This window comes from Triticum aestivum, chromosome 7A (genome assembly GCF_018294505.1).
Source record: "Triticum aestivum cultivar Chinese Spring chromosome 7A, IWGSC CS RefSeq v2.1, whole genome shotgun sequence".
Taxonomy (NCBI): Eukaryota; Viridiplantae; Streptophyta; class Magnoliopsida; order Poales; family Poaceae; genus Triticum; species Triticum aestivum.
The window spans coordinates 31,484,559-31,556,647 of record NC_057812.1 but is presented as its reverse complement, the minus strand read 5'-3'; the positions used below and the strand labels follow the sequence as shown (position 1 = coordinate 31,556,647).

Sequence of the window (72,089 nt, the reverse complement as noted above, 5' to 3'; positions counted from 1 at the left end):
TAAAAAATTATAGATACGTTGGAGACGTATCAGGCATCCCCAAGCTTAATTCCTGCTCGTCCTCGAGTAGGTAAATGATAAAAAGAGAATTTTTGATGCGGAGTGCTACTTGGCATAATTTCAATGCAAAATTTCTTAATTGTGGTGTGAATATTCTGATTATAAAGATTCAAGACAAAAGTTCATATTGACATAAAGAATAATAATACTTCAAGCATACTAATAAAGCAATTATGTCTTCTCAAAATAACATGGCCAAAGAAAGTTATCCCTATAAAATCATATAGTCTGGCTATGCTCTATCTTCACCACATAAAGTATTTAAATCATGCACAACCCCGATGACAAGCCAAGCAATTGTTTCATACTCTAACTTTTTCAAAACTTTTTCAATCTTCACGCAATACATGAGCGTGAGCCATGGATATAGCACTATAGGTGGAATAGAACGGTGGTTGTGGAGAAGACCAAAAAGAGGGGAAGATAGTCTCACATCAACTAGGCGTATCAACGGGCTATGGAGATGCCCATCAATAGATATCGATGTGAGTGAGTAGGGATTGCCATGCAACGGATGCACTAGAGCTATAAGTATATGAAAGCTCATCAAAAGAAACTAAGTGGGTGTGCATCCAACTTGCTTGCTCACGAAGACCTAGGGCAATTTTGAGGAAGCCCATCATTGGAATATACAAGCCAAGTTCTATAATGAAAAATTCTCACTAGTATATGAAAGTGACATAACAAGAGACTCTCTATCATGAAGATCATGGTGCTACTTTGAAGCACAAGTGTGGTAAAAGGATAGTAACATTGTCCCTTCTCTCTTTTTCTCTCATTTTTTTTATTTGGGCCTTTTCCTTTTTTTCATGGCCTCTTTTCTTATTATTTTTTTATTTTTCGTCCGGAGTCTCATCCCGACTTATGGGGGAATCATAGTCTCCATCATTCTTTCCTCACTTGGGACAATGCTCTAAAAAATGATGATCATCACACTTTTATTTTTCTTACAACTCGATACTTAGAACAAATATGACTCTATATGAATGCCTCCGGCAGTGAACCGGGATATGCAATGAATCAAGAGTGACATGTATGAGATAATTATGAACGGTGGCTTTGCCACAAATACGATGTCAACTACATGATCATGCTAGCAATATGACAATAATGGAGCGTGTCATGATAAACGGAACGGTGGAAAGTTGCATGACAATATATCTCAGAATGGCTATGGAAATGCCATGATAGGTAGGTATGGTGGCTGTTTTGAGGAAGGTATATGGTGGGTGTATGATACCGGCGAAAGGTGCGCGGTATTAGAGAGGCTAGCAATGGTGGGAGGATGGGAAAACGTGTGTATAATCCATGGACTCAACATTAGTCATAAAGAACTCATATACTTATTGCAAAAATCTAGAAGTTATCAAAGCAAAGTATTGTGCGCATGCTCGTAGGGGGATAGATTGGTAGGAAAAGACCATCACTCGTCCCCGACCGCCACTCATAAGGAAGACAATCAATAAATAAATCATGCTCCGACTTCATCACATAACGGTTCACCATACGTGCATGCTATGGGAATCACAAACTTTAACACAAGTATTCTTTAAATTCACAACTACTAAACTAGCATGACTCTAATATTATCACCTCCGTATCTCGAAACAATTATCATGCTTCAATCTTCTTTTAGTATTCAACGCACTCAAAAGAAAGTTTCACAAATCTTGAATACCAAGCATATTATTGTTAAGCAAATTACCATGCTATTAAGACTCTGAAAATAATTTAAGTGAAGCATGAGAGATCAATAGTTTCTTTAAAACAAACTACCACCGTGCTCTAAAAGATCTAAATGAAGCACATAAAGCAAAATTATAACGCTCAAAAGATATAAGTGAAGCACATAGAGCAAAACTACATAGCTCAAAAGATATAAGTGAAGCACATAGAGTATTCTATCAAATTCCAATTCATGTATGGCTCTCTCAAAAGGTGTGTACAGAAAGGATGATTGTGGCACACTAACAAACAAAGACATAAATAATACGAGACGCTCCAAGCAAACCACATATCATGTTGGTGAATAAAAATATAGCTCCAAGTAAATTACCGATGGAAGTGGACGAAAGAGGGGATGCCTTCCGGGGCATCCCCAAGCTTTGACATTTTGGTGTCCTTGGATTATCTTGGGAGTGCCATGGTCATCCCCAAGCTTAGGCTCTTGCCACTCCTTGTTCCATAATCCATCAAAAGAATTCACCCAAAACTTGAAAACTTCACAACACAAAACTCAATAGAAATCTCGTGAGCTCTGTTAGAGAAAGAAAACAAAAGACCACTTCAAGGTACTGTAATTAACTTATTCTTTATTTATATTGGTGTTAAAACTACTGTATTCCAACTTCTCTATGGATTATAAACTATTTTACTAACCATAGATTCATCAAAATAAGCAAACAACACACGAAAAACAGAATCTGTCAAAATCAGAACAGTCTGTAGTAATCTGTAACTAACGCAAACTTCTGGAACTCCAAAAAATCTACCAAAATTAGACGACCTAGAAAATTTGTTTATTGATCAGCATCAATTGGAATCAGTATTTTATCACGTTCTGATGATTTTTAACAATTCTGGCACTGAATGCAAAGTTTCTGGAAATTACAGCAAGATCAAATAACTATCATCCAAGAAGATCCAATAGGTCTAGCTTGGCACAAACACTAATTAAAACACAAAACCACATCCAAACAGAAGGTAGATGGGTTATTTATTCCCTAACAAAAGAAAAACACAAAAAACTAAAAATAAAATTGGGTTGCCTCCCAACAAGCGCTATCGTTTAACGCCCCTAGCTAGGCATAAAAGCGAGGATAGATCTAGGCATTGCCATCTTTGGAAGGCAATCCATAAGCGGCTCTCATGATAGTTTCATATGGCAATTTTATTTTCTTTCTTGTAAAGTGTTCCATCCCTTTTTAATGGAAATGGGAATCTAATATTCCCTTCCTTCATATCAATAATCGCACCAACCGTTCTAAGGAAAGGTCTACCAAGAATAATAGGGCAAGAAGGATTGCAATCTATATCAAGAACAATTTAATCTACGGGCACATAATTCCTATTTGCAACAATAAGAACATCATTAATCCTTCCCATAGGTTTCTTAATAGTAGAATCCGTGAGATGTAAGTTTAAAGAGCAATCATCAAGATCGCGGAAATCTAGCAAATCACACAAAGTTTTGGGGATGGTGGAGACACTAGCACCCAAATCACACAAAGCATAAAACTCATGATCTTTAATTTTAATTTTAGTAGTTGGTTCCCACTCATCATAGAGTTTTCTAGGGATTTCATAAGATTGCATCAAGGCATCAACAATATGTTCGGTGAAGGCTTTCTTTTGACTATAAGCATGTGGAGAATTTAGCACGGATTGCAACAAGGAAATACAATCAATCAAAGAGCAAATTTCATAATTAAATTCCTTGAAATCCAATATAGTGGGTTCAGCAACATCTAGATTTTTATTTCCTTCAAATCCACTTTCATCAATTTCATCATAAAGATCTAAATACTCAAAAAATTTAGAATGCCTTCTAGGTAAAGGAAGATCATATTCAGTTTCATCAAGATTCATATTGCAAAACAAAGATTTGATAGGGGACACATCAATAACTTTTAGATCTTCATCTTGATTTTCATAAGAATTGGAAGAACACGCTTTAATAAAGGCATCTTTGGAAGCACGCATCCTAGCGGTTCTTTCCTTGCACTCATCAATGGAAATTCTCATGGCTTTGAGAGACTCATTGATATCATGCTTAGGAGGAATAGATCTAAGCTTTAAAGAATCAACCTCAAGAGAAATTCTATCAACATTCCTAGCCAAATCATCAACTTTAAGCAATTTCTCTTCAAGCAAAGCATTAAAATTCTTTTGTGAATTCATAAACTCTTTAACACTATTCTCAAATTCAGAGGGCATCTTATTATAATTTCCATAAGAGTTGTTGTAGGAATTTCCATAATTATTAGAAGGATTACTAGGATATGGCCTAGGATTAAAATTCCCTCTATACGCGTTGTTACCAAAATTATTCCTACCAACAAAATTCACATCCATAGATTCATTGTTATTCTCAATCAAAGTAGACAAAGGCATATCATTAGGATCAGAAGAAACACTCTTAGTAACAAATAATTTCGTAAGTTCATCCATCTTTCCACTCAAAACATTGATTTCTTCTATCGCATGCACTTTTTTATTAGAAGATCTTCCAGTATGCCATTGAGAATAATTAACCATAATATTATCTAGGAGTTTAGTAGCATCTCCTAAAGTGATTTCCATAAAAGTGCCTCCCGCGGCCGAATCTAAAAGATTTCTAGAAGCAAAATTCAATCCGGCATAAATTTTTTGTATAATCATCCACAAATTCAAACCATGAGTAGGGCAATTACGTATCATTAATTTCATTCTCCCAAGCTTGTGCAACATGTTCATGATCAAGTTGCTTAAAATTCATAATATCATTTCTAAGAGAGATGATCTTAACGGGAGGAAAATACTTAGAGATAAAAGCATCTTTGCACTTGTTCCAAGAATCAATACTATTTTTAGGCAAAGATGAAAACCAAGCTTTAGCACGATCTCTAAGCGAAAAAGGAAATAGCTTCAATTTAACGACATCATTATCGACATCTTTTTTCTTTTGCATATCACATAAATCAACGGAGCTATTCAGATGAGTAGCGGCATCTTCACTAGGAAGGCCGGCGAATTCATCTTTCATAACAAGATTCAACAAAGCAGTATTGATTTCACAAGATTCAGTATTGGCAAGAGGAGCAATCGGAGTGCTAAGCAAATCATTATTGTTGCTATTGGTGAAGTCACACAATTTGGTAGTATCTTGAGCCATCGCGACAAACAAGAAATCCAACACACGAGCAAACAAAAGGCAAGCGAGAAAAAGGCAAACGGAGATGGAGAAGGAGAAGGAGAAGGAGAAGGAGAAAGAGAGGGCGAATAAAACGGCAAGGGTGAAGTGGGGGAGAGGAAAACGAGAGGCAAATGGCAACTAATGTAATGCGAGAGATAGGGATTGTGATGGGTACTTGGTATGTTGACTTTTTGCGTAGACTCCCCGGCAACGGCGCCAGAAATTCTTCTTGCTACCTCTTGAGCTTGCATTGGATTTCACCGAAGAGGAGAGGATGATGCAGCAGAGTAGCGTAAGTATTTCCCTCAGTTTTTGAGAACCAAGGTATCAATCCAGTAGGAGGCCACACTCAAGTCCCTCGTACCTGCACAAAACGATAGCTACTCGCAACCAACGCGATTAGGGGTTGCCAATCCCTTCACGGTCACTTACGAGAGTGAGATCTCATAGAGATAATATTTTTGGTATTTTTGGTATAAAGATGCAAAGTAAAAAGTAAAAGACAAAGTAAAAAGCAAAGCAAGATTAAAGTGATGGAGATTGATATGATGAGAATAGACCCGGGGGCCATAGGTTTCACTAGTGGCTTCTCTCAAGAGCATAAGTATTCTACGGCGGGTGAACAAATTACTGTTGAGCAATTGACAGAATTGAGCATAGTTATGAGAATATCTAGGCATGATCATGTATATAGGCATCACGTCCGTGACAAGTAGATCGAAACGATTCTGCATCTAATACTATTACTCCACTCATTGACCGCTATCCAGCATGCATCTAGAGTATTAAGTTAAAAACAGAGTAACGCTTTAAGCAAGATGACATGATGTAGAGAGATAAATTCATGCAATATGAAATAAACCCATCTTGTTACCCTCGATGGCAGCGATAAAATACGTGCCTTGCTGCTCCTTCTGTCACTGGGAAAGGACACCGCAAGATCGAACCCAAAGCTAAGCACTTCTCCCATGGCAAGAACTACCAATCTAGTTGGCCAAACCAAACGGATAATTCGAAGAGACTTGTAAAGATAACCAATTATACATAAAAGAATTCAGAAAAGAATCAAATATTATTCATAGATAGACTTGATCATAAACCCACAATTCATCGGTCTCAACAAACACACCGCAAAAAGAAGAAGATTACATCGAATAGATCTCCACAAGAGAGGGGGAGAACATTGTATTGAGATCCAAAAAGAGAGAAGAAGCCATCTAGCTAATAACTATGGACCCGAAGGTCTGAGGTAAACTACTTACACTTCATCGGAGAGGCTATGATGATAAGCCCTCCATGATGATGGTCCTCTCCGGCGGAGCTCCGGAACAGGCCCCAAGATGGGATCTTGTGGATACAGAAAGTTGCGGCGGTGGAATTAGGTTTTTGGCTCCGTATATGTTCGTTTGGGGGTACGTGGGTATATATAGGAGGAAGAAGTACGTCGGTGGAGCTTTGGTGGGCCCACGAGAGTGGGGGCGCTCCTGAGGGTGTAGGGCGCGCCCCCCTACCTCGTGCCCACCTTGAAGCTTCCTTGGCGTAGGGTCCAAGTCTCCTGGGTCATATTCGGGAAGAAAATCACGTTCCAGAAAGGATTATTCCGTTTGGACTCCGTTTGATATTCCGTTTCTTCGAAACACTGAAATAGGAAAAACACAACAATTCTGGGTTGGGCCTCTGGTTAATAGGTTAGTCCCAAAAATAATATAAAAGTGGAAAATAAAGCCCAATATAGTCTAAAACAGTAGATAATATAGCATGGAGCAATCAAAAATTATAGATACATTGGAGACGTATCATTGACTTGCCCGATGATCGGTAAGCCATAGAAAATAAATGGATCTTCAAGAGGAAGACGGACGCTGATAGTAGTGTTACTATCTACAAAGAGAGAATTGTCGCAAAAGGTTTTCGACAAATTCAAGGTGTTGACTACGATGAGAGTTTCTCACTCGTGTCTATGCTTAAGTCTGTCCGAATCATGTTAGCAATTGCCGCATTTTATGAAATCTGGCAAATCGATAAACAAAACTGCATTCCTTAATGGATTTATTAAAGAAGAGTTGTATATGATGCAACCAGAAGGTTTTGTCAATCCTAAAGGTGTTAACAGAATATGCAAGCTCCAGCAATCCATCTATGGACTGGTGCAAGCATCTCGGAGTTGGAATATACACTTTGATGAGTTGATCAAAGCATATAGTTTTATACAGACTTGCGGTGAAGACTGTATTTACAAGAAAGTGAGTGGGAGCACTACAGCATTTCTGATAAGTATATGTGAATGACATATTGTTGATCGGAAATAATGTAGAATTTTCTGGAAAGCATAAAGGAGTATTTGAAAGGAGTTTTTTTTAAATAAAGACCTCGGTGAAGTTGCTTACACATTGAGCATCAAGATCTATATAGATAGATCAAAACGCTTGATAAGATTTTTCAATGAGTACATACCTTGACAAAGATTTTGAAGTAGTTCAAAATGGAACAGTCAAAGAAGGAGTTCTTGCCTGTATTTTAAGGTGTGAAATTGAGTAAGACTCAAAGACCGACCACGGCAGAAGATAGAAAGAGAATGAAAGTCATTCCCTATGCCTCAGCCATAGGTTCTATAAAGTATGCCATGCTGTGTACCAGATCTATTGTACACTGAGTTAAGCAAGGGAGTACAATAGTGATCTAGGAGTAGATCACTGGACAGCGGTCAAAATTATCCTTAGTGGAATAAGAATATGTTTCTCGATTATGGAGGTGACAAAAGGTTCGTCGTAAAGGGTTACGTCGATGCAAGTTTTGACACTGATCCGGATGACTCTAAGTCTCAATCTGGATGCATATTGAAAGTGGGAGCAATTAGCTAGAGTAGCTCTGTGTAGAGCATTGTTGACATAGAAATTTGCAAAATACATGCGGATCTGAATGTGGCAGACCCGTTGACTAAACTTCTCTCACAAGCAAAACATGATCACACCATAGTACTCTTCGGGTGTTAATCACATAACGATGTGAACTAGATTATTGACTCTAGTAAACCCTTTGGGTGTTGGTCACATGACGATGTGAACTATTGTTGTTAAATCACATGGCGATGTGAACTAGATTATTGACTCTAGTGCAAGTGGCAGACTGAACGAAATATGCCCTAGAGGCAATAATAAAGTTATTATTTATTTCCTTATATCATGATAAATGTTTATTATTCATGCTAGAATTGTATTAACCGGAAACATGATACATGTGTGAATACATAGACAAACAGAGTGTCACTAGTATGCCTCTACTTGACTAGCTCGTTGATCAAAGATGGTTATATTTCCTAGCCATGGACAAAGAGTTGTCATTTGATTAACGGGATCACATCATTAGGAGAATGATGTGATTGACTTGACCCATTCCGTTAGCTTAGCAATTGATCGTTTAGTATGTTACTATTGCTTTCTTCATGACTTATACATGTTCCTATGACTATGAATTATGCAACTCCCGTTTACCGGAGGAACACTTTGTGTGCTACCAAACGTCACAACGTAACTGGGTGATTATAAAGGTGCTCTACAGGTGTCTCCGAAGGTACTTGTTGGGTTGGCATATTTCGAGATTAGGATTTGTCACTCCGATTGTCGGAGAGGTATCTCTGGGCCCACTCGGTAATGCACATCACTATAAGCCTTGCAAGCATTGCAACTAATTAGTTAGTTGCAGGATGATGTATTACGAAACGAGTAAAGAGACTTGCCGGTAACGAGATTGAACTAGGTATTGAGATACCGACGATCGAATCTCGGGCAAGTAACATACCGATGACAAAGGGAACAACGTATGTTGTTATGCGGTCTGATCGATAAAGATCTTCGTAGAATATGTAGGAGCCAATATGAGCATCCAGGTTCCGCTATTGGTTATTGACCGGAGACGTGTCTCGGTCATGTCTACATAGTTCTTGAACCTGTAGGACTCCCCACATTTGGCGCGCCCCCTCTAGGGCCGGCCTCTCCCTTGCTCATTTATATACGGGGGTAGGGGAGCACCCCATAGACACAACAATTGATCCCTTGGATCTCTTAGCCGTGTGCGGTGCCCCCCTCCACCATAATCCACCTCGGTCATATCGTAGAGGTGCTTAGGCGAAGCCCTACGTCGGTAGAACATCATCATCGTCACCACGCCGTCGTGCTGGCGGAACTCTCCCTCAAAGCTCGGCTGGATCAGAGTTCGAGGGACGTCATCGAGTTGAACATGTGCTGAACTCGGAGGTGCCGCGCGTTCGATACTTGATCGGTCGGATCGTGAAGACGTACGACTACATCAACCGCGTTGTGCTAACGCTTCCGCTTTCGGTCTACGAGGGTACGTGGACACACTCTCCCCTCTCGTTGCTATGCATCACCATGATCTTGCGTGTGCGTAGGAATTTTTTTGAAATTACTACGTTCCCCAACAGTTTGATCCTTCAACTCATTCTTTTTTTCGCGCCTTACCAACATAGGTCGTTTTGGTGCCTACCAGTGGCCTAGCCCAGACGTGAGCTGTTGTGCGTTCCACGTGCTATTTGACAATAAAAGAGAATATATTGGTTGGCTATAATTAAAAGTAATTATGGGCAAGTGAGTGCTAAAATAATTAAAGAGAATACACCATGGTAAAATAAGGACTACATGGTTATGTGATGATTATGCCAATGAAACGGGATTTACTGCAATTAGTAACCCATCCGGTTACACCATCGTAGGAGAGATTGGTTGAAGCAACTTTGCCCCGAAGGTCGCCGTGTAGCCACAAAGTGAGGAGGCAACCACAACCTCGACACAGAGGCAGACCTGGAGAAAAAAAGGCACAAGTTGGATGGTGGCCGCCAGTCAGACCAACCCCACCACTATCCAGATTTCGCCGGGCAAACATGACCCGCAAGAACACCGCATCTCCTCGCTCTGTTGCCCCACCGCCGTTGAGACCGTTTTTATGGACACATCAATTATCTTTCCCGATGCTTCTCACAAAAAAATATCTCTCCCTTTGCAATGCACAGGCATATATGCTAGTATATATAAATAGAAGTACCATCTGATCATGCACCCATCGCCATTGGATCGATGTCATCGCAACAAGAGCCAAATTTTCCATACTTGTGCTTCAAAGTAGCACCATGATCTTCATGATAAAGAGTTTCCTATGTTGTCACTTTCATATACTAGTGGGAATTTTTCATTATATAACTTGGCTTGTGTATTCCGACGATGGGCTTCCTCAAATTGCCCTAGGTCTTCATGAGCAAGCAAGTTGGATGCATACCCAGTTATTTTTCTTTTGAGCTTTCATACACTTATAGCTCTAGTGCATCCGTTACATGGCAATACCTACTCACTCACATTGACATCAATTGATGGACATCTCCATAGTCCATTAATTTGCCTAGTTGACGTGAGACTTTCTCCCTCCTTTTGTCCAATACCACCTTCTATTCCATCCATAGTGCTATGTCCATGGCTCACGCTCATGTATTGCGTGAAGAGTTGAAAAAGCTGAATCACGTTACAAACTATGAAACAATTGCTTGGCTGACACCGATATGGGCATGATTTATACTTTGTGTTTAGAAGAGGGAGCATAACTAGACTATATGATTTTGTAGGGATAACTTTCTTTAGCCATGTTATTTTTGAAGCTTCATAATTTGCTTTTTAGTATGATTGAAGTATTATTGTTTTGATATTGATAAACTTTTGTTTTGAATCTTATGGATCTGAACATTCATGCCACAATAAATAAGAATTACATTGATAAATATGTTAGGTAGCATTCCACATCAAAAATTCTATTTTTATCATTTACCTACTCGAGGATGAGCAGGAATTAAGCTTGGGGATGCATGATACGTCTCCAACGTATCTATAATTTTTTATTGTTATATTATCTGTTTTGGATGTTTTATATGCATTAATATGTTATTTTATATTATTTTCGGGACTAACTTATTAATGTAGAGCCCAGTGCCAGTTTTTTCCTTGTTTTTGAGTTTTGCAGAAAAGAAATATTAAATAGAGTCCAAACGGAATGAAACTTTAGGATGATTTTTCTTGGACCAGAAGACACCCAGGGGACTTGAGATCCAAGTCATAAGAGCCACGAGGCGGCGACAAGGGTGGAGGGCGCGCCCTAGGGGGGTGTGCGCGTCCCCCTGCCTTGTGCCCCTCCCCCCATGACTCCACTGGCCTACTTCTTTGTCCTATAAATTCAGAAATATTCCAAAACCCTCAGAAGCATCCACGAAAACACTTTTCTGCCGCTGCAACCTTCTATACCCCGTGAGGTCCCATCTTGAGGCCTTTTCCAGCATCCTGCCGGAGGGGGATTCGATCATGGAGGGCATCTACATCAACTCTATTGCCCTTCCGATGTAGCGTGAGTAGTTTACCACAGACCTACGGGTCCATAGCTAGTAGCTAGATGGCTTCTTCTCTCTCTTTGATTCTCAATACCATGTTCTCCTCGATGTTCTTGGAGATCTATCTGATGTAATCTTATTTTGTGGTGTGTTTGTCGAGATCCTATGAATTGTGGATTTATGATCAGCTTATCTATGGATATTATTTGAATCTTCTCTGAATTCTTATATGCATGATTTGATATCCTTGTAATTCTCTTCGAATTATCGGTTTGGTTTGGCCAACTAGATTGGTTTTTCTTGCAATGGGAGAAGTGCTTGGCTTTGGGATCAATCTTGCGGTGTCCTCACCCAGTGACAAAGTAGGGGTAGCGAGGCACATATTGTATTGTTGCCATCAAGGATAAAAAGATGGGGTTTTCATCATATTGCTTGAGTTTATTCATCTACATCATGTCATCTTACTTAAGGCGTTACTCTGTTCTTTATGAACTTAATACTCTAGATGCACGCAGGTGTCGGTCTACTTGACACGGATGTGATGCCTATATTACATAATCATTGCCTTGGATATCGTCATAACTTTGCGCTTTTCTATCAATTGCTCGGCAGTAATTTGTTCACCCACCGTATTATTTGCTATCATTAGAGAAGCCTCTAGTGAAACCTATGCCCCCCGGGTCTATTTTCTATCATATAACTTTCTGATCTACTATTTTGCAATCTTTTACTTTCAGTTCTATAAATCAAAAACCCAAAATATTTTACTTTTATTTATCTATCTCTATCAGATCTTACTTTTGCAAGTAACCGCGAAGGGATTGATAACCCCTTTATAGCGTTGGGTGCAAGTGTTTGATTGTTTGTGTAGGTATTAATTGGTGATTTGCGCGTTCTTCTCCTACTGTATTGATACCTTGGTTCTCAATTGAGGGAAATACTTATCTCTACTTTGCTGCATCACCCTTTCCTCTTCAAGGGAAAAAGCAACGCAACCTCAAGAAGTAGCAATATCCCGCCCTCTGATATGCGCATGTGCCACGGGCGTCGGCCCAACGCTGAGTCAGCATGCCACCTTAGCGCCCGTTACGGCTGGAAACGGCAGAGTGACCAGTTTGCTCATAAAAGTGAGTGTTGTTACCGGTTCATCACATTTTGAGTGAGGAATGATCAATGTACTCATCTCACAAGAGTTCAATGACCAATGATGCGTTTATCTCCTAAAAGTATTAGTGAGGTATGGGATGGTGAGGTCCTTAAACTTACATTTAGGAGAAACATTGATTACAGGCTCATGGAGCAATGGTACCAAATTGTAGAGATTGCTGGGGGGATCACCTTCAGAAATGACCCAGATGCCCTCATCTGGCAACTAGAAAACAAAAGGGGTTTATTCTTCTAGTTCTTTATATCATGTGATCAATTTTAGGGGTGTGCAGCCTTTGTTTCTGCCAGCTGTGTGGAAACTGGCAGTGCCCCCCAAGATTCATGTGTTTCTCTGGTTGTTTTCCCAAAATAAGCTGATGACCAGGGATTACCTGAGGAAAAGGCACATAATCAAATCCCTAGATTGTGTGTTCTGTGCTGATAATGAGTCAAATCACCATTTATTCTTTGATTGTGTAGTTGCCAGGAATGTATGGTCCTTTGTTAGCCATCATTTCCAAATGGAGATAGGCGCAAACTTTGAGTCTGTTGCTCGATTTTGGGTTTCTAACAAAAAGAACTTGGCTGTGAACATTATTAGCTCTGCTATCCTATGGTGTTTGCGGAAATATAGTAAATCTATGTTTTTTAACAACGCCAGTTGGACCTCTATTATCCATGTGTGGAGTTTGATCCTCGAAATGCTCAAATTCTGGATGATTTTGACCCCAGAGGCCGGCAAACCAAAGATTGAGGCGTTCATGAGTGCCCTGACAAAACTTCTCCAACAACCCTTGAGGATCTTGAGTGGCTGAAGATGAAGGCCACAAGATTTGAAGTTGATTCTGGCTGGAGTAACCTCGGGATCTCAGAAGAAAAAGGATGCTTCCAATCTCCTGTCACGAAGCGAGACAAATGACAAGGTCGCCATGACCAGCCCGGTGTCCACCCTCGCCATCTGCTGGTCACCCCAAGCTGCACTGGTGCCGCCATTCAAGTTCAGAAGGCGTGAAGATATGATCGCGCTATGATAAGGGGCGGGTGCTCGCTGTACCCTGGCCCTCATGTCTCTGTATCACTCCCTGGCAGATCATTGGACTGCTCGAGGGTAATAACTTGATCTTCCCATGTTTTTCCTTTTCTACCGTTTAGCATCAGCTTAGCTATTGCGCGCATGTGTGCTTCTAATAAGGAACCCTCAGACACAAGTGGGCTGTATTCAGATGGTTTCATTCTAGATGGAACCGGGGAGAGGCCTCCCTGTTCATCTAAAAAATTGTGGGTATGGCGGATCCCTTTTACCACAAGGTAAGTTTTGTATGCAGATCAACTTGCAGCTTTCGATCCGTAGGTTTTGGTTTTGCAAAAGGTCTTCAATCTATAGTGTCTATTTTACTGTGTGATGACCCTGTTGAGGTAACTTTTGACTAATTGCCATTTATCATACCATCATCGAGCCCTTCATATCAGAAATAAGTGACCTTTTACGCATGTTGTACTCAAACTTGTAGACTTTGAATACGAATATCGTTTTATTTATTCAGACTGAAGATGCACACACTATCTTCGTAAGTCAGTTTGACCTAAGTGCGTATGAACAATGTAACCACACCACGTCATGACATGTCTAGTCTATTTAACGGTTGATGCATCTTATTCCTGACACTTATGATAAGGACTGTTACCCTTTTACCTTGATCGGCGAGGCCGAAACCACTCGTTCGTCCTGGCCGGCGAGGCTAGTACTCTGTATTGTTTCCTTTAACTGTATTTTGGTTGTGCCTGCTCTCCTCAACTGTATTTTGTTTGGATCTGTCTGCACTGTTAATTTGGAGCATTGAATGTTATGCCTAAAATTGGTACTCACTATAGTCTTTTTTTTTTGACATCACGGTACTCACTAAAGTTTGTTGTATGCACGTGTCTAAATTAATTAATAGGGCACGTATATATCTTTTGGATTAAGATGAGTCTAAATTCATTCGCAATATGGACGCCGATATCCATCACACGTGTGGCATTTAGGAGGCATGTGCCGCACGCCCCGTGTGGCATCGACACAGGCTCGTCCGCACCCGCGCGTCCGGACACACCCCGCCACAGCCCGCACGTCCGGTGTTCGTCACGTTCGCCCACACGTCCGGGTGAGCGACCCCACGGCCTGCACGACCTCTCTCGGCCGTCGTCCCTCCCCACCTGCGAGCCACACGCCCCACGTGACAGTCACCACACGTCCCCGCAGTTGTCATGGTCCGAATCTTTTTTCATGTTCGTTTAACTGCAGTTGCCATGTTGCTGAGCTACAGTTGCCATGTCTGACAACTACAGTTGCCATGGTTGCTCAACTGCAGTTGCCATCTCAGGTCAAGTGCCAGATGCCATTTTTGGACAACTGCAGATGTTGTCATGTATGGTCTGGTCTACAACAATTGCCATGATTTGAAAACTTTAGGAGTTGCTACCTACTAACACTAGGCAGTTGCCATGTAGCACTACAAAAAGACATGGCAAAATAACATATTCGGGTAAAGAGAGAGTTGTCATCTGCTTAAAAGCACACTAGGGCAGTTGTCATGTACCCTGCAAAACACATGGGGCGTGTTTGGTTTCATGCATAGCCTCACGATGCATCGCATCCACCATCCTCGGTGAGTCTAGTCTGGCTAAGCTGATGGAAAAATGGGTTGAGATGTATGTTTGGTTGTGTGCATGTTGAGGGACAGGTCAATGTGAGATGGCGTTTGGAAGCTTGTATGAGAAATCGGCCAGCTCCTACACCACCAGCTCCCCATGAGGCCATGACGCCGCCGCGACCACGGACAGTCCGGCCGAGCCGTTGTAGGCGCGCCTCCCCTTCCGAAGCAGGTCTTGCCAAGTAGATGCATCCAGGCGCCGGCGGGCGAGGGGCATGGAACTCCAGCGGCAGAGTCGCAACGGACTATGGAGCTCGGAGCGATGGCGAAAGAGGGAGCTAGGGTGGCGGGGTCGAGGACGAGGGAGCTCTGACCAGTTGCGGACGAGGTAGTCCTGACCGGTGGCACAAGAAGGAGCTCCCGACGGCGGCGGCAGCGATTGGTTTGGGTCCTCGATCTGATCTGAGAGGAGATGAAAGAGAGTTGCGGTGGCACTTTTGAAGTAATTCTGGTAAATATCAGGGCCTATCCGTGTACCGGTTCGTTTTAAGTGGAAGCGCGGGTGCAGGCACGAGGCTGCATCGCAGGAACGTCCGATTCCTGCATTCCTCTCAGCCTGGCTGACGGGCCTCTGTTTGCATCAGTTGGGCCAGGCTGAGGAGGCCACACAGGACACCAAACAGGCCAGATTATGCATGTGTGGTGCGATGCAGGTGCGAGCCGACAAACCAAACACGCCTATGGCAACTGACAACTTGGTGTGTGAGAGGAGACGGGCGTGTGGACGAAGGTGGTATCTTTAGGAGTTGCCACCTACTAACACTAGGCAGTTGCCATATAACACTAAAAAAGACACGGCAAAAATAAAATGTTCGGGTAAAGAGAGAGTTGTCATCTGCTTACAAGCACACTAGGGCAGTTGTCATGTACCCTGCAAAACACATGGCAACTGACAGCTTTGGGTATGGGAGAGAAGACGGACGTGTGGGCGAACTGATAAACACCCACACACCAGCCCCTCTGCGTACATGAAAACCGACGTGTGGGCGAACTGCTAAACGCCCACATATCAGCCCCTTCACGTAGTGAAACGAACGTGTGGGCGACCGGACGTATGCCCACACACCAACCTAGTCTTATGTAGCATTAAAAAATCTAACAAAACATACCAAGATTCATGCAAATACAAATGGGCGTTGATCCATGCATATAGACGAGAGGCAAACGCCCACATATATGGATGTTAGTGTAAAGATGAGTCTAAATTAGTGATTTAGTACTAACTTTCCCTGGCCTCGGCGCAGCTATAAATTGCGCTCTCTAAGACTCAAGAAAGACCCCGGTCGAAAGCTTTCCTCTTCAGTTTTCTAGCCGCGGCCGTCGCGATGAAGTCACGCGCCGGCACGCCGCCCGTCCTGTACTCGTACGCGTCGATGCAGCAGCGGAGCGGCGGCGGCATGAAGTGGCGCGAGTGCGTTGCCGTGCTGGGCGCCGCGGCCATGGTGGTGTTCGTCGTCACCCACTCGCTCCTCCCAGGGGCCAGGGTGGGGGATCTGGGCGACGTGGTTAGCCCGGTGCTCCGTCTCCGGAGAGCCAGGCGGGAGGAGGCGGCCGTGCCGTCGTCGGAGAAGACGGTGGGGGAAATCGGCGATGAGGCCGATGGCTTCCCGTGGAGCAACGCCATGCTGCAGTGGCAGCGCACCGGTTACCATTTCCAGCCGGAGAAGAACTACATGAACGGTATGGAATCCATTACTTCCGATGATGGAATTTTTAGATGCAAATCCTCCTGTGTTCTTTCTCCTCGCCTTGCTCTATGTTTGGAGGAAGAAACTGACTGGCAATTGCTAGCTGCCTTTTTTGCTGTCGTTTTGTTTGTTTGCTTGGCGGAGAAAGAAACTGACCACCTTTTGCTTACGTGCTCCGGCGACATGCACGCATGTATGCATGCAGATCCAAACGGTGAGTGAGTAGGATCCTCATCACTTTTAATCCTGACCAGCTGTCGTCTCTCTCTATGTCTAATGTCTATCCATTGGCAAGGAACTAGGAGTACTGATTAATTGAAACACGAATAACATGCAGCTCCAATGTACTACCGTGGATGGTACCACTTCTTTTACCAGTACAACCCGGAGGGTGTCACGTGGGGAAACATCTCGTGGGGCCACGCCGTGTCGCGAGACATGGTCCACTGGCACCACCTACCCCTCGCCATGGTGCCTGACCGATGGTACGACATTGACGGCGTTTTGACGGGCTCCGCCACCATACTTCCCGACGGCAAGGTCGTCCTGCTCTACACAGGGAACACCGACACGCTCGCCCAGGTACAGTGCGTTGCCGAACCTGCAGACCCTCATGACCCTCTCCTCCGCACCTGGATCAAGCACCCCGCCAACCCGGTCCTCTTCCCGCCCCCCGGGACATACAAAAAGGACTTCCGTGACCCCATGACCGCATGGTTTGACAAGTCCGACAACACATGGCGCACCATGATCGGGTCCAAGGACAACAACGGGCATGCTGGCATCGCCCTCATGTACAAGACAAAAGACTTCGTCAAGTTCGAGCTCATCCCGCGTCCGGTCCACCGCGTCGAGGGCACCGGCATGTGGGAGTGCGTCGACTTCTACCCTGTTGGGGGCAATAGCAACTCATCACTGCAGGAAGAGTTGTACGTCCTGAAGGCGAGCATGGACGATGAACGACATGACTACTACGCATTGGGAAAGTATGACGCAGTGACCAACACATGGACACCGCTGGACCTAGAAGCAGATGTGGGAATCGGACTGACGTACAATTGGGGAAAGTTATTTGCGTCCACGACATTCTATGATCCGGCAAAGCGGCGACGTGTGATGTGGGCGTATGTTGGTGAGACAGAATCCAACCGGACCGACCTCGCCAAGGGATGGGCAAACCTCCAGGTATCTTTATTGTACATATATTTGATCTGTTTTACCACGTGTTTAGCATCTATCATCAGTTCCATTCGCTATTTATGCATGCTCGATACATACATACATACATACATATATATATATATATATATATATATATATATATATATATATATATATATATATGACAAGCATAGTTATCTTGCATTAATTCATTATGCATGTTTGATAGATAGATTCTCGCTCCGTTCATTATTATAAGATGTTCAAAAATTTCCTGATTCGGATGTATATAGACATGTTTTACTGTGTTTATTCACTCATTTTGGTCCATATTTAGCATATATTAAAATATCCAAAACATCGTATAATAGTGAACACATGTAGTAATTATTTGTATTTGTGACTTCAAAAATATTTTGGCTATGCTTTTTCTCCGACTCATTTCACTATTAGGCTCTCTGAGAAGATCGAATCTAACTCAAAAAGGTTGAGATTGAGCATTTCCATCACGTTTGTGTTATAAGCCAGCTTGTACTTTTTCGCACATAAGAGAACCTTTTAAGTTGCCTGCTGAATCCATGAGCAGGCAAGAGATCATCTGACGAACAGAAACATCTTATTAGCTAGAAGAAAAGGTTGTGGTTCTTGATATCAAAGTGCCATCATGATCACCGGAATTACCTAGCTTGAATTAAAATGAACTCTCTAATTAATGGTGTATGATGTAGGCGATTCCGAGGACGGTGGCGCTGGACGAGAAGACCCGGACGAACCTCCTCCAATGGCCGGTGGAGGAGATTGAGACCCTCCATCATAATACAACTGACCTCAGTGGCATCACCATCGGCACTGGCTCCATCTTCCCCCTGCATCTCCGGCAAGCCGCTCAGCTCGACATAGAGGCCTCCTTCTGCCTCAACACTTCTGACATCGCAGCCCACAACGAGGCCGACATCGGCTACAACTGCAGCACTAGCGGTGGTGCCACCAACCGGGGTGCGCTCGGCCCCTTCGGCCTCCTCCTCACCAACGGTCACAGTGAACAAATGGCAATGTACTTCTACATGTCTAGGAGCCTTGACGGGGACCTCCGGACCCACTTCTGCCATGACGAGTCGCAGTCATCGCTGGCCAGGAATGTTGTAAAGCGTGTGGTGGGCAGCACTGTTCCGGTGCTCAACGGAGAGGCCTTATCCGCTAGGATTCTTGTGGATCATTCCATTGTGGAGAGCTTCGTTATGGGCGGGAGATTGACGGCGACGTCCCGAGTGTACCCGACTGAGGCCATCTATGAGGCGGCTGGGCTGTACGTTTTCAACAATGCTACCGGCTCCACTCTCATCGTCGATAAGCTCGTGGTGCATGAGATGCATTCAACACCGATGCAACTAGATCTTTTTGCACGAGATTAACTTCCAACCGGTTTCTCTTTACTAAGTTTGTTTTCTGATTATTTTTTTCTAGTTCTGTCAGACGGATCATACATTGTTACTGTCTGCTCGTTTATGCAGCAGATCATGATATTTTGCATTGTCCAGTGGGTAGCAAGCTGGGCAGTACACGAGTCCATCCCGTAGGGTGAGGCCGGAAACTCCATTAGCTCGTATGTAGCCTGGTAGCTTGACTCGGCGCTGTTCTCAAAAAACAAAACTAGACTCGACACATTGGCCTGGCCCAAGCTGAAGTGGAGCCCCTCACCTGTATGTCAATCCTTTACCATTTCTTTTCCGAACAGTTTCTGAGCTAGAGGTTTAATCATGTGTAACTCAAGTTGGCTTTTCTGCAAGATCTCTGTGATTATTTCACTACCTACAACCTGCAGATCAATATGACATATAAGAGGTCTATTATTTTGCATACATATTAAAAATTGAAGTATACATATACCATAACACATCACCTAGAAACTTGCAGCCCAGATTCTGATCGGAATTTCTGATTTTAGGTGTATACATTATACGAGACACGAGGAAATATCGATCACTGAAATTGTCCTCCAAAAGAATGATACAACTTGCTTGCAGTTGCAGAATTTTTTGAGGCATCAAAACTTATGTATGCAACCCAACTTGCACCTTCAATCGGTACATTTTGGCTTTGTTAAACATTTGTTGTGCATGTTTAAACCTGCAGTGTCTATTTTGTTCTGTGATGACCATGCTGAATTCAGACTTGCCTTTTTCCTTGCTATCTACCTTATCATCAGCACTACTCCCTCTGTATCATAAATATGTCACTTTTTGAACATGGTTGTCAAAATTTCAAAATTATTTTTTCACTAAAAAACTATAGTTTTTGTTTGGGTTGAAAAATTGAAAAATCATACATAGATATTTGTATATATAAAAAGCCAAGTGGTGAACATTCTCCATCTCACCACAAAATAAAGAGGTTAAGTCCTCAATATATATTATGTATCTTACCTAATTTATCTCTATTCGAAAACTGGTCATTAGCAACAGGCAATTCAAACATGAAAATTGGGAGGAATAGGAATCTTCCAGAACCACTTCCAAAAAGGGGCAAAAACCCCACCAAAATTAATCATATCTAGAAGGATTTGGTGGTATATGTTCTGGATGCTTCCACCAGCCATATAAGTTGGTCGGCGTTAAAATTGGGAACAAAAAGTTTCACCGTAAGCCCAAACATGTGAGATAGAGCAATTATGTGAAGGAAATATGCCCTAAAGGCAATAATAACATTATTATTTATTTCCATGTTCATAATTACTGTTTATCTTTCTATGCTATAGTTGCAATGGTCCTGGCACAAAAATGAGATTCAGAGGAAAAACTCATTAGCATGTGTAAAATAATAAACACCAACTAGATCCCTAGTCTCAGTTTTAAAACTATACCATGTATTGTTGACGATCATGTTTTCCTGATCATGCGCATTGTCAAAGTAAGAATGGATGTCGGGAATAATGTAAACACATTGTTGGTGGAACAATGGTGTTGACATACCCAACTTAATGATATACTTCTCGATCACATCGTCATATTTTTATAAGTATAATCATGCAAATGTTTACGTATACTCACTTACTTAGACCATGATAATATCAATGTACCTTCGTGTCGGACAGAGACTTTGGGGTTCGTGCAACATTACCCGTAACAGGGTGATCATAACGGCAACTTTGGGGTGCATCAAAAAAGTATCTCAATGACTCGATAGCTAAAGATTGAGATTTGCTCCTTTGGCGATGGAGAGAGATTCTCCGTGACCTCTCTGTATTATGATATCAATCATCGTCTATCTAGATACAACATGATATGATCACGGGGACGCTAGAATACGGAAACAAGAAAAGAAAAGAAATAAAATTGGTAACAAGGATTACTTGGTTTAATGATCAAGACTTGCTTCACATGGATACCGATAAGCCTCGCATCAAGTTTTGTAAAGTATAACGAAGAAAAGGAATTTTGTACGGGAAACTAAAGTTCAGTCGAATAATAATTCATACAAGTGTAGGGGTCAATATGGATGTCCAAGGTTTCGCTATTGATCATTTACCGATGGAGTTCCAGGTCATTTCTGCACTTTACGAAACCTGCAGGGTCATCTGCTTAAGGTTCACTACTTTGTTAGTACTATAAGTGTTAACTTCTTGAGCAATTCACCGAGAAAGTTTCGAGCAGATAAAAATCTTTCGACGAAGAACAAAAAATGTTTCGGAGCAAAACTAAAGTGTTTCACAGAAAACTGGAGAAGTTTTGGAAAACCGGGAAAGTCCAGGAAGACTAAAAAATCACCGGAAAATCAAGGAGGGTTTCAAAGTGTTCTGGGACCTCCCAGATAAATATATATGGTGTCATGGGTTTGTCAACTTGGCAAGCCCAAGTGGGGGGGGGCACATGGCCCTAAAAGGCCCAAATAGTGGGTGCCCCTTTTTGCCTAGGGGCAAAGCCACTTGGGCGGCTAGGCTTTGGTAGGGCACCCACCTCTTGGTTCGCCGGCCCAATGAGGAGGTGCCTCCTCCTCCAATGCAGCCCCACCTCCCACGCTCCTATATATATGTGAGGGGCAGCCCCTAGATTGCATCCAATGTGGCTCTAGGGCTCCCACTCTCTCTCTCTCTCTCTCTCTCTCTCTCTCTCTCTCTCTCTCCATGGAAATTGCTTGACCGTCGAAAGGCTACTCCACCCTATCTCTATTTCTTTGGCATAGCTTAGCTTTGGAAGATGAATCTCTATTGAACTGTAAATTTTGTATGCGTTGACACTTGATACTGACAGAGATATCATGCTTTTGATATTTGTTCGAGGTGGGAAATTATCATGGTTGGGAGGTTGTAAATCATAACTATGGGAGTCTACACCAACGATCTACGCGAGCACATCTTTCGTCGCACTCTTGTTTGTAAATATCAGATCCAATCTAACTTGAATCTTCATACTTATCTTGGGAGTATGATTCGTAGGACGAAACAATACTTTCTACTACATTTCGCAACATTATGTTATTGATAGTTCTCAAAAATTTCCCAAAACTAAGTTTTCAAAGTAGTATCACAAGCCGAAATGTCATGCCAAAAACTAATGCCATTTCCATTACCAAGGTCTAACAATAGGAAAAGCCTGCCCTTGTAAATTCCTTCCAAATGGAGAACCAACACCCTGTTTGCACCAAACAATGTTGGTATTAAAAGTGCTATATTTATGATCCACAAGAATCTACTATTCTATTTCCACGAAATATATTTTGGCCCAAGAAGCTAATAAAGAAAAAAAATCTCTCAAATTAGGCAGATCCAATCCCCAAAAAGCTTTTCTCTGAGACACCAACACCATATTTTTCAAGTGGTATCTATGATTATTGCCACTGTTTTCGCAAAGAAAGTGAGCCATCTGAGAAGTAATGGCATTAATATCCCATTTAGGGAACCTAATGATAAGCATCAAATACATGGGAATACTTGATGCATGTCCTTAGTAAAATAAGTTTGGCCTCCTAACTGAGCAGTTTACCCCCATTAGTGCAGAATTGGGCTTTAGCACCGGTTCGTGAGGCCCCTTAGTGTCGGTTCTATAACCAGCACTGAAGGGTGGGGACTAAAGCCCCCCCCCCCCCCTTTAGTCCTGGTTCAACATGAACAGCCACTAAAGGGTCACCACGTGGATGTTGGGGAACGTAGTAATTTCAAAAAAAATCCTACGCACACAAAGGATCATGGTGATGCATAGCAACGAGAGGGAAGAGTGTGTCCACGTACCCTTGACCCTCGTAAACCGAAAGCGTAAGCGTTAGCACAACGCGGTTGATGTAGTCGTACGTCTTCACGATCCGACTGATCAAGTACCGAACGCACGGCACCTCCGAGTTCAGCACACGTTCAGCCCGATGACGTCCCTCGAACTCCGATCCAGACGAGTGCTGAGGGAGAGTTTCGTCAGCACGACGGTGTGGTGACGATGATGATGTTCTACCGACGCAGGGCTTCGCCTAAGCACTGCTACAGTATTATCGAGGTGGACTATGGTGGAGCGGGCACCGCACACGGCTAAAAGATCAAACGATCAATTGCTGTGTTTCTAGGGTGCCCCCCTGCCCCCGTATATAAAGGAGCAAGGGGGAGGTGCGGCCGGCCAGGAGGAGGCGCGCCAGGAGGAGTCCTACTCCCACCGGGAGTAGGACTCCCTCCCTTCCTTGTTGGAATAGGAGAAGGGGGGAAAGAAGTGGAGGAGAAGGAAAGGGGGGGCGGCGCCCCCTTCTCCTTGTCCTATTCGGACTAGGGGGGAGGGGCACGCGGCCCTTGCCCTGGCCGCCTCTCCTCTTCTCCACTAAGGCCCACTGTGGCCGATTAACCCCCCGGGGGGTTCCGGTAACCCCTCGGTACTCCGGTAAAATCCCGATTTCACCTGGAACACTTCCGATATCCAAATATAGGCTTCCAATATATCAATCTTCATGTCTCTACCATTTTGAGACTCCTCGTCATGTCCGTGATCACATCCGGGACTCCGAACAACCTTTGGTACATCAAAACTCATAAACTCATAATATAACTGTCATCGAAACTTTAAGTGTGCGGACCCTACGGGTTCGAGAACTATGTAGACATGACCGAGACACGTCTCTGGTCAATCACCAATAGCGGAACCTGGATGCTCATATTGGCTCCTACATATTCTACGAAGATCTTTATTGGTCAGACCGCATAACAACATACGTTGTTCCCTTTGTCATCGGTATGTTACTTGCCCGAGATTCGATCGTCGGTATCTCAATACCTAGTTCAATCTCGTTACCGGTAAGTCTCTTTACTCGTTCTACAATACATCATCCCGCAACTAACTCATTAGTTGCAATGCTTGCAAGGCTTATAGTGATGTGCATTACCGAATGGGCCCAAAGATACCTCTCCGACAATCGGAGTGACAAATCTTAATCTCGAAATACGCCAACCCAACAAGTACCTTTGGAGACACCTGTAGAGCACCTTTATAATCACCCAGTTACGTTGTGACGTTTGGTAGTACACAAAGTGTTCCTCCGGTAAACGGGAGTTGCATAATCTCATAGTCATAGGAACATGTATAAGTCATGAAGAAAGCATTAGCAGAATACTAAACGATCGTGTGCTAAGCTAACGGAATGGGTCAAGTCAATCACATCATTCTCCTAATGATGTGATCCCATTAATCAAATGACAACTCATGTCAATGGCTAGGAAACATAACCATCTTTGATCAACGAGCTAGTCAAGTAGAGGCATACTAGTGACACTTTGTTTGTCTATGTATTCACATAAGTATTATGTTTTCGGTTAATACAATTCTAGCATGAATAATAAATATTTATCATGATATAAGGAAATAAATAATAACTTATTATTGCATCTAGGGCATATTTCCTTCAGTGGCACGAGCCAGCGCCGGGGGTTGGGGGACCTTTAGTACCGGTTGGTAACACCAACCGGTACTAAAAGGTTTAGGGGTTTTGGTTTTATGATTTATTTTTCCTTTAATTTTTTCCATTTAATTTTTTTCATTTGCTGGTATTTTACGATACTACATATTGTACACGTTATGCATATATATAAATAGAATTTCTCATAGAACCGATCATATATACACATGTATATATATATATATATATATATATATATATATATATATATATATATATATATATCATCGAATGTCTTGCACCACCATTCACACATACACATGTATATATACAATTTGGTATATACAATTTCTCCTACAATTTGCAGATCATTACATGGAGGCATTATAGCGGTAGCGGGTAATGGAATTCTCCTTTGGGATCTATAACCTGGTCGAGCAAAAATCCCGCTATTTCCTTTTGAAGTGCTCGTACGCGAGCATCCGGTAGGACCTGATCCTGCATCTCCTTCATCTTTAAAGAATAGATCAAAGTATACATGTATTATTAGTTGTGTGTATATATATTAGGTAATGATGTAAAAATTATGAATAGTGTTCTGGCAAACGTACCCATTGGTCTCTATCAGTTCTGGTCCTTTCGGTAGTCATCATGTGAATGTTCTCGCAAACATAAAATACACATAAATCAGTCCCATGCACCTGCTTCAGGGCCTTTACGAGAATAGAATTCAATCAAATAATAATTGGTCAAGCATGATAATTAATGGTATTAAAATTAGAATTAAAGATATGCATGGTAGCTAGCTGGTACTAGCTACTTAATTAATTGCCTTGGGTCGGATCAATTTCAGCTCTTTTTTCCGTGGGCCTTCAACCTGTTTGATGAACTTTTGTCAAGCCCTGCCCGCCGGCAAATAAAATGAAGAAAGGAGTTATTTTTTTTTGAAACTGGCATAAAGGAGTTATTAATTAGTTGGTATCAGGAAATGATGACCTAAAAAGAGGCCAACATATAGTTGGATAATGATTGAAATTACCTGTTGACCATCCCCCTCACGATTTCGTAGTTAGCAGCTTTTTTAAGTAGTGAGTCCAGTACTTGAACTTTTCCCTTGTCAACTTCAATGATTAACAAGATCCAGTGAAAACTGCATGCGCACACGTTTGCATGTATAATTAAGCGGACATGTGCATATATAACTCATAAAAAAATTGTGGAGAGTCATTGCTGAAGTTTTTCAGTTTATTTCCCCTACTAGTATATCTGAATTACCTGATCTGTGGAATTGAAGTAATAACTTGATTGGTATGGCATGTATTGCATCCATCTGGAGCTTATGGACACTGCGAAATGATTTGTGTTTTCAAGGAGTAGTGTGGAAAGATATATGGATTCTTCTGGAAAAGCAAGTGTGTCGCTTCATCAATGGAAGATTCTCTGCTCGGACACTCAATCAAAATTGATTAAGGAACACATGCTTCTGCTAGATCGGAGAAGAGGATTACCTCGAGATGAAGAATAAAGTGAACACCAGAATTGATCAACATGGCATCTATCTGAGGTCCCATTCCAGCTGATGTTGATGCTTATGTGATAGTTAGCTCCTGTATGAATTTCCTTATGCTCATGATGTCGGTCGGTCTGAGAACTTACTAGCTCAGGTACTTCGGTTTAGCCCCAGCGTTGTGAATAGTCATTATGTGTTTCTTTTTTGCCTCGTTTTTAATCAAAAGGGGCGGGGGGACCCCTTTCGATCAGAAAAAAAACTTAAAAGAAGAGATAGAGCAACCTACAGCGATTGCATAGGTGTCTACGAGCACCGAGGACAACCAACAAGGAGCTCTGCCACAACTAAACAAAACACCAAGCGATACATACATACATACATATAGTAATTCACGAGAACCTCGTGCGTGGTTGCAGTGCAGCTGTTCTGCAAGCCAACGTCATGATAAACATGTTCTGCTACTAAATGAGAAGAGGAGGGGGGGGGGGGGGGGGGAGGGCAATGAACATCACATTGTGCAAAGAAACAACATACTACTTCTACTAAGATAAGACAACAAAGTGGCACCACTACTAACTAGTAACTACTCCCTCTGTCCCATAATATAAGACGTTACTACATCCAATATACTCACATATTGAATGAGATAACATCTTATATTACGGAAGGAGTAATTCATGGGAACCTCACGCTTGATACTTAGGAGTGTTCCACAAGATACGTGCATCATCAGAGGACAGACGCGGCAGTGACCCCCGGTGCTGTCGGCCACATCACGAGCAGGTATACGATGGAGCATGGACTGGCCCCATTATCTATACCTAATTAATAATAAAGGGGCTATTGCTTCTTGAAATACGTCATGGAAATGGCCCCCAAAATTGTAAAATATTACCCACCAACGCCACCTATAAGTGATAAAAAAACGCCTCACAAAGGGAATCCCTCGCCTGGGTCGGCCCATGCAGTAGGGACCTCCTATAGTGCGCCTGCGCACTAGGAGAAGACGCAGCGCGCCCATTTGGGCCGGCACATGTCCATGCGGCCTGTTTTTAAATTTTTTTATTATTATTTTTATACTTTAAATAATTTTGGACTTTAAAAATTTTCAAAAATTAAAAAATGAGAATTTTGAATAAAATATTTAATAAACCATACAATGTTTGTTGATTCACAAAATGTTCGTGTTTTATGTAAAAACGTTGCTTATTCAAAAAGTTCGAAATTTTGAAAACAATTTTTTGGGAAATCCGAAAATGTTCATGGGTTTTATAAAATTCATGTATTAAAGAAATTTTAATGAAATTGAACAAAATTTTGCCAATTCAAAGAATGTTCATGAACAGAAGAATATCCTAAAAATTCAAAAATTGTTCGTGACTTACAAAATAGTGTACTCATTCGTAAAATATTCGCTGATTCAAAAAATGATCATGAAATTAAAAAATGTTCGTTAAATCAAAAAAATGTTCATAAATTTCAAAAACTGTTCCACCAATTTCCAAAACAATGTTCGTCCATTCTAGAATTGTTCGCCGATTCAAGAAAATTGTTTTAAAAAATGCAAATAGTATAAAATGTTCATGAATTCAAAAAATGCTCTTGATTTTAGAAAATGTCAAAAATTCGTAGAAGTGTCCACGAAATTGAAAAATGTTGACGATTTGCCCAATACTGACAAGTGCTGCTCAAGCGAGGTCGTGGGCGCTGGATTCGCTGCAGAATTTGCAGAAGTGAGGCCCCTTTCCAATCATCGGGTGAGTCGGCGGGTTAACTTAAACCAGATGGCGATCAATTAAAAACAAATGTTGATGGAGCGTTCCAGGGAGAATGGTGGCTGGGGATTTGTATTTTTGTAGTGCGTGATAGTGATGGAGATATGCCCGTGCGGCTGGTGCCGGAAGGATTGCTCATGTACGTATTGTTTACAAGACACAAGGACACATTTCCTGTCCTGCATTCACATGATAAAAAAAAACATTGCACGACTAAATGAATGAATGGCCGACTGAAAACGAAGCTCTGGCTACGCAGAGCCAGAAATGAAACCAATGGACATCCATAACACATTGTGCAAACAAACAGCCGGATGGTACTTTGCCACACACACACACACACACACACACACACACAAAGAAAAAGACGGTTGCGATTATTCCAACACAAGTCCATTGACGTTCATCTGGGGAACTGTCGGGGGCGATTCTCAAGGATTGCTGGTCTTATGCATCTCACGGGGGGAGGCATACAACACAAGAAGGGAAAGCGAGCAAATTCGTTCTTTCCACTAGATAGATGCTAATTCTGCTACGGCTGCTGCTTACGGACAGTAGTAGCGTGGCGCGGCGTGGATCGGTCACATGGCGTTGATCATCCGCTTCATCTCCGCAGTCCTCCTCGGGTCAGGGTCCGCAATGGCCCGCTCCGTCAGCACGTGCTTGATCCGGCACATCGATCTCTTCACCTGAAACAAACAAACAAACAATAGCGGGGCGAGTCAGGTTCTGCCGCCTAAGGAACAGAAAAGATGAATTGGAAATAAGACGACACTCATGTGCGCGCTGGTAAGAAATTTTCAAGTCCTCTAGTTGACTCTTGGCAAGAACCAAATGGGGGCCGCGGTACCCTATGAAAGCAGGTCATATCCCCATACTGAAAAGATCACCAACAACATACTGTTGACTAACTGTTTACTCACTATTTCCTGAAAATCATGTACCCAGCGCTAAGCAGAATCCTAACAGAAAAGATGTCTTGAACAAAAAAATATGCTCATGACAAGAAAGACCGGGTCACGTCGACAATTGACAAGAACCACAAGGAGGAAATGCTAGCCTATAAAGCAGGTCATAGACCCAGATTGAAAAGATCATCAACAAGATATAGTTGACTAACTCTTCCCCCATTATGTCTTGAAAAGTAAGCACCCAGTGCTCAACGCAAAATAACATTAACAAGTGACCAGGCTGCACCAACGTTTTGAACACTACCAATGAATTATCATTTTGAAGAAGAAAAAAGTAGTTACCGTCCCTACGACACCATGGTTTCATAAATTTTCCCTAAAAAATCTGCAAAAACAATTTTTTTTTCATCATGTCCATGCACCTTATTATTTCACTGATGCAAAAGAAGTACTTCTGTGCTTCAGTTTATCACGAAGGCCAATATTTGGGAGCAAAAAACACTAGGTGCAGACTACACGGCTTCTTTGGTTACACAGTTTGGTTGTCTGAACCAAGGATATTCAAGGACAATAAAGTTAAATGAAGACTCAAAAAGACCGCAATGGAGTAACTTAACAGGACCTGTAGAATAACCAATGGTATATCTGACTTTTAATCCATCGTGAAACTAGAGCCACCAAATTGTAATTCTATTAACTAGCAAAAAATGTGCAAGTATCATAAATATGTGATTAGATAGAGATAGCAGGGGTTCCGAAATACAACAATTTGACTTGCAGTGGGCATAGCTTGCCATCCACAGGTGGAATGAGCAAAACAAAAAGTATGTTACAATTATTTGATTAAATCAAAATTCGTTGCACATGGACATGGTTATGTGGACTGAGAACCAAAATATGCAGTGACCAATGTTCAGCACTATGACCAAGACACCCGTGATTTCATTAAATTTTCTCCAATTCTGCAAAACTGATTTGTTTTCCAGTATGTACGTGCAGCATAATTTACAAAACAGGCGAAATAAAAATATTCTGTTAGCCGCAAAAATAGCAATTCTGTAGTTTAGTTTATCACAAAGCCCATTGTTTCTGCGCACTAGACAGTATCTTTGATGACAAGGTTTGGTTATCAGAACCAATGATATTCAAGGACAGTAAAGTTCATGAAGAATCGAGAATATAGCACAACTTATTTAGGTCACTCCATGGAACAACTTGACAGGGCCAGTAGAACAGCCAATGTGACTTTTAATTCATCATGAAACTAGAGCCAACTGCAGTTCTATTAACTAGCAGAAAATGTGCAAGTATGTAAAATATTTGATTAAATAGAGATGTCAGAGGTTCAGAAATACACCAGTTTTATTTGGCAGTGGGCATATATAGTTTGCCATCCACACATGGGGTGAGAAAACATCTTACAAAAAGTATGATAAAATTAGTTGATTAAATCACAAATTGTTGCAGGTGGACATGGTTATGTTGACAGAGAACCAAAATATGCAGTAATAAGCAGTTAACTGCTTGAGGAATGGTGTTAGGTTGTGGCAGCAGATATACCTTGGAAATGCGCTCCGGATTTGGGAAACGCATGCTCTCTGAAGCCAGCATCTGGCGTTGAGACATGAGCATGTTCTTTTCCTTTAGAAGGACATACCACAGCTTATGAAGGTCATCCCAAGACTTGAGGCGCAGTTCAGAAGCCTTCCAGCCACGACCTGCCAATTAATGAAACAAAAGGGGACACCCATAAGCTTTCTTGACAAAAATGACGCGTAAATTCATTTGCTCAAAGCAGAAAACATCACACCTCCTTTCAAAAATAAAAGAAAAAAGAAAACATCACACCTCCTTTCAAAAATAAAAGAAAAAAGAAAACATCACACCTCCTTTCAAAAATAAAAGAGCCGTCGTTTCCGGCGCTCTATATGGCCACCGCGCAGACCGCGGCCGCAACGCCACGTGAGAAGAGATACATGAGCATCAAACTCCGGTACTGATTGGCGTTACAGAGTGGGTACCCACTAAGCAAACAAACTAGAGTCTCTGCCCATTCCGTCTACACTACAACACCTGGGGTGGAAAAGTGAGTTGGGGGCGAGCGGGAGGGAGGGAGGGGCACACGTACCGTAGTGGGGCGCGGGCTGGTCGTCCTGGGTGCTCCGCTCGACGTCGAAGAACTCCTCGAGGGGGTTCTGCGCCTTCCTCGCCAGCGGCGTCGAGGCGGCGGCGGCGGTGGAGAAGAGCCGCCTCGCGAGCGTCCTGGACAGGGAGAGCATCGCGGCGGGGCCGGAAGAGGGATCGGGCGGATACGGGGGAGGAGAGAGCACGCGCGCGCGCGCTGGTATATTCTTCGGTGAGTCGGGCGGCGGCGGCGGCGGCGAGCGGACAGGGTGACTGGGGAAGGGAATGGGAAGGAGGAGAGGGTTCGTCGCCCGCCAACAGGCTAACTGGGCCGGGCCTAATAAAATAAGGTGATAACTTGTACAGGGGTCAGTTCGTAATTCATACAGTAGATTCAGACTGAGATTCGCAGTGATTTTTCTTGTTGTTCGTTGTTGCTGTGAAGTAAATATATTAGAGATTTTAACAAGGGACTGCATACGGAGCAAAATGAATGAATCCGCAATTTAAAATATGTCTATATATAGTTTATATTGAAATCTTTAAAAAAGACTTATATGTATTTAAAAACGGAGGTAGTATAAGACCAAAATACGATATGTTATACTCCTTCTGTCCGGTAATATAAGATCGTTTTGCGAGCTAAGGGATGATTTGAAGACGGGACCGCACCATGCCCATCTCGTCGGGCCTGAAAGCTTCTCGAGTTGAAGAAATCTTAGAATCTTCTCAAGGGAGTCCCCGTTTTGAGATATAGGAGAGCAAATTTATGGGAATTATTGCCCGTACCCTCTCGATCCGTGTGGTCGTGCTCTGAATAAGTCCCCACGTCTCGCCCCTCTACATGATTATTCCTCCTTTTGACGTTTGCTTCATGTGTTGTGCTAGAATTAGTCATAGGAATTTATCATTTGGAATATACTTCCTCCGTCCCAAAATAAGTGACTCAGCTCTGTACTAATTTTGTATTGACGGAGGGAGTACATTTTTTAGCAATAGCTGGTTGGAATGCATACATCTGGAAAGGAGAAGATTATCAATCGTCTCCCAACACAAACTACTATATTCAAGATCATGGGACCCTAGTGTAGCTGTTGTTTTATTGTACAAACAATTAATTAAAGGATCTAGAGATTATAATTAATATTCTAAACATGACAAGATTGACTCAATCTCGAGACATTCATCTGGTCTTACCCAGGGGTGTTACGCCAGGAAGTTCCTCAATTATGCATCTATTCTAGAGCGGTTGGTTCTTCCGTTGTCGTAAAATACATGATTTTCCGGTAAATCAAAGTATCAAAGTACATGTGTTTTAATTTTTCCTTTTTACAATTTTAAAGTACTTTAATGATTATTTTTTACCATTTTCGTAGAACCGAACACCAGCGTTTACCTAATCTTTTGTTGGAGAAACATGATCATGCATAGTTAGTTGGTTCTTTTAATGTAGGAGCAAACTATAATTTGCAACCAATCAATTATTTATTTGTTTTCATAAGCTTTCAACTTTTGCATATCATGAGAATATTGTGGATAATATGTTGGAATTGGGCTATCACTTTAGTCCTTAATGTGTTGTCATTTTATTGCAATTATGAAACAAACACACTAACACGCACACGAAGGGAGAGAGGGGGGAGGGGAGAAGACCTCGTGGTGTTGTGTTGAAATAGATTATGTGGACCTGTGGGGTGACCACGTCTTGAGTCATGCTCAAGGGGTGTGCGATTTTTTACAACAATATACTTTTGAAAAGTCAAACGAGTGCAAGTTTGATCGAGTTTTTAGAAAAATATATCAACATTCACAATACAAAATTTATATCATTTTATCCATCATAAAAAGTAGTTTCATATTTTATCTACTAGGTATTGCAGATATTGTTATTTTATTCTATAATCTTGGTCAAACATTCAAATGATTGACTTGCACGGAAATCTATACAGCTTATATTCTGAAACAGATGGAGTACTATATATTTGAAAGGTTATTATTAGTTTTATCACTAAAATATTCACGTAATTTTAAAATTATATAGAAACAAAAAATAAAAAATGTTAAAAGACATATAGAAAATAAAAATGGAAAAGCAAAAAAGGTAAACGTAAATAGAAATCATAAAAATACATAAAACAAGAAAGGAAAGGAGAATAATTAATTAAACAAAAACATAAACTTAAATTAAATACAAACTTAAACAAAGATACAGCCATGAGCAGCTGGATCTTGCAGTAAGCGAGATATAGCCTTTGCGGATTGGAAAGAAGGATTCAGATGCGAAAGGAATTTTGCCAGGATTTGAAGATAAAACCCTCAGCAGCTATATCTTGCAATCAGATAGTCTTTGAGGATTGAGAAGTGGGGTTTGCGGATTGGGAAGAAGGGTTTAGATGCGAAGAAAATGGATTTTGGTAGGGATTTGGTGAAGGAAATGTCTGTGTCTGCAACACCGAAGGCTGATAGCCCAGGCACACTGCTAGGTCTTTTTATATTTTATTTTTGTAATAAAACACATGTTTTTCTTTAAATCGGCAGCGCCATGTATGGTTGGGCTCACCTCACAATCTTATTTGTATCCCTTTAGTTATGAGCTTCGATCAATAAAGCATGGTATTTCTTAAAATAAAATAGGATTATATGCATTTTTAGATGCAGAAGTTTTTTCCCCTAGTGGTTAACACGAGAATAGTTTTATCTCCAACACTTAATCAACACACACGAACCATGGGACACCGCACCATCTCAAACGTGCAACAACCATAGCATTATAGGCCATAGCAAGGCATCCAGCATATACGAATGAACACAAGCAGAATCACAGAAAACTCAACATGCCATCTTCTCTCTTTGGAAGTTATAACATGTAACCAGGCCAGACAGAGAACAGGGTAATTCTGTGCCATGGTTCTGCTCATCGAAAAGCCATCCAGAACTCCTACTAAACCATATAATGAAACATCAGTCAAAATTTCTCGCTGCCAAACTTTTGGAAGCACTATCCTAACTCTTACGTAAAGCAGGATACGGTTTTACACTGATCAGGGGATTACAAGGTGTGTGCCAGGAGGGCCGTTCAATGTCGCAGCGATGAGCCTCGGGATTTCAACGTCTCACACCATCTTGGTGTTTTCGACAGCCGAAATGTCGCAGCGACCTTCAAGTGGGTCATGCAAACAGAGGGTGCTCAGTCCCTACCCCTTCCTCTGCTCCTGCCCCCTCCCCTACCCCTACTCATACCCCTGCCCCTGCCTCTGCCACCGCCCCTACCACCACCTCTGCCTCCAAATTCACTTCCGCCCCCAAAATCACCACCACCTCCACCTCTGCCTCCACCTCCCCTGCCACGCCCGCCCCCGCCCCTCCTACCACGATCGCCTCCGCCTCCCCTGCCGCGACCACCCCCGCCTCCTCTGCCTCCACGTCCGCCGAATAAATAGAACTCGGCTTTGTTCTGCTTCAACCCCAGGGACTGCACGCTTCTCCTCTTGTAGTCTTTCTGCTCTTCTTCGCTGTGCTCGTCTTCTTCGGTGCGCCTTCTTGAGCTCCTAGGGTTGAAGGAGATCTCCCGTGAGCCACCGGGCCCGTACTTCACCTTGTCGAGTGCACGCGAGTTCTGTTTCCTTTCGAGTGCGGCTACCCTGTCCCCAATGGGCACAGCTTCCTCATTGCCAAGGGAGACACTGTTCAAAAATGCCTCGGCATGGCGTCCATCCTTCACTTCATACAACCTGTAAGATTTCCGCATTAGCATGTTTCTGGTGAGCAAGAAGAATTCAGCAAATAAGAGTATATGACAGACAGTACAGCCAATTTAGTAGGGATGGATTCATACATACATTCTGGATACTCTGAGGTAATCTAAAATTGACACTCCAGAAGCTTTCCGCAAAAAGAAAAAAGCTTACATACAACACAGTTCACCGTAACCAAAATGAGATGAGATCTCACCTTATACGCTTTGAATTATGCGTGTCATTGTCACTGTCAGACTCCGCTGACGCATCAGATGAATCAGCATCTTGTTCTTCTTCGTCTTCACTAACACTCTCGAAATGTTCCTCGATTAGATGAGGTTCCTTTGTAGCCAGTTGAGGATGGATTGCTTGATATTCTCTTGAACTTACATCAATTTCATAATCCTGCACATAAGATCGATGAATTAGAAAATCACACATGATTACCAATTTAGGAACAATTAGCTTAAAATGTGATTTGTAGTTAAAAAGCAGAGACAGGACATGATTCATGCTGTGGAGCACTGGGCACTGTAAACAAAGTTATGACAATGTACTGGTTTTAGCCTCTTTTCTTAAACCATGTGTTGGTTTTAGCTGAACCTCTCTTCTACACTCAGTTTCTCATACATAGTACTGTGGATGAGGAACAATTGTGTACAGAATACACAAATCCAAGGATATTATGTTATCAACAATGCTAGCATGCATACAGATATACAAGCTTTCAGTTTCAAATGAAACAGTGACATAGCTGAATAAGCATCAAGACAGTACACGATCAGGAAAACATCAAGGTACAAACATGAAATGCATAATAGAGTTGACCTGACAAAACTTTGTCACGGCTTAGAACTACCACAAAAACATCACATTATCAGGGTACCATGAAAGGATGGAGTAGCAACAAAAGATCTGACATCTACATTGCCTAAGAAAAGAGTAATTTCTTTTAGATATACACACTACCACACGTTTAAGAATTTGTTCTGCAAAATTACACTTTTTTTGCAAAGATTGCAGATAGCCATACTAGATCTGATGGGATTAGGCTCTTTGACACGCTTGTAAGAAAATGGTATTTTGGCCAAAAACAAGCAAGTGATACTGTCATGGTTTTGAAAGAGAAATTTGGGTATGAGAAATTTGATTCAAAAATCAAGTTGGAAACTGGAATGCATACCTTATTTTCAAACATTTTTTGGAAACGCGGATCAGTCAACAATGCCTTTTTCATATCTAGTTTCATTTTCTTCTTCCTGATGCTTGATTTACTAGCATTCTCCACATCAGCATCTATTTCCTCTTCCGCTGTCCGTATATCGTCCAAAAGTTGCCGGTTAGCCTTTGGTATTTTAACAACTTGCTGCACGAGTAAATTAATATTGGCACTCATTAGGTATGGTAAGGATCACACACTGACAGATGCCAGATATAATACATACAAGGAACAGATGAGCAAACATTACCGTTATACGAGATTTCCTTAGGTCTGCTAGTTTCTTGGCCTTCATGTCATTTTGAAGAGTCTCATAATCAGCAATATGAAGTTTAGCCCGTTGCTGGAGAGAAATACAGATCCTAGTAAATAGCATGTATGAAGTGTTCTTTTCTTCGATCCATCCACCGACAACAAATAGATATAGGAAGTCCACATTTATGTTAAACTATGTTGTCAGACTTATATATAGAAACTATTTTTACAAAGACAAACTGTGTACAGAATAAAATGTCCTCATGTTGGAAATTCAGGTGGGTAGTTGACAGCAACCCTACCTGAACTGTTCAAGTAAATTGCAGTACCATGAATATATGAACAGAAAGGTACCTTCTTATATAGATCGTAGCGTATCACGTATCCATGTAAATGTGCTCTGACAGCATCACTGTTTTTGTACTCAGAGAGGCCCAATCGTTCCATCTCTTCTTCAGTCAAAAACTTGTAATCATCATATAATGTGTTTTCTTGTTTCTCTTCCATCTCCTCCTGTTTGAGTATATATGACACAAGGAAATGTCAAGGCAAGGTTTACTACACTAGCCAAAAGACTAATGGGGAGAATTCACTCACAGTTAAGTTATCAAGATGTGAGCACCACTTTGGAGCAGGGCCAAGTGCAGGAATGAAGTGGGCAGGTATCTGGCTGTTGTCCAGGGCTAATAGCATTAAACCACTATTCGGGAAGATGCAAACATCATTGATAGAGCCATTATCAGGTTCAATGCTAGTCATGTTGTTTCCCTAAAAAGGAAATAGTGAGATGAGGCCATCATCATCTAACAAAGAAGTCAATGCCACCCACGAAAAAATGAGGTCTAGCACTACTCAGAGAAGGATGGAACTCACTGTATTAGGATCCCAAACTCTCACTATATGCTTATCAGCAGTTATCAGTTTAGGTTCCGAAGAATTAAGTGTCTGGTGCCACTTGATATTCAAAATTGGACTGCCATACCTGCAATAAATAAAAAACACCTGTTACATGCTTAGTGAAGAGTACAATATCTAACAAAAGAATGATCAGCTATTTAGGATTTAATCGAGCTTGATATCCTTCTGTGTAAAGCCTATTCTGATCTGGAGTTGCAAGATTCCAACACAGAATACACATTTAGAAGGCATAGAGGTGTATTTATATCAGCTCCAAGTGGTACTGTTCTGTATGACCGGGATAACATGATATTAGAAATATAAGGTCCCATTTGGAATGAAGGATCACAGGGGAATCTCGTCAGAAACCCAACATGTAGTGATATGGATGTTTTCTTTCCTTCAATCCAATAAATTCACACATTCCTAATGGAATCTAAAGAAAAAAAATGTTTGAAACTGATCTTGCATAACAAGCAAACAAATTTCTTCCCGTAATAAAAATATACAGATCTTACATGTGATCCTTGACTCGCAGAGGCGAAGACATGCGTATATCATATATAGATACCTGCAGGAAATCCAAACGCAGCAAACAAATTGAATATCGTAATTTTTAGAAATTAGATTATCAGCATTATTAGTTTGTTAGACAGGATGATCCTTTCATCCAGCCAATGAGTACACAACAAAATCAGCAGTCATCACATGACTTCGGGAAAAAAAAAGAGGCTACCAAGCCACAATTACCTTTAAACTCGTAGTAAGATAATCAATGGCAGATCATATTTTTTGAAATAAAAGATACCAAGTACTCACTCCGTCCGGAAATACTTGTCGGAAAAATCGATGTATCCAGAACTAAATACGTCTAGATACATCCATTTCTCCAACGAGTATTTCCAGATGGAGGGAGTAGCTATCAGAAGCAAGTGCACAATTTGAACAAATATTACATGTTTAGCACAGTAACATAAGACAAATGAAGTAAAACTACATGAATCATTCTAGAAATAGAAATAACGCCAAATTTTCTATGCATTGCAAATCAATGAGATCACTGCTTGTTAGTTCTGACTGGATAATGTCAGATGGAATAATAAAAACTTCAAATGTTTCCTGCTGTGAAAATCAAATAATAAGAACATAGCAGATGATGAATCGAACCTTTCCTACGCTGCTCCCTACTGCAAGAAGGTACCCTTGATTTTCATCGAACTGCAAAGACGTGACCTCCTGCAGTTTTGAAGCATAAGAATCACCAATACAATGTCAAAAAGTTGCAGTATTAGTGTATTATTACTAGCAAGTTGCTGATAAGGCACAATAAGATACCTGGTCAACATCTTCAGAAGAAGAAGCTGTATTAATTCTGCCAACAGAAGACTTCCTCCTCATATCAAAGCATTCAACCGCACCGTCCTCACCACCACAAGCAACAAGCCCATGTATCATACTGGGAGTACCACCGAAAACAATGATAGGTTAACAATACTCAATAAGAATTTCACTCCAAAGACAAGAGTCCATAAAAAAGAACTACCTCCGTGTAACCACATTTATTGCCGGAGATTGGGAAGAAAGGGATGCGAGGAACCTTCCCTGCAAAATTTACAATTTTAAAATGTGTGCATGTTTATTCTAGAAAGACTGGAAGCATAACAAGAAAAGGCATCATTGCGGCTCTATGCACAGTGGCTTTATATTCAAAATAACCTGCTTATACTTACTTAATATTAGTTGTGTACTAGCAGTGTCACGTAAATTATGTGAGAGACTACGGATAACCAAATAACTCTATATTCATGAATAATCAAGGACTCAAATCTGACCTGCTCTAAGTTGATTCTATACAGATCTGATGACGAAGCAGCACATAGCAAGTCGCAAGACCAGCAATCATAGGCCAAGTCCCTTCCCATTCTGTTAATATGGATAATAATATCAGTATGTAAATTTAATATTAGGACAAGCAAGGACTATATACAAACTCCTCATCGCCATGGTATCACTGGCTGTTATCATCCAACACAGAACTTCTCTGTTCAAACCAAACAACACATACTTACAAAACTATTGGTGGATAAACCTTGACGAGCTCAAGTCAAAGACAACAGGCAAAAACTTACAAATGGAGGGAGTACTAGTAGTAGCATACATCAAACAATATGTTGTAACTAAAAATGATATATAAGAGGACAAGCTATATATATCAGAAAAGCAATGAAATGAAAACTAAAGAAATATTAGATGACAGAACAAACTAACCTTGGAATTCTCACGCTATAATGGCTTCCGTACTTCGCATGCAAGCATACAGAACGATCAGCACACAGGAACGCAAGTTTTGAGTAGTCATCACCAAGGACCTAAAGAAAGATACAATCAAGTTTGTTACGTCGAAAACATTAAAGCAGCTAAATAACGTGTGACCTGTGTTTTCAAGAATATAATATTAAAAAAGACTGCCCAGCAGTTGAGAAGACATATGTTTCACTATATTAAACTATAAGTACCTCGAAATCAATAATTTCTGAGATCATGTGCCTCTCAAACTTCATTGACAATTCCTTCAACTCAAAGACTTTCATTTGTGGGGGGTAAATACCTGGAAAATACAAGGCATGAGAATTACATATGGATAATTTTTAAAGCTATAAGTTACAAAGAGTGAACTACATATGGATAATTTCCTTACCACCTTATGACTAGCACGACTATCCAGAGCTGGAATCGCTTTGCGTTCTTAGAAGCAAACAAATTAAACTATTCCGACCCACGACCCACACCAGCAAGTCTTATATTTCAAGCTCGGTTCGCTCTGCTGGGCTAACTCCTCCAGGTGAAGAGAGGACCAAATCTCAATTGCAGATGGTGGGTTGGGTGCTGAAGGCATGCCGCATAAAGACTACACCTTCACACAATCTATGTTGAGTTGAGTTGGCAAACTAATTCCTTCAACGTTTGTTAGGCTAACGTGGCACTCTATTTATCATCCTTCTGAATTACATTACTTAGCATTTTTTTTCTTCATATCACGGCAACATTGACACCGACTGGAAACAAGGAGTGCTTTGGTTGCGTGTATACCTGAGGCGATGACGTACTGGCCGTCGGGGGTGACCTTGATCCTGGTGGTGGCGGTCTCGAACCTGAGGTCATGGATCAGCTCCAGCCGGCGCTGGTACTCTGAGAGAAATCAAGCAAGCAAGCAGCAACGGCACCATGAGTGAATCGATAAAAAGCAGACAGACAGAGGAGCAAGCAAGGACCAAGGGGGGGATTTCTGAAGTCGGGGGCGGTGGCTTGCCTGCGTCCTTGCGGAGGGAGCGCTTCTTCTTGGCGAGGACCCATGGGGCGACGTAGTTCTTGCCGGTGACGGAGTAGAGCTTGACGCCGTTGATGGAGGTCGACTTGAGCGTCCCCACCCCGCCGCCGCCGCCGCCCTTGGCGGCCATGCCCACCCTCGAGCGCGCGCGCCTGGCGCTGGCGGCAAGTGGGCGGGGTTTGGGGAGGCTTGGAGGGGGCGGGGGTGCTGGAGGAAGAAGACTGCGGCGACGGCGGGAGAGCGAGCTGTGGGGAGAAAAGGAGGAGGAGATGGGATGGGCTGGGCCTTAGGGTTTAGGTGCGGTTGCGGCGGCTGGGTTTCGCTGGCTCGGCTCGCTGGGCCTAGGGTTTCGACTCTGCTGTTTTTGTTTTTGTTTTTGTTTTTCTTCCGGGCAAGCTCGTGGCTAACAGGATCCTTGCTCACGCATCATAGCCTTCCCCTGAACCTTTCCTATCTCCTCTAACCAGAGTTTTTATCTCGAACACGGATTTGGTCTTTTTTGTCCATTTAGCTCAGCTGTAGGAGCGACTCGTCCGCCCTCGTCTGTGTTTTTACCCAAATTATTCCATGTGCACGCGCATCATTTGGGCATTTATTTTGGAGTTCTAAATTTTAAAAAGTCATATCTTTCAAACCGCTCGTCGAAATTTAGATCCGTTTTCACTGCTGGAACTCATGCGACGAGATCTTTGAAAGTCGATCCCCCAGGGGTATATTTCGACGAAATTTTTTCGATGTCAACTTTAATGCTATATGGTGCAACTTTAGTACTACATCGTGCAACTTTTTCCAAAACTATTTTGTGGATCTGTATGATTCAACTTTCTATGAGATTGCAATCTAGCAACCACGATAACTTTGTTGTGCAACTAGTCTACTGTCCCGATCAACTACCTAGTAGTCGATGTGCAACCCTCGTTCGTTGGCTTGTAATGTAGTCTAGTTGCACACACATATGCTCAGTTGGCTTGTAATGTAATCTAGTTGCACATACATTGATGTTTAGTTGGCAGGGCTATTGGCACACGCATATGCTTAGTTGGCACGGCAATGTAGTCTAGTTGCACACACATTGATGTTTAGTTGGCAGGACTATTGGCACACACATATACTCAGTTGGCGCGGCAATGTACTTTAGTTGCACATATATTGGTGTTTAGTTGGCAGGAAGATTAGTTTATCAAAATATCCACATGCGGGATCTACTTTTGAAGAGCACGTCGCGAAGGTTTCAACGGTGAAAACGGATCTGAATTCCAACACGCGGTTTAGAAGGTATATTTTTTATAATTTTGAAAACCAAAAATTAATACACGAAGGACAAACACGAGAAACATTAATGCAACAACATGTGGGAATTCATCACGTGAGAAAAGACCATATAAGGGTGATTAATTAGCAGTGTCTTTTTTAGCACTTTTGAATTACAATAATTTTAGAATCAGGTTTCCTAATTGGGACGAAGGAACAGAAAGTCTTCTGAAAAGCAGGCCGCCCAGAAGCGCTAGTGGGCGCCCAGCCGCCCGCTAGATGCGTCCGTGTTTTCATGGCTACTAGTAGTGCATCCAATCGGTCGATGCACCTGGTCCGTTTGGTCGGTTTTTGCCAATTTTTTACAATTTAGACAATCTATGCATATAAATACAAAAAATAAAAGGTCACATAGTTTTTACATCACAATATATAGCTTACAACCACAACCAAATGAATTTCAAGCTGTCCAAAAATACATTGGAAGAAAAAGAGTCAACAGATCTATTGGTTGACTACGTGAGACCCCATATTGATGGAGTCATGGATCAGGAGGTACTCGGCATTTCGGTTACCGGTCCTTTGGGTTGGGCCAAGGTCTTAAGACTTGGCGTGTATCCAAGGTTTTGAGATAATCTCCGTTATCTTTTGGAGTAGTTTGGATTGCTTATCACATGTGTCACATGGTATAGTCTTTATTATCTTTGATCCTAGATACAACTGACTTATTTGTAACCCTAGACATCACCGGTATCTATATAAACCGAGGTGCTAGGGTCGTAGAGGACGGATTCATTCACATACAATCTCGCGGTAGATCATTTGTACTTTGTACACCATGCAAATCACTGCAAACAAAGCAGGACGTAGCGTATTACCTCTTCGAGAGAGTCCAAACCTAGGTAAACACCGCGTCTACTATTACTAGTAGAATGCCCGTCCGTTGCTATGGGCTAAGAATCATTAAGGTCGTCTCTAAGGTCGAAGCTCATTTCTCCCTCATACGTCCGGGCATGTATGGGTGTCCAGTGGGCTCCCCAAAATTCAACCATCTAGGCAGTTTGAGCTCCCCCAAACCCAGACCATATGTGATGGAGAAATATGGTTGTCCGAACTATCCTCCATGTCATCTCCAGCGTGCGGGCCCAATACAAAACCCCACCCCACGACGCACCCTTCTCTCTTCCTATCGCCTTCTCCCCTTCCCGCCCAGTTCCTGACGTAGCGGGACATTTCTTGTTGGAGCGCTCTCCTTAAAACTAGATGACTCACACCTAAACTTCACCACGGTGCCCTCTATCCTTCACACCGTACTTCCCCACAGACCTCCAAGGACGAATCCCCCGCAACCGCCCCGCTCTGATCCCCTCCCCCAATGTTAGTGTCGATCCACCACCGCTTTAAGGGGAGGCGTGCACCGGTTCCACCACCACGAGTGCAAAGGCCCATGTGTAACACCCACGATGCGGCTATATCTCCCACGTGTCGAAGCACGACTTAGAGGCATAACCGCATTGTAGGCATGTCGCAAGAGGGGTAATCTTTACACACCCCATGTACTGAATAAGAAAGAGAGATACAGAGTTGGCTTACAATCGCCACTTCACACAATACATAAGAATAGCATTACATCAACCAGATACAATCAAGGTCCGACTACGGAACCAAAATAAAAGAAGACTACCCCTAATGCAAAAGATCCCTGATCGCCCCGACTGGGCTCCACTACTGATCAACTGGAAACGAAACAACACAACGAACACGATCTTCATCAAGCTCCTCCTTGAGCTCGGTTGCGTCACCTACACTGGTATCATCGGCACCTGCAACTGTTTTGGAAGTATCTGTGAGTCACGAGGACTCAGTAATCTCACACCCGCGAGATCAAGACTATTTAAGCTTATGGGTAGGAAAAGGTGGTGAGGTGGAGCTGCAGCAAGCACTAGCATATATGGTGGTTAACTTACGCAAATGAGAGCGAGAAGAGAAGGCAAAGCACGTTCGAGAATCTATGATCAAGAAGTGATCCTAGACTACTTACGTTCAAGCATAACTCCAACACCATGTTCACTTCCCGGACTCCGCCGGAAGGAGACCATCACGGCTACACACGCGGTTGATGCATTTTAATTAAGTTAAGTGTCAAGTTTTCTACAACCGGACATTAACAAATTCCCATCTGCCCATAACTGCAGGCACGACTTTCAAAAGTTCATAACCCTGCAGGGGTGTCCCAACTTAGCCCATCACAAGCTCTCACGGTCAACGAAGGATATTCCTTCTCCCAGGAAGACCCGATCAGGCTCGGAATCCCGGTTACAAGACATTTCGACAATGGTAAAACAAGACCAGCAAAGCCGCCCGATGCACCGACATCCTGATAGGAGCTGCACATATCTCGTTCTCAGGGCAACACCGGATAGGTCAACCTACGAGTAAAACCAACCCTCAAGTTTCCCCGAGGTGGCCCCGCAGGCTGCCCATTTCGGACCAACACTTAGAGAAGCACTGGCCCGGGGGGTTAAAATAAAGATGACCCTTGAGTCTGCAGAACCCAAGGGAAGGTGATAGGTTGTTAGTGCAAATGGTAAAACCAAGGTTGGGCCTTGCTGGAGGAGTTTTATTCAAAGCGAACTGTCAAGGGGTTCCCATTATAACCCAACCGCGTAAGGAACGCAAAATCAAGGAACATAACACCGGTATGATGGAAACTAGGGCGGCAGGAGTGGAACAAAACACCAGGCATAAGGCCGAGCCTTCCATCCTTTACCAAGTATATAGATGCATTAATTAAATAAGAGATATTGTGATATCCCAACAAAATATCCATGTTCCAACATGGAACAAACTCCATCTTCACCTACAACTAGCAACGCTATAAGAGGGGCTGAGCAAAGCGGTAACATAGCCAAACAACGGTTTGCTAGGACAAGGTGGGTTAGAGGTTTTACATGGCAATATGGGAGGCATGATATAGCAAGTGGTAGGAATCGCAGCATAGGCATAGCAATAGAGCGAGCAACTAGCAAGCAAAGATAGAAGTGATTTCGAGGGTATGGTCATCTTGCTTGAGATCCAGCAAGGAAGAAGAACGAGTCCATGAAGAAGACAAATGGACGTAGTCGAACGAATCCTCACAAACGCGACGTTATCGAAACCAACCCGAAGAAGCAACACCGGAAAGAAGCAAACAACGTAGTAAACAACCATCACATAAACATGGCATGATGCACAACCAAGTATGATGCATGTCCGGTTTAAATATGCATGGCATGGCAAACTGCAACAAACAACACTACAAATTAAGTGAAGCTCAATATGCAACGAGTTGCATATTGACGAAGCACCACATTTCGTTTATTTAGTTCGATCTTGTTTATGTACCCAACAATATTAAATGTTGATTAACATGGCAAGAGGTGAAGCAAAGTAAAACTACCTATCTAGGCAAGTTTAAATGAGGCCGGAACAATAAGCAACAAGTCCGGAAAATACTCATGTGCATATTTATGGATTTGATACTGTTCTGCCCTAAACCATATTTTAGTTATTAAACATGCAAACTAATGCCACCATGTTAAACTAGGCATTTTTCTACCCCATTTACATATAAAGTTTGTTTAAATCCGAGCTACGGTTGATTAGTTATGAATTAAATCATTTTAACATGACAATTAAGCAAAACTTAAACAAACAACATTTTTAACATGCATGAAAGTGGCATATTATTAATCTACACAAAATTCTAAGCATTTTTCATATAAAGTTTGTTTTAAACTGATGCATGGTTGTGAAGTTAGGATATGCATGAAGTTTAGGGGCTATATTGTAAAACGGCATTCTCTGGAATATTAGGAAATTCGCTGAAAGGAAAAAAACAACACTGGGCCGAATCTGGGACAAGCCCAACAGTGCACAGGGGCTGGAGGGGGCTGCTTACATCGGGCCACTGGGCCAGAAGCGGAAAAGCGGCTGTGCTTCAGGAGGCTGGGTCGGTTCGCTGGGTTTGGCTGGAGCGATGGGCCGGCCCACGCGCGGCCAACGGGCAGGTGCGGATCGGGGACCTCCCGATCGAGCGAGGCGGCGGCAACTCCAGTGCTCCGGCGAGCAGGTGGCGGCGGGGCCGAGCGAAGGGCGCCGGAGGACGACGGATCCGGAGGTGGCGGCTCCGTTTCCGGGCGAAACCAACGACGAGAGGCGAGGGCGGCGCCGAGAGAGCTTCGCTCCGGCGAACTCCCATGGCGGCGGCGGTTCCTGTAGGGCGGCGGCACTGGTGAGGAGCAGAGAGAGGGAGAAATGGAGGGAGAAGAAAGGAGAAGGGGCGCGGTGGCACTGGCCTGCTGGATCTGGCGCCGTCGGGCGACTCCGGTGGTGGGGCTGGATGGAGAGAGGAGCCAGGCCTCCTCCCGATGCTGCAAGCACAGTGTTGCGGGCACTGCAGCAAAGCGACGGCGGCGCGGTGTGGGCATCTCGGGCCCAGATCGGCCCGGACGGGCCGTGGATGGGCTCCGGCGGGCCTGGCGCGGTGGGGGTGGCTGAAGGGCGACGTGGCCTCTCGTGAATGGCTGCACGCGGCGGCGCAGGCGGCGGTTGGCGAGCGGGGCGGCGCCAAGTGGCCGAGATGGGTTCAGCCGGCGCTGAAAACGAGGAAGGAGAGGGGGGTTTCCAAAACTGGTGGTCTAGGCCTTCCTTATATAGCAGGGAGGCTAGGGTTTGGATCTAGGGGGTGATTTGGAGCCCTCCGATTGTGATCGGATGGTTCCAGACGCGCGGAGGATTAGGTTAGGCCTAGGTGGGGCTAGAGGGCTGTGCAGATGGGTTGGACTGAGAGGAAAGAGGATGAATGCAGCCCGGCGTCTGTTTCCGGAAATCGAAAATGTCCGACGATAGACCGGCTATACTGCCGCTATAGTTTAACGGTTGGGCTATCAAACGAACTCCGAATGTGATGAAACTTGGCAGGCGACCTACTAACAACATAACAACACCGCACGCCAACTTTCATCCCATTCTGAGAACATTTTTCCGTCCACTTATAAAATAATATTTCAGAGGTGTCACGGGCGCGTGCAAATGTGTCTGGGCTCAGAACGGACAGCGGAGAGAACGGGGGAACCCGGACGATGCAAGTTTCAAAAACATGATGATGCAATGCACATGATGCAATGACAAGATGCACACGCAAGCGAATGACATGGCAACGACGGCGAATAACTGGAAGACACCTGGCGCATCGGTCTCGGGGCGTCACAACACTCCACCACTACGAGAGGATCTCGTCCCGAGATCTAGGATGGCACCGGAGGGAAACGGAAGAGGAAGAGAAGAAGTAAAACTAAGTTGCTTCTTTGACAAATGAGTGAAACTAAAGAACCTTGAGAGGTTAAACAATTGAAAGACAGAAGAGACCGAAGATGAACAAAGTTGAAAACCTCCGTTAGAAAAGAGGAACAAGGAACATTGCGAAAAACCTTGAGGTTGAAGGGCAAGATATATATTGAAACCGCTCCGGTTAAAACAAGATAGAGAAGGATTAAGAATGATATAATTTGGACAGCACTCTGGTTGAGAAGGGAGGCAAAACTTAACAGAATGGGAAGAACTTGAGAAGAGGGTACGACACTCCGGTTAAAAGGATAAGCACGAGAAGAACATGGTCCTGACAATCCGAGATGATGAATGAAGAGAGCAACATCACAATGCCTCCAAAACAAATGAATGGAAAACTAGATGGTTGGAAAGAAAAAGAACGGAGAAGACGAATGACAACTCTCGCAAATAAAATCAAAAGAGCATGCTTACGACGAAAAAGTTGAACGGAGTTGTTGGAAAACCAACAACGAAAAGAGTAAGCTTGTTGTGGTCTTATGGAAAACATCTCGAAAACTTGAGGTGAAATTCTACCACTAACGGAAACAATAGATTGAATTGACATCAACAAGGAGATGAGAAGCTTATCTCACCAGAAGGATAAATGAAGAACTTGGGTCATTTATAAGTACCATAAATAGCAACGATCCTTAGGGAAAGCTTTAGGTGAAATATAACCCGAGATAACTCCAATGAAGAGATTGATGGGTTTAAATATCTCATTCCTGACAAATTTTTAATCATGAAACATGAAGGGAAATTGTCAAGAAAGACATAACATCATCTCAAAAGATAAGTTAGAAAGAATTGCACTTTGAAATGCAAGATAAAGAGTACTTGAGCTCCTCTGAAAAGAATCTCGATGAACACTTCGAGAAGGAATTAAATCCTTGATGAACCACCATGTTGAGCCTCCATGAAGAACTCCGGAAATAAAAGGATGATCAAAAGGAAGTGAATGATGAAAAGAATAAGATTTGAAGCCTTGCAATTATATGATGTAGCTTTGCGATGAGATAAAGTGGAAACTTGGAACTCCAGAAGAAAAGGTAAAGCATCTCGAACCGAGAATGTGATATGATGAACCACTCCGGAAAGCAGAAAATAGAATGCTTGGATGAAACAAGAATAAGAATTATGTTATGTGTATCCTTCACCAATTTAGATTGATGACAAGCAATGGATTTGGCACACTACTTATTCTCGTAGAAAGGATTAAGATAGAAATAGCGCACACTTGGGAAAATCTTCAACGAACCACCGGTAGGATTGGAAAGAATGAATGAATTGATATGATAACCATGGGAGAGAATCTTGAGCAAACCACCGGTAGGATTGAAACAACGAATAAATTGATATGAAAACGAAGGAAGAAGAATCTTGAATAGCCACCGTAAGAATTGAAAATGAAAGAAGTAAAGATAAAGAATCACCGGAAGAATTAGAGAACGAATGAAAATACTTGAGAGAATTTAGATACATAAGAACGAAGAGATCACGAGCTGATTAGAGAATATTGGAATGAAGCACCAGTAAGATTTAGAGAATGAGAGCTGAAAGCTGGAATGAATAAATCTGAGATGATGGGCTCTGAAGAATCAAACTGAAAAGACTCTTGAATTGCTCCAGAAGGGTGAAAAGCATTCTCACAATCGAAAACAATTATGAGAGGATGGCATCAAGCTAGAATCACGAATCTTCGAGAGAATGGACAAGATTGAGAGAGAAATATTCTTCGGGCTTCAAATCCGATAATGACGACGATAAACACCACCATGAATTGTTGAGATACTCCGGGATGACGAATAGGAAGGTTGAGCCAACGGTGAAAATAATTTGAAAGATCTTGGAGAAGGCATTTGACTGATGATAATTCATTCTTACGTCAAACTTGGAGAAGAATCTGTGAGTACCCCGGGAAAAATAGAAGAGTCAGGTAAGATCCTGGAAAAAGCCCTGTGGGTTAGGGCCCACTCAAGAGAGAAACACCGTTGAAATGATTTGAAGAGAGATTGCACCGGTTGAGTTAAATGGCTTGAATGAGATAACAACCTCGAAATAACTTGAACGGATAGGGAATGGAAACGTGAATCTTCCGAGATATCTTCGGCACTCCGAAACAATTGAATAGCAAGCGGGGAATGATTATGAGGTGCACCGGCATGGGAAAAGCATTAGAAACGAGGAGAAGGGATATGATCAACACCAAAAACTAGATTTGAATCTACCAGAGAAGATAAAAGAAACGAAGAATGATGAACTTGAAGCTCCGTTAGTATCTTCATGAGAATCACTGGATAAGAACATTGACGGAAAAGAATGGAGAGATCTTGCATCCATAAGATGGATACTTGATTAAGAAAGCTGAGTCCTTAAAGAAAAAGGGTGGGAGGGTGGGAAAAACAAAGGCAGCTTGGGACGAATGAAACAAACACCATTGAGAATACTTAGAGTTGATCTTGCGGATGTTGAAAAAGATCGGATCCACTTGAAGAGAAACACGCCGGTTGAAAAGAATTGACATGACAATCTCGATTATCATGAAGGATTGGTACTCCACCACTTGGAAGAGGTATGGAATCAACATTTGACTTCGAAGCAACTCGAATACCACAACTCAAAACATAACAAAGGATTGGCTTGCAGAATAAGCCGGAACAAACATATGATAGAGATTTCGTCCGAAGTTTTCGTGGTGGTGCCCACACGGGCTCGACCGTACAGCACCATCATGTACAAGGCAGTGCACATGACATACGAAGCGTCCCCGAGTCAGCATACCCAAGGACTCTTTAAGACACAACGAGACCACTATAAAACCAACCGTGGATAGGTGAACCACTAGACGTCGAACCCCAATTTCATATCATACATCTGTCGGAAAGGTATCCTAAGAGCTACTTGAATTCCCACTTATAAACTCCCAAAACTTTCCAGTTATGCAATCAGGTGTTGGGGATACAGGGGAAGCATAATATCTCACCCAAAACTAGCAAATCCTACATCCAAATGTATCCATCCTTCAACACTTAACCAAGAAACCTTCGGAAATCATTTACCTCAACCTTCGAAAAGCATCCGTTATACGAGTTATGGCGATACTCCCGAACTCCCACCCTAGTACTGGGTGGCGTCGAGGTTATCTCACCAACAACTGCATAAAGGAGATTTTCGATGTCGGCGAAACTCAGGTATTCCAGAACTGCAACGATAAAATTGTGACGACCACACCTCGGAGCTCAACTCCCCGGGACACTGCCACAACCCCTAAATGTCAGGAGGCACCAAGAACAATGTTCTCGTCACAAAACCATCAGAACGATTCCAAGATACCCGCGTGATCCTAAAAAAATTCGTGAAATTTGAGAATAGAAGAGTCAAAACTCTACGTCAGGATGCCTCACCAGAGCGACGAAGGGACTGGGAAGTAAAAATAATCCTACTCTCCGATATATATAATCCTATAAGACTCAAAATATTTTTCTAGACTCAACAACGCCAGCGATTCGATCAAGCAGGGGGCTCCTAAGTCGGGGAAGGCTCTAATACCAACTTGTAACACCCACGATGTGGCTATATCTCCCACGTGTCGGAGCACGACTTAGAGGCATAACCGCATTCTAGGCATGTCGCAAGAGGGGTATTTTTTACACATCCTATGTACTGAATAAGAAAGAGATACAGAGTTGGCTTACAATCACCACTTCACACAATACATAAGAATAGCATTACATCAACCAGATACAATCAAGGTCCGACTACGAAACCAAAATAAAAGAAGACTACCCCTAATGCAAAAGATCCCCGATCGCCCCGACTGGGCTCCACTACTGATCAAATGGAAACGAAACAACACAACGAACACGATCTTCATCGAGCTCCTCCTTGAGCTCGGTTGCGTCACCTTCACTGGTATCATCGGCACCTGCAACTGTTTTGGAAGTATCTGTGAGTCACGAGGACTCAGCAATCTCACACCCGCAAGATTAAGACTATTTAAGCTTATGGGTAGGAAAAGGTAGTGAGGTGGAGCTGCAGCAAGCACTAGCATATATGGTGGCTAACTTACACAAATGAGAGCGAGAAGAGAAGGCAAAGCACGTTCGAGAATCTATGATCAAGAAGTGATCCTAGACTACTTACGTTCAAACATAACTCCAACACTGTGTTCACTTCCCGGACTCCGCCAGAAAGAGACCATCACGGCTACACACGCGATTGATGCATTTTAATTAAGTTAAGTATCAAGTTTTCTACAACCGGACATTAACAAATTCCCATCTGCCCATAACCGCGGGCACGGCTTTCGAAAGTTCATAACCCTGCAAGGGTGTCCCAACTTAGTGAAGGAAATATTCCCTAGAGGCAATAATAAAGTTATTATTCATTTCCTTATATATCATGGTAAAAGTTATTATTCATGCTAGAATTGTATTAACCGGAAACATAATACATGTGTGAATACATAGACAAACAGAGTGTCACTAGTATGCCTCTACTAGACTAGCTTGTTAATCAAAGATGGTTATGTTTCCTAACCATGGACAAAGAGTTGTCATTTGATTAACAGGATCACATCATTAGATGAATGATCTGATTGACATGACCCATTCCATTAGCTTAGCACCCGATCATTTAGTATGTTGCTATTGCTTTCTTCATGACTTATACATGTTCCTATGACTATGAGATTATGCAACTCCCGTTTGCCGGAGGAACACTTTGTGTGCTACCAAATGTCACAACGTAACTGGGTGATTATAAAGGAGCTCTACAGGTGTCTCCAAAGGTACATGTTGGGTTGGCTTATTTCGAGATTAGGATTTGTCACTCCGATTGTCGGAGAGGTATCTCTAGGCCCTCTCGGTAATGCACATCACATAAGCCTTGCAAGCATTGCAACTAATGAGTTAGTTGTGATATGATGTATTACGGAACGAGTAAAGAGACTTGCCAGTAACGAGATTGAACTAGGTATTGAGATACCGACGATCGAATCTCGGTCAAGTAACATACCGATGACAAAGGGAACAACGTATGTTGTTATGCGGTCTGACCGATAAAGATTTTCGTAGAATATGTAGGAGCCAATATGAGCATCCAGGTTCCGCTATTGGTTATTGACCGGAGACGTGTCTCGATCATGTCTACATTGTTCTCGAACCCGTAGGGTCCGCACGCTTAAGGTTTCGATGACAGTTATATTATGAGTTTATGAGTTTTGATGTACCGAAGTTAGTTCGGAGTCCCGCATGTGATCACGGACATGACGAGGAGTCTCGAAATGGTCGAGACATAAAGATTGATATATTGGACGGCTATATTCGGACATCGGAAGTGTTCCGGGTGATTTCGGAGAAAACCGGAGAGCCGGAGGGTTACCGGAACCCCCCGGGAGAAGTAATGGGCCATATGAGCCTTAGTGGAAAGAGAGAGGGGCAGCTAAAGGTGGGCCACGCGCCTCCTCCCCCCTGGTCCGAATTGGACTAGGAGAGGGGGGGGCGCCCCCCTTTCCCTCTCCCTCCCCACTTCTTTCCCCCTCCTAGTAGGAGTCCTACTCCTACTAGGAGGAGGACTCCTCCTTGGCGCGCCTATAGGGCCGGCCGGCCTCCTCCCCTTGCTCCTTTATATACGGGGGCAGGGGGCACCCCTAGACACACAAGTTGATCCACGTGATCATATTCTTAGCCGTGTGTGGTGCCCCCTTCCACCATAGTCCTCGATAATATTGTAGCGGTGCTTAGGCGAAGCCCTGCGAGGGTAGTGCATCAAGATCGTCACCACGCCGTCGTGCTGACGGAACTCTTCCCCGACACTTTGCTGGATCGGAGTCCGGGGATCGTCATCGAGCTGAACGTCTGCTAGAACTCGGAGGTGCCGTAGTTTTGGTGCTTGATCGGTCGGGCCGTGGAGACGTACGACTACATCAACCAAACGCTTCCGTTGTCGATCTACAAGGGTACGTAGATCACACTCTCCCCTCTCGTTGCTATGCATCACCATGATCTTGCGTGTGCATAGGAATTTTTTTGAAATTACTATGTTACCCAACAGTGGCATCTGAGCCTAGGTTTTATATGTTGATGTTATATGCACGAGTAGAACACAAGTGAGTTGTGGGCGATATAAGTCATACTGCTTACCAGCATGTCATACTTTGGTTCGGCGGTATTGTTGGACGAAGCGGCCCGGACCGACATTACGCGTACGCTTACGCGAGACCGGTTCTCCCGACGTGCTTTGCACATAGGTGGCTTGCGGGTGACAGTTTCTCCTACTTTAGTTGAACCGAGTGTGGCTACGCCCGGTCCTTGCGAAGGTTAAAACAGCACCAACTTGACAAACTATCATTGTGGTTTTGATGCGTAGGTAAGATTGGTTCTTGCTTAAGCCCGTAGCAGCCACGTAAAACTTGCAACAACAAAGTAGAGGACGTCTAACTTGTTTTGCAGGGCATGTTGTGATGTGATATGGTCAAGACATGATGCTAAATTTTATTGTATGGGATGATCATGTTTTGTAACCGAGTTATCGGCAACTGGCAGGAGCCATATGGTTGTCGCTTTATTGTATGCAATGCAATCGCCCTGTAATGCTTTACTTTATCACTAAGCGGTAGCGATAGTCGTAGAAGCATAAGATTGGCGAGACGACAACGATGCTACGATGGAGATCAAGGTGTCGCGCCGGTGACGATGGTGATCACGACGATGCTTCAAGGATGGAGATCACAAGCACAAGATGATGATGGCCATATCATATCACTTATATTGATTGCATGTGATGTTTATCTTTTATGCATCTTATCTTGCTTTGATTGACGGTAGCATTATAAGATGATCTCTCACTAAATTTCAAGATAAAAGTGTTCTCCCTGAGTTTGCACCGTTGCCAAAGTTCGCCGTGCCCAGACACCACGTGATCATCGGGTGTGATAAGCTCTACGTCCATCTACAACGGGTGCAAGCCAGTTTTGCACACGCAGAATACTCAGGTTAAACTTGACGAGCCTAGCATATGCAGATATGGCCTTGGAACACTGAGATTGAAAGATCGAGCGTGAATCATATAGTAGATATGATCAACATAGTGATGTTCACCATTGAAAACTACTCCATTTCACGTGATGATCGGTTATGGTTTAGTTGATTTGGATCACGTGATCACTTAGATGATTAGAGGGATGTCTATCTAAGTGGGAGTTCTTGAGTAATATGATTAATTGAACTTAAATTTATCATGAACTTAGTCCCTGATAGTATCTTGCTTGTTTATGTTAATTGTAGATAAATGGCCCGTGATGTTGTTCCGTTAAATTTTAATGCGTTCCTTGAGAAAGCAAAGTTGAAAGATGATGGTAGCAATTACACGGACTGGGTCCGTAACTTGAGGATTATCCTCATTGCTGCACAGAAGAATTACATCCTAGAAACACCGCTGGGTGCCAGGCCTGCTGCTGGAGCAACACCAGATGTTATGAACGTCTGGCAGAGCAAAGCTGATGACTACTCGATAGTTCAGTGTGCCATGCTTTACGGCTTATAATCGGGACTTCAACGACGTTTTGAACGTCATGGAGCATATGAGATGTTCCAGGAGTTGAAGTTAATATTTCAAGCAAATGCCCGGATTGAGAGATATGAAGTCTTCAATAAGTTCTATAGCTGCAAGATGGAAGAGAACAGTTCTGTCAGTGAGCATATACTCAAAATGTCTGGGTATAATAATCACTTGATTCAGATGGGAGTTAATCTTCCAGATGATTGCATCATTGACAGAATTCTCCAATCACTGCCACCAAGCTACAAGAGCTTTGTGATGAACTATAATATGCAATGGATGAATAAAACTATTCCCGAGCTCTTCGCAATGCTGAAAGCTGCGGAGGTAGAAATCAAGAAGGAGCATCAAGTGTTGATGGTCAACAAGACCACTAGTTTCAAGAAAAAGGGCAAAGGGAAGAAGAAGGGGAACTTCAAGAAGAAAAGCAAGCAAGTTATTTATTAGGAGAAGAAACCCAAGTCTGGACCTAAGCCTGAAACTGAGTGCTTCTACTGCAAGCAGACTGGTCACTGGAAGCGGAACTGCCCCAAGTATTTGGCGGATAAGAAGGATGGCAAGGTGAACAAAGGTATATGTGATATACATGTTATTGAAGTGTACCTTACTAGAGCTCGCAGTAGCACCTGGGTATTTAATACTGGTTCTGTTGCTAATATTTGCAACTCGAAACAGGGGCTACGGATTAAGTGAACACTGGCAAAGGATGAGGTGACAATGCGCGTGGGAAATGGTTCTAAAGTCGATGTGATCGCGGTCGGCACGCTACCTCTACATCTACCTTCGGGATTAGTATTAGACCTAAATAATTGTTATTTGGTGCCAGCGTTGAGCATGAACATTATATCTGGATCTTGTTTAATGTGATACAGTTATTCATTTAAATTAGAGAATAATTGTTGTTCTATTTATATGAGTAATATCTTTTATGGTCATGCACCTTTGAAGAGTGGTCTATTTTTGATGAATCTCGATAGTAGTCACACACATATTCATAATGTTGAAGCCAAAAGATGCAGAGTTGATAATGATAGTGCAACTTATTTGTGGCACTGTCGTTTAGGTCATATCGGTGTAAAGCGCATGAAGAAACTCCATACCGATGGACTTTTGGAACCTCTTGATTATGAATCACTTGGTACTTGCGAACCGTGCCTTATGGGCAAGATGACTAAAACACCGTTCCCCGGTACAATGGAGAGAGCAACTGATTTGTTGGAAATCATACATACAGATGTATGTGGTCCGATGAATGTTGAGGCTCGTGGCGGATATCGTTATTTTCTCACCTTCAAAGATGATTTAAGCAGATATGGGTATATCTACTTAACGAAGCATAAGTCTGAAACATATGAAAAGTTCAAAGAATTTCAGAGTGAAGTTGAAAACCATCGTAACAAGAAAATAAAGTTTCTGCGATCTGATCGTGGAGGGGAATATGTGAGTTACGAGTTTGGTCTACATCTGAAACAATGCGAAATAGTTTCGCAACTCACGCCACCCAGAACACCTCAGCGTAATGGTGTGTCCGAACATCATAATTGTACTTGATATGGTGCGATCTATGATGTCCCTTACAAATTTACCGCTATCATTTTGGGGTTATGCTTTAGAGACGGCCGCATTCATGTTAAATAGGGCACCATCAAAATCCGTTGAGACGACACCTTATGAACTATGGTTTGGCAAGAAACCAAAGTTGTCGTTTCTTAAAGTTTGGGGCTGCGATGCTTATGTGAAAAAGCTTCAACCTGATAAGCTCGAACCCAAATCAGAGAAATGTGTCTTCATAGGATACCCAAAGGAGACTATTGGGTACACCTTCTATCACAGATCCGAAGGCAAGACATTCATTGCTAAGAATGGATCCTTTCTAGAGAAGGAGTTTCTCTCGAAAGAAGTGAGTGGGAGGAAAGTAGAACTTGACGAGGTAACTGTACCTGCTCCCTTATTGGAAAGTAGTACATCACAGAAACCTGTTTCTGCGACACCTACACCAATTGGTGAGGAAGCTAATGATAATGATCATGAAACTTCAGAACAAGATACTACTGAACCTCGTAGATCAAGCAGAGTAAGATCCGCGCCAGAGTGGTACGGTAATCCTGTTCTGGAAGTCATGCTACTAGATCATGATGAACCTACGAACTATGAAGAAGCGATGGTGAGCCCAGATTCCGAAAAATGGCTTGAAGCCATGAAATCTGAGATGGGATCCATGTATGAGAACAAAGTATGGACTTTGGTTGACTTGCCCGATGATCGGCAAGCAATTGAGAATAAATGGATCTTCAAGAAGAAGACTGACGCTGACGGTAATATTACTGTCTACAAAGCTCGACTTGTCGCAAAAGGTTTTCGATAAGTTCAAGGGGTTGACTACGATGAGACCTTCTCACCCATAGCGATGCTTAAGTCTGTTCGAATCATGTTAGCAATTGCCGCATTTTATGATTATGAAATGACTATGATGAGACCTTCTCACCCATAGCGATGCTTAAGTCTGTCCGAATCATGTTAGCAATTGCCGCATTTTATGATTATGAAATTTGGCAGATGGATGTCAAAACTGCATTCCTAAATGGATTTCTGGAAGAAGAGTTGTATATGATGCAACCGGAAGGTTTTGTCGATCCAAAGGGAGCTAACAAAGTGTGCAAGCTCCAGCGATCCATTTATGGACTGGTGCAAGCCTCTCGGAGTTGGAATAAATGCTTTGATAGTGTGATCAAAGCATTTGGTTTTATACAGACCTTTGGAGAAGCCTGTATTTACAAGAAAGTGAGTGGGAGCTCTGTAGCATTTCTAATATTATATGTGGATGACATATTACTGATTGGAAATGATATAGAATTTCTGGATAGCATAAAGGGATACTTGAATAAGAGTTTTTCAATAAAAGACCTCGGTGAAGCTGCTTACATATTAGGCATAAAGATCTATAGAGATAGATCAAGACGCTTAATTGGACTTTCACAAAGCACATACCTTGACAAGATTTTGAAAAAGTTCAAAATGGATCAAGCAAAGAAAGGGTTCTTGCCTGTGTTACAAGGTGTGAAGTTGAGTCAGACTCAATGCCCGACCACTTCAAAAGATAGAGAGAAAATGAAAGATGTTCCCTATGCGTCAACCATAGGCTCTATCATGTATGCAATGCTGTGTACCAGACCTGATGTGTGCCTTGCTATAAGTCTAGCAGGGAGGTACCAAAGTAATCCAGGAGTGGATCACTGGACAACGGTCAAGAACATCCTGAAGTACCTGAAAAGGACTAAGGATATGTTTCTCATATATGGAGGTGACAAAGAGCTCATCGTAAACGGTTACGTTGATGCAAGCTTTGACACTGATCCGGACGATTCTAAATCGCAAACCGGATACGTGTTTACATTAAACGGTGGAGCTGTCAGTTGGTGCAGTTCTAAACAGAGCGTCGTGGCAGGATCTACGTGTGAAGCGGAATACATAGCTGCTTCAGAAGCAGCGAATGAAGGAGTCTGGATGAAGGAGTTCATATCCGATTTAGGTGTCATACCTAGTGCATTGGGTCCAATGAAAATCTTTTGTGACAATACTGGTGCAATTGCCTTGGCAAAGGAATCCGGATTTCACAAGAGCACCAAGCACATCAAGAGATGCTTCAATTCCATCCAGGATCTAGTCCAGGTGGGAGACATAGAGATTTGCAAGATACATACGGACCTGAATGTAGCAGACCCGTTGACTAAGCCTCTTCCATGAGCAAAACATGATCAGCACCAAGGCTCCATGGGTGTTAGAATCATTACTGTGTAATCTAGATTATTGACTCTAGTGCAAGTGGGAGACTTAAGGAAATATGCCCTAGAGGCAATAATAACGTTATTATTTATTTCCTTATATATCATGATAAAACTTTATTATTCATGCTAGAATTGTATTAACCGGAAACATAATACATGTGTGAATACATAGACAAACAGAGTGTCACTAGTATGCCTCTACTAGACTAGCTTGTTAATCAAAGATGGTTATGTTTCCTAACCATGGACAAAGAGTTGTCATTTGATTAACAGGATCACATCATTAGATGAGTGATCCATTCCATTAGCTTAGCACCCGATCGTTTAGTATGTTGCTATTGCTTTCTTCATGACTTATACATGTTCCTATGACTATGAGATTATGCAACTCCCGTTTGCCGGAGGAACACTTTGTGTGCTACCAAACGTCACAACGTAACTGGGTGATTATAAAGGAGCTCTACAGGTGTCTCCAAAGGTACATGTTGGGTTGGCGTATTTCGAGATTAGGATTTGTCACTCCGATTGTCGGAGAGGTATCTCTGGGCCCTCTCGGTAATGCACATCACATAAGCCTTGCAAGCATTGCAACTAATGAGTTAGTTGTAAGATGATGTATTACGGAACGAGTAAAGAGACTTGCCGGTAACGAGATTGAACTAGGTATTGAGATACCGATGATCGAATCTCGGGCAAGTAACATACCGATGACAAAGGGAACAACGTATGTTGTTATGCGGTCTAACCGATAAAGATCTTCATAGAATATGTAGGAGCCAATATGAGCATCCAGGTTCCGCTATTGGTTATTGACCGGAGACGTGTCTCGGTCATGTCTACATTGTTCTCGAACCCGTAGGGTCCGCACGCTTAAGGTTTCGATGACAGTTATATTATGAGTTTATGAGTTTTGATGTACCGAAGTTAGTTCTGAGTCCCGGATGTGATCACGAACATGACGAGGAGTCTCGAAATGGTCGAGACATAAAGATTGATATATTGGACGGCTATATTCGGACATCGGAAGTGTTCCGGGTGATTTCGGAGAAAACCGGAGAGCCGGAGGGTTACCGGAACCCCCCAGGAGAAGTAATGGGCCATATGGGACTTAGTGGAAAGAGAGAGGGGCAGCCAAAGGTGGGCCGCACGCCTCCTCCCCCCTGGTACGAATTGGACTAGGCGAGGGGGGCGGCGCCCCCCTTTCCCTCTCCCTCCCCACTTCTTTCCCCCTCCTAGTAGGAGTCCTACTCCTACTAGGAGGAGGACTCCTCCTTGGCGCGCCTATAGGGCCGGCCGGCCTCCTCCCCTTGCTCCTTTATATACGGGGGCAGGGGGCACCCCTAGACACACAAGTTGATCCACGTGATCATATTCTTAGCCGTGTGCGGTGCCCCCTTCCACCATAGTCCTCGATAATATTGTAGCGGTGCTTAGGCAAGATCGTCACCACGCCGTCGTGCTGACGGAACTCTTCCCCGACACTTTGCTGGATCGGAGTTCGGGGATCGTCATCGAGCTGAACGTGTGCTAGAACTCGAAGGTGCCGCAGTTTCGGTGCTTGATCGGTCGAGACGTACGACTACATCAACCAAACGCTTCCGTTGTCGATCTACAAGGGTACGTAGATCACACTCTCCCCTCTCGTTGCTATGCATCACCATGATCTTGCGTGTGCGTAGGAAATTTTTTGAAATCACTACGTTACCCAACACTTAGCCCATCACAAGCTCTCACAGTCAACGAAGGATGTTCCTTCTCCCAGGAAGACCCGATCAGGCTCGGAATCCCGGTTTCAAGACATTTCGACAATGGTAAAACAAGACCAGCAAAGCCGCCCGATGTGCCGATATCCTGATAGGGGCTGCACATATCTCGTTCTTAGGGCAACACCGGATAGGTCAACCTACGAGTAAAACCAACCCTCAAGTTTCCCTGAGGTGGCCCCGCAGGCTGCCCATTCCGGACCAACACTTATAGAAGCACTGGCCCGGGGGGTTAAAATAAAGATGACCCTTGAGTCTGCAGAATCCAAGGGAAGGTGATAGGTTGTTAGTGCAAATGGTAAAACCAAGGTTGGGCCTTGCTGGAGGAGTTTTATTCAAAGCGAACTGTTAAGGGGTTACCATTATAACCCAACCGCGTAAGGAACGCAAAATCAAGGAACATAACACTGGTATGACGGAAACTAGGGCGGCAAGAGTGGAACAAAACACCAGGCATAAGGCCAAGCCTTCCACCCTTTACCAAGTATATAGATGCATTAATTAAATAAGAGATATTGTGATATTCCAACAAAATATCCATGTTCCAACATGGAACAAACTCCATCTTCACCTACAACTAGCAACGCTATAAGAGGGGCTGAGCAAAGCGGTAACATAGCCAAACAACGGTTTGCTAGGACAAGCTGGGTTAGAGGTTTGACATGGCAATATGGGAGGCATGATATAACAAGTGGTAGGTATCGCAGCATAGGCATAGCAATAGAGCAAGCAACTAGCAAGCAAAGATAGGAGTGATTTCGAGGGTATGGTCATCTTGTCTGAGATCCCGCAAGGAAGAAGAACGAGTCCATGAAGAAGACAAACGGACGTAGTCGAACGAATCCTCACAAACGCGACGTTATCGGAACCAACCCGAAGAAGCAACACCGGAAAGAAGCAAACAACATAGTAAACAACCATCACATAAACATGGCATGATGCACAACTAAGTATGATGCATGTCCGGTTTAAATATGCATGGCATGGCAAAGTGCAACAAACAACACTACAAATTAAGTGAAGCTCAATATGCAACGAGTTGCATATTGACGAAGCACCACATTCGTTTATTTAGTTCGATCTCGTTTATGTACCCAACAATATTAAATGTTGATTAACATGTCAAGAGGTGAAGCAAAGTAAAACTACCTATCTAGGCAAGTTTAAATGAGGCCGGAACAATAAGCAACAAGTCCGGAAAATACTCATGTGCATATTTATGGATTTGGTACTGTTCTGCCCTAAACCATATTTTAGAGTTATTAAACATGCAAACTAATGCCACCATGTTAAACTAGGCATTTTTCTACCCCATTTACATATAAAGTTTGTTTAAATCCGAGCTACGGTTGATTAGTTATGAATTAAATCATTTTAACATGACAATTAAGCAAAACTTAAACAAACAATATTTTAAACATTTTTAACATGCATGAAAGTGGCATATTATTAATCTACACAAAATTCTAAGCCTTTTTCATATAAAGTTTGTTTTAAACCGATGCACGGTTGTGAAGTTGGGATATGCATGAAGTTTAGGGGATATACTGTACAACGGCGTTCTCTAGAATATTAGGAAATTCACTGAAAGGAAAAAAACAACACTGGGCCGAATCTGGGACAAGCCCAACAGTGCACAGGGGCTGGACGGGGCTGCTCACATCAGGCCACTGGGCCAGAAGCGAAGAAGCGGCTGGGCTTCGGGAGGCTGGGTCGGTTCGCTGGGTTTGGCTGGAGCGATGGGCCGGCCCACGCACGGCCAACGGGCAGGTGCAGATCGGGGACCTCCTGATCGAGCGAGGCGGCGGCAACTTCGGTGCTCCGGTGAGCAGGTGGCGGCGGGGCCGAGCGAAGGGCATCGGAGGACGACGGATCCGGAGGTGGCGGCTCCGTTTCCGGGCGAAACCAGCGACGGGAGGCGAGGGCGGCGCCGAGAGAGCTCCGCTCCGGCGAACTCCCATGGCGGTGGTGGTTCCTGTTGGGCGGCGACACTGGTGAGGAGCAGAGAGAGGGAGAAACGGAGGGAGAAAAGGAGAAGGGGCGCGGTGGCATTGGCCTGCTGGATCTGGCGCCGTTGGGCGACTCCGGTGGCCTGCCGGCCGGTGGCGGGGCTGGACGGAGAGAGGAGCTCGGCCTCCTCCCGATGCTGCGAGCACAGTGATGCGGGCACTGCAGCGAAGCGACGGCGGCGCGGTGAGGTGGTCTCGGGCCCAGATCGGCCTGGTCCGGGCCGCGGATGGGCTCCGGCGGGCCTAGCGCGGTGGGGGTGGCTGAAGGGAGACGTGGCCTCTCGTGAGTGGCGGCACGCGGTGGCGCAGGCGGCGGTTCGTGAGCAGGGCGGCGCCAAGTGGCCGAGATGGGTTCAGCCGGCACTGAAAACGAGGAAGGAGAGGGGGGTTTCCAAAACTGGTGGTCTAGGCCTTCCTTATATAGCAGGGAGGCTAGGGTTTGGGTCTAGGGGGTGATTTGGAGCCCTCCGATTGCGATCGGATGGTTCTGGACGCGCGGAGGATTAGGTTAGGCCTAGGTGGGGCTAGAGGGCTGTGCAGATGGGTTGGACTGAGAGGAAAGAGGATTAATGCAGCCCGGCGTCTGTTTTCGGAGATCGAAAACGTCCGACGATAGACCGGCTATACTGCCGCTATAGTTTAACGATTGGGCTATCAAACGAACTCCGAATGCGATGAAACTTGGCAGGCGACCTACTAACAACATAACAACACCGCGCGCCAACTTTCATCCCATTCCGAGAACATTTTTCCGGCTACTTATAAAATAATATTTCGGAGGTGTCACGGGCGCGTGCAAGTGTGTGTGGGCTCAGAACGGACAGCAGAGAGAACGGGGGAACCCGGACGATGCAAGTTTCAAAAACATGATGATACAATGCACATGATGCAATGACAAGATGCACACTCAAGCGAATGACATGGCAACGACAACGAATAACTGGAAGACACCTGGCGCATCGGTCTCGGGGCGTCACACCATGCAATTTAAGACTTTGGCCCAAACAATCTTGACACCTTCTCGCATCACTCTTGCAGCCACCATATCTCCTTCAATTTTTTCTCCATTCCAAGTGCCTCCTTCTCAAATGCACAAACCTTAACAAGACAAGGCATTGTATTTGTCCTCCCAAGTTCTCATCCTTCTTACCGATCAAATTGTCTCTGGCCAAGTGCCTCCTCGAATGCACAACCTTGAACAAGACAAGGCATTGTATTTGTCCTCCCTTGTTTTAATTCTTCTTACTTCTCAAATTGTCTCCACTACACATTGTGTTATCTCTTCTTATCTTCCGATAAATCATATTATTGAGATAGTAAACCATACAATAAGAACAAATGACATTGGTAACAAAGTGTGTCCATGACTGCAATCAGTTTCATAGGATGGTCGTGCGTTGCAACGGAAGCATACGCATTCTCATGTTCTAGTGGCTCAACATTAATTGTGTATTACAAACGGTCTTATGCACACTAGGAGACAATGCTGACCTCTTTTTACAACATCTCTCCCTCCCTCTACAGCCCGTTCTTCAAAGTTGCAGCCACTATACGAAATCAATCTCTCCCTCTCTTAGTTTCGATAGTTCATTCTTCGAAGTAACACACACTCTCCCTCTCCCTCGCTCCCTCAGTAATAGAAAGTTACTCTCTCTCTCTCCCTCTCTCTCTCTCTCCTAGTTTCAACAACTTGTTCTTCGAAGTTGCAGCCACTATTCTACGAAATGAATCAAAAGGCCCATTCCACTTTGCATGCATGTCATGAAAAATGAGATTTGGGTTTGTCAAAATTATCACATGAAAATTTGGGAAAGAAAATCATCAACTCGCCATATGAGATCAACGGACTTCTTGTTGGCAGCTATAATTAGAGTCGTGGTGCAATTAGTAAAACAAATAAGAAGCTAATGTTATATACACTCTCATTATGGCCTTTTCAGTATGGGCGCAATAGCTTTGGAAAGCAAATAGTGACAACTCAGCAACACGAAGTTACTCTCATTAGAAAGGTAGTCACATATTAACCGAGAATCAAATTATTTTCTCCTTCTTGAACATGCACTAAAAGCAAAAGCATGTCATTGTGTATAGAATAACAAATATATACTTCCAAACAATAGTCTTCTAGTTTGGTCAACCATGTGCAACAATCAGTATAACTATATTGCTACAAAAATGGGCTAAAGATAAAAAACAAAGAAAATTTACATGGAAAGGGAGATCAACAACAAAGTTACTATATGCAGACCTACATAGAAAGGAGGGTAAGTATAAGTTCAAAAGTGCTACTGCATCCAAGGAAGATCATATCCCAGAGCAAGATGCACTCTTCTACTAATTCGTACAGAAAAGAACACAAGCTATCGTGCTAGCTATCACCCAAGATGTCAGCATTACTCATTTCCTTAAAGTATATTATGAACATCATAATTTAATCTGAAGATACATGATACTTTTGAGTAGACATTAAAGCATGGGTTTTAATCGCTTTTCAGCATAGAAAATAAATAATAACCCATGGTGACGAGGCAGCGAAAAGTGTTTGCTCCGAGATTGAATCTGGTGCTAAGACGATGGCGTCTGTGGGATCCTCGGGCTAGTCTAACACCCAGCCTGAAAAAAGCAAGCTCGCCATGAGAATCCATGGCATACTACGGATTCCCAAACCTGATGTTTGGCATGTGGGAAAGTTTTCGACCTGGCGGAGATGACCGGTTGAATCTATGTGCAGCATGATGCTGCCGAAGGTGAAGAGCTGGCCGGAGACAAAGGCACTCCCACAACCGTTGTCTTCATTGATTCTAAGATGAGCCATCAGGCCTTCGTGACGGCACAACGGGACCTGTATGGGCCATCAATGTCAGTGCTAAAATCGGCGGATCTCGGGTAGGGAGGCCCGAGTTGCTGATCTTGGCACGATGGTGAATAGGAAGTAAAGGGGACACAATTTTATCCAGGTTCGAGCCCTCTCTAAGAGATAAAACCGTACATCATGCTTGTATTGTATTGATTGTGGATGTGGTACAAAGTATAGATGATCTACCTTGAGATCATATGAGTGGGTTCTAACCTCTGAGTCTTGGAAAATGTGTCTCTACAGACTAAATCCCTCGGCTTATATAGGCACCGCGGGTATATATATAGGGTTTACACATGGTCGGTCACAATCTAGGGATAAACATGCCGAGCATTCAAATACGTCTTAAAGTGTACGCCAAGTCTTCGGAAGATTCATCTTGTATACACCGAGGGCTAGGGCATGTGTGGCCCATTCTTTAGTTGTGGATGGGTCCTCGGCCCGACACATGATTAGAAGGTCGACATGGTGTGCACCCACTAGTCTAGGACACCGTTACCAGCCACCTATCAAGGCAATGAACTTAAGTCGATGAATCATGGCGAAAATAACTTGACGATATTCACATGTGTCCTCAAGGGCGTTTTAATCACTGTAAAAGTTACCACTGGCTTGTCCGTTGCACAATTAAGGTTTTGGCTACATGCTGCACCTTGCTACCTTGTTACTTATTACCTTGCTACAGATTATCTTACTATCAAATTACCTATCAAAATTATCTTACATAACTCGCAGAGAAATTCTTGCTAAAAACCGTCTATTAATTCCTTCCGCTCCTAATTGGGTTCGACACTCTTACTTATCAAAGGGATTATGATTAATCTCCTATACGTGGGTGTCATCAGTTCACTACTGGAATGCTTTACAAGCCGAACTCTTAGCTCGCATGGAGGTGCTAGCATATGTGTTACAGCGGAAGGATTGTCCCATTTTAATTCAGTTAGACTGCTTGACGGCTTTTAAGCTATCTACCGCTATAGGCCACGACCGAACGCGATACACAAGTCTAATTCAGGAAGTGAAGAACCTCGCTTCTCAAAGAGAGACTCATTTCATGAAGAATATGTTTAGTCACAACCCTGCTTGTCATCCCAGGACTAGTCTTCGCACATCATGTTGGCTTCATAGTAGTCCTATAGATGTCCCTTATAATGAAGGGCTTGTTGTAAAATGATGACCCACAAGTATAGGGGATCTATCGTAGTCTTTCGATAAGTAAAAGTGTCGAACCCAACGAGGAGCAGAAGAAAATGACAAGCGGTTTTCATTAAGGTATTCTCTGCAAGCACTGAAATTATTGGTAACAGATAGTTTGTGATAAGGTAATTCATAACGGGTAACAAGTAACAAAAGTAAGCAATGTGCAGCAAGGTGGCCCAATCCTTTTTGTAGCAAAGGACATGCCTAGACAAACTCTTATATAAAGGAAAGCGCTTCCCAGGACACATGTGAATTATCATCAAGCTAGTTTTCATCATGCTCATATGATTCGTGTTCATTACTTTGATAATTTGATATGTGGGTGGACCGGTGCTTGGGTACTGCCCTTCCTTGGACAAGCATCCCACTTATGATTAACCCCTCTCGCAAGCATCCGCAACTACGAAAGAAGAATTAAGGTAAACCTAACCATATCATGAAACATGTGGATCCAAATCAGCCCCTTACGAAGCAACACATAAATTGGGGTTTAAGCTTCTGTCACTCTAGCAACCCATCATCTACTTATTACTTTGCAATGCCTTCCCCTAGGCCCAAACAATGGTGAAGTGTCATGTAGTCGACGTTCACATAACACCACTAGAGGAAAGACAACATACATCTCATCAAAATATCGAACGAATACCAAATTCACATGACTACTTATAACAAGACTTCTCCCATGTCCTCAGGAACAAACGTAACTACTCACAAATCATATTCATGTTCATAATCAGAGGGGTATTAATATGCATAAAGGATCTGAACATATAATCTTCCACCGTATAAACCAACTATCATCAACTACAAGGAATAATCAACACTACTAGCAACCCACAGGTACCAATCTGAGGTTTTGAGACAAAGATCGGATACAAGAGATGAACTAAGGTTTGGGAGGAGATGGTGTTGGTGAAGATGTTGATGGAGATTGACCCCCTCCCGATGAGAGGATCGATGGTGATGACGATGGTGACGATTTCCCCCTCCCGGAGGGATGTTTCCCGACAGAACAGCTCTGCCGAAGCCCTAGATTGGTTCTGCACAGGTTCCGCCTCGAGACGGTGGCGCTTCGTCCCGAAAGCTTCCTCCTAATTTTTTCCAGGTCAAAAGACACCTTATACTAGAAGATGGGCATCGGGGGGCTTCCAGGTGGCCCACGAGGCAGGGGGCGCGCCCTCCACCCTCGTGGACAGGGAGTGGCCCCCCTCTAGTGCTTTCTTCACCCAATATTTTTAATATATTCCAAAACTAACTTTCATGGAGTTTCAGGACTTTTGGAGTTCTGTAGAATAGGTCTCTAATATTTGCTCCTTTTCCAGCCCAGAATTCCAACTGCCGGCATTCTCCCTCTTCATGTAAACCTTGTAAAATAAGAGAGAAAAGGCATAAGTATTGTGACATAATGTAAAGTAATAGCCCATAGTTCAATAAATATCTATATAAAAGCATGATGCAAAATGGACGTATCAACTCCCCCAAGCCTAGACCTCGCTTGTCCTCAAGCGGAAGCCGATATCGAAAAATATGTCCACATGTTTAGAGGTAGAGGCGTCGATAAAATAAAATACGGACATGAGGGCATCATGATCATTCTTAGAATATCAGCATATATATACTGTCATATGATTTCTTATGCTGAAGTACCAATCTATTCACAATGTAAAGTATGAATCAGAAACTTCATTGAAAACTAACAAACTATGATCTCAGTCAATGAAGCAATTGCAATTTATCATAACATCAGAAAGAGTCAATATAAGAGCTTTTCAGCACGTCCACATACTCAACTATCATCTAGTCTTTCACAATTGCTAACACTCACGCAATACTTATGGGTATGAAGTTTTAATCAGACACAGAGAAAGATAGGGGCTTATAGTTCTGCCTCCCAACCTTTTACCTCAAGGGTAACGTCAACAATAATGCTTTATGAAAACCCCACATCCAATTGGATATATATATCAGGATCTTTCCAACACATAGTGCTTGCCAAAGGATAAAGTGTAAAAAGGAAAGGTGAAGATCACCATGACTCTTGTATAAGGTACAAGGCAAAAATAAAAGATAGGCCCTTCGCAGAGGGAAGCAGAGGTTGTCATGTGCTTTTATGGTTGGATGCAGAAAATCTTAATGCAAAAGAACGTCACTTTATATTGCCATGTGTGATAGGGACCTTTATTATGCAGTTCATCGCTTTTATTTCTTCCATATCACAAGCTCATATAAAGCTTATTTTCTCCACATTTATAGATCATACATATTTAGAGAGAATTTTTTTATTGCTTTCAACAATGACAACTTACTTGAAGGATCTTACTCAATCCATAGGTAGATATGGTGGACTCTCATGGCAAAACTGGGTTTAAGGATATTTGGAAGCACAAGTAGCTAGTATCTCTACTTGGTGCAAAGAATTTGACTAGCATGAGGGGGAAAGGCAAGCTCAATATGTTGGATGATCCATGACAATATAATTTATTTCGGATATAAGAAAACATAACACATTGCGTAGGATGTCATATTTTAATGAGTGCTCACAATCATAAAAGATGTCCAAGATAGTATATTCATATGTGAAAACCTGTCTTTCTTTATTACTTCTTATTAATTGCAACGATGACCAAAACTATGTTTGTCAACTCTCAACAACTTCTATTCATCATACTCTTTATATGTGAAGTCATTACTCTCCATAAGATCAATTATGATCTTTTTATTTCTTTTTATTCTTTCCTTTTTTTATTACCTCAAGACCATAGCAAGATAGCAAAGCCCTCGACTCAAAACTAATCTTTATTATATATAGCTCACAGACTCGATTACATAGATAAGGATCAACACAAAAACTCAAAGCTAGATCATATTAAACATTATTCTACTAGATCAAGATATAACCAAAAGGACCGAACTAATAAAAACGGTAAAGATAAAAGTGTGATGGCGATACGATACCGGGGCGCCTCCCCAAGTTTGGCAGTTGCCAAGGGGAGTGCCCATACCCATGTGTCTCTGGGTTTGTCGTCCATCTTCCAAGGCATAGGCTCACCATCATAGAAGGATGATCGAGTCTTCGGATCCTCAAATCTGCAGCCAAACTCATCCTCTTGAATCTATATTCATACTAAAAGTTTTGGTTTTGCAGGTCATAGATCTGGGCCTGGAGGTGCTCGATTTTCTCGTGAAGCTTGAAGATGGTCTCCCCAATGTTCTTGGCATCCAACTTGTGGTTGTTGGTGAACTCCGCGATCACCATGTGGTTGGCGTTGAGTCCGCGTTCCACCATCCCCTGGCACTTGAAAACTTGTTGCTCCATTGCTTCGAGTCTTGTCTCCACGCTTCCGGTCCTCCTTGGTCCCTCAACATCGCTAATGTGCAGCACCCCCTCACGCATCTCAATGGTTTGAGGGTGATGCAACACCTCTGCGAGGTAGGGGTTGATGACATTCTCGAAAAACTTGTCCTTGGGGGCGCTTGAAGACGTCATGGTGATCTAGATATGTTAGAAAAACAGCTCAAAACAAAAGCAGGAAATATTTGCGTGGTACGGTGGTCAAAACCTTCAGGAGATTATATAATGAATTTTTACCTACCAAAAGAAGTATCGTGCAAGAAAATAGAGTCCGGAGGGCACACGAGGTGCCCATGAGGTAGGGGGGCGCGCCCTCCACCCTCATGGACGCCTCGTGTCCTTCCCTGACTACTTATTATTTTCCTATTTTCTTAAATATTCCAACAGAGAAAAATTGCTATTAGAACTGTTTTGGAGTCGGTTTACTTACCGTACCACATACCTATTCCTTTTCGGAGTCTGAAACGTTCTGGAAAGTGTCTCTTATGTATTCCTCCGGGGTTACGGTTTCAATAACATTAGTTTCAACATTTATGGGATTACTTGAGATATAATGTTTGATTCTTTGACCGTTCACCACCTTTGGATTTGTGCCTTCGAAGTTGTTGATTTTTATGGCACCTGAACGATAGACCTCCTCGATAACGTAAGGACCTTCCCATTTAGAGAGAAGTTTTCCTGCAAAAAATCTTAAACGAGAGTTGTATAACAAAACATAATCACCTACATTAAACTCATGCTTTTGTAGCCTTTTGTCATGCCATCTTTTAACTTTTTCTTTAAACAGTTTGGCATTGTCATAGGCCTAGGTTCTCCACTCATCAAGTGAGCTAGTGTCAAATAGTCTCTTCTCACCGGCAAGTTCGAAGTCATAATTGAGCTCTTTAATGGCCCAATATGCCTTATGTTCTAGTTCGAGAGGTAAGTCACATGTTTTTCCATAAACCATTTTATACGGAGACATACCCATAGGATTTTTATATGTAGTTCTATAGGCCCATAATGTATCATCAAGTTTCTTGGACCAATTCTTTCTAGATCTATTAACAGTCTTTTGCAAAATTAATTTAATCTCCCTATTACTCAGTTCTACTTGACCACTAGACTGTGGGTGGTATGGAGATGCAATTCTATGATTAACATCATACTTAGCAATTATTTTACGAAAAATGCCATGAATAAAATGTGAACCGCCATCAGTCATTAAGTATCTAGGGACTCCAAACCTCGGAAAAATAACTTCTTTAAGCATCTTAATAGAGGTGTTATGATCAGCACTACTAGTTGGAATAGCTTCTACCCACTTAGTAACGTAATCAACAGCAACTAAAATATGTGTATACCCATTAGAGGAAGGAAACGCTCCATATAATCAAAGCCCCAAAGATCAAATGGTTCAATAACAAGTGAATAATTCATAGGCATTTCTTGACGTCTACTAATATTACCGATTCTTTGACATTCATCACAAGACAAGACAAACTTACGGGCATCTTTGAAAAGAGTAGGCCAATAAAAACTGAATTGCAATACCTTATGTGCAGTTCTATCTCCATCGTGGCGTCCTCCATAAGCCTTAGAGTGACACTTGTGTAGGATTTGTTCCTGTTCATGCTCAGGTACACAACGTCTAATAGCACCATCTACTCCTTCTTTATAAAGGTGTGGGTCATCCCAGAAGTAATGTCTTAAATCATAGAAGAACTTTTTCTTTTGCTGGTATGTGAAACTTTAATGTCCTTGGGACATGACATCTTTTCAATAGCATCAACTTTAGCTTTATAAACTTCAATACCTCTTTCAGAAATTTTATGCCCCAAGACAATACCTTCATTAACCATAAAGTGACACTTCTCCCAATTCAAGACAAGATTAGTTTCTTGACATCTCTGCAAAACTCGATCAAGGTTGCTTAAGCAATTATCAAATGAAGTTCCATACACGGAGAAATCATCCATGAAAACCTCAACAATCTTTTCACAAAAGTCAGAGAATATAGTTGTCATACATCTTTGAAAGGTAGCAGGTGCATTACATAAACCAAAAGGCATATGTCTATAAGCAAAGGTACCGAAACGGCAAGTAAAAGTGGTCTTATCCTGATCCTCTTTTGACACAGGTATTTGAGAGAAACCAGAATAACCATCTAGAAAGCAAAAATGTGTATGTTTGGATAATCTTTCTAGCATTTGATCAATAAAAGGTAAAGGGTGATGATCCTTTCTAGTAGCTTTATTTAATTTGCGGAAATCAATTACCATTCTATAACCTATAACAATTCTTTGTGGGATCAATTCATCT

The 72,089-nt window shown here is 42.8% G+C and overlaps 3 protein-coding genes across 3 annotated transcripts; 1 reads left to right on the top strand and 2 right to left on the bottom strand.

Moving 5' to 3' along the window:
* The first annotated feature begins 16,430 nt into the window (after positions 1–16,430).
* On the top strand, positions 16,431–19,477 carry LOC123150438 (sucrose:sucrose 1-fructosyltransferase). Its single transcript, XM_044570292.1, has 4 exons — positions 16,431–16,855; positions 17,069–17,077; positions 17,201–18,048; positions 18,753–19,477. Exons 1-4 carry the CDS (start codon positions 16,501–16,503, stop codon positions 19,434–19,436), a joined length of 1,896 nt encoding a protein of 631 aa, XP_044426227.1. The 5' UTR covers positions 16,431–16,500; the 3' UTR covers positions 19,437–19,477.
* An 8,927-nt stretch (positions 19,478–28,404) lies between these two features.
* Positions 28,405–31,522, bottom strand: LOC123152236 (39S ribosomal protein L47, mitochondrial). The gene is made up of 3 exons (XM_044571834.1): positions 31,210–31,522; positions 30,642–30,799; positions 28,405–28,859 (listed from the first exon to the last, which is right to left on the bottom strand). The coding sequence occupies exons 1-3, from the start codon at positions 31,358–31,360 to the stop codon at positions 28,752–28,754; spliced, it is 417 nt and encodes a 138-aa protein (XP_044427769.1). The 5' UTR covers positions 31,361–31,522; the 3' UTR covers positions 28,405–28,751.
* Positions 31,523–34,023: 2,501 nt separating this feature from the next.
* LOC123150220 (nucleolar protein 10) lies at positions 34,024–40,900 on the bottom strand. The gene is made up of 16 exons (XM_044570053.1): positions 40,624–40,900; positions 40,404–40,502; positions 39,830–39,921; positions 39,582–39,682; positions 39,146–39,236; positions 38,857–38,915; positions 38,649–38,769; positions 38,481–38,549; positions 37,832–37,884; positions 37,290–37,398; positions 37,014–37,184; positions 36,771–36,929; positions 36,412–36,504; positions 36,126–36,308; positions 35,157–35,347; positions 34,024–34,936 (listed from the first exon to the last, which is right to left on the bottom strand). Exons 1-16 carry the CDS (start codon positions 40,769–40,771, stop codon positions 34,393–34,395), a joined length of 2,283 nt encoding a protein of 760 aa, XP_044425988.1. The 5' UTR covers positions 40,772–40,900; the 3' UTR covers positions 34,024–34,392.
* Positions 40,901–72,089: the final 31,189 nt, after the last annotated feature.

Coding starts and splice junctions, on each gene's coding strand:
- LOC123150220 (XM_044570053.1), bottom strand. CDS start 40,771: ATGGCCGCCAAGGGCGGCGGCGGCGGCGGGGTGGGGACGCTCAAGTCG. Junction 39,237..39,581: donor TATAGCGTGAGAATTCCAAG/GTTAGTTTGTTC, acceptor CCATATTAACAG/AATGGGAAGGGACTTGGCCT. Junction 36,505..36,770: donor GCTACGATCTATATAAGAAG/GTACCTTTCTGT, acceptor ATTTCTCTCCAG/CAACGGGCTAAACTTCATAT.
- LOC123150438 (XM_044570292.1), top strand. CDS start 16,501: ATGAAGTCACGCGCCGGCACGCCGCCCGTCCTGTACTCGTACGCGTCG. Junction 18,049..18,752: donor AGGGATGGGCAAACCTCCAG/GTATCTTTATTG, acceptor TGTATGATGTAG/GCGATTCCGAGGACGGTGGC.
- LOC123152236 (XM_044571834.1), bottom strand. CDS start 31,360: ATGCTCTCCCTGTCCAGGACGCTCGCGAGGCGGCTCTTCTCCACCGCC. Junction 30,800..31,209: donor CCAGCCCGCGCCCCACTACG/GTACGTGTGCCC, acceptor ATTAATTGGCAG/GTCGTGGCTGGAAGGCTTCT. Junction 28,860..30,641: donor ATCCGGAGCGCATTTCCAAG/GTATATCTGCTG, acceptor TGTTTGTTTCAG/GTGAAGAGATCGATGTGCCG.